Source organism: Xenopus laevis, chromosome 9_10S (genome assembly GCF_017654675.1).
Source record: "Xenopus laevis strain J_2021 chromosome 9_10S, Xenopus_laevis_v10.1, whole genome shotgun sequence".
In the NCBI taxonomy this organism is placed as follows: Eukaryota; Metazoa; Chordata; class Amphibia; order Anura; family Pipidae; genus Xenopus; species Xenopus laevis.
In genome coordinates, this window is record NC_054388.1 from 90,546,195 (window position 1) to 90,618,283 (window position 72,089).

At 39.1% G+C, this 72,089-nt stretch overlaps 1 protein-coding gene and 1 long non-coding RNA gene across 2 annotated transcripts in view; both read right to left on the minus strand.

Moving 5' to 3' along the window:
* Window positions 1-3,845: 3,845 nt before the first annotated feature.
* gpr139.S (G protein-coupled receptor 139 S homeolog) lies at window positions 3,846-60,577 on the minus strand. Its single transcript, XM_018237780.2, has 2 exons — window positions 60,080-60,577; window positions 3,846-8,180 (listed from the first exon to the last, which is right to left on the minus strand). The coding sequence occupies exons 1-2, from the start codon at window positions 60,330-60,332 to the stop codon at window positions 7,246-7,248; spliced, it is 1,188 nt and encodes a 395-aa protein (XP_018093269.1). The 5' UTR covers window positions 60,333-60,577; the 3' UTR covers window positions 3,846-7,245.
* A 9,083-nt stretch (window positions 60,578-69,660) lies between these two features.
* The window catches only part of LOC121399079, a 3,591-nt gene continuing 1,162 nt past the window's right edge, over window positions 69,661-72,089 (minus strand). The window contains exon 2 of the long non-coding RNA XR_005964739.1: window positions 69,661-70,369. This is a non-coding gene — a long non-coding RNA (uncharacterized LOC121399079). The remainder of the gene's footprint in view (window positions 70,370-72,089) is intronic.

Here is a 72,089-nt window from a genome sequence, read left to right on the forward strand (position 1 = left end):
CTTAAAAATTGGTGATTATTATGAAACTAAGGTAACACCACATTGTTTGGATTTCTCCTTTCAAGCAAATAACCTGTAACTTTTAAATCTCAAACATTGACCAGTTGATATCTAGATGATGATAAGTAAAACAAGTAGAGCATCTGGTTGAAAATGCATTTGATGTGTGCTGAATTTCTTTATAATCCATCGCATTGCATACACCTTAATACTACCATGGTCATTTGGGTCTATATACCACTTAACTATGAGTTCCAGTTGAGGCCTCTAGTGATGGGAGAAATTTATTTTTGGAAAAGTCGGAAAAGTAGCTCACGTCAAAGCCATTGCGCGTCAACACTATTCGGACGCCCTTTGACTTTAACAGCGGCAAAATTGATGCGATTGACAAAATTCGAGTTTTGTGAATTTTTTGCCCATTCATGAATTTCCCTGGAAATTCGCTAATTTTTGGGCGAAGTGAAATGGGAGAAATTCACCCATCACTAGTCGCTTACTCCATGTTACCATTTGGTCATTAATATGTCATGACAATCTCTATCCCACTGAATTAGGTGACACCTCTTTCTACATGAGATTTAATTAGAAATGCCCAAGCCCATCAATGCTTTAGAGTGAACGTTCAATTTTTTGTAACAGTATTTGTAGTTCCCAAATAAATATAAACACACACTGCACACCGTTTTTCTTTAAAAAAAAAAAGTGTATTCATCATATCCTTCATAATACAATCTCTTAAGATTTTCATTTTCACAATTACACATCAGAAAAAATGATAATAATAATAATAATAATAATATAAATTTCCAACAATTTTACATGTGTTTTTTTTTTTGTTCTATTGGTCATACAAAGTAAAATAAGACAAAGAAAAAATCATGGTTTCATTTGTGATAGGAAATTGCAAATTTCCTTTAATTATATTATGTCCCAGAGAAGGTTTAAAAGAAATGAACAGATCATCTTTCTGTATAGCAAACCCATTGAGAAATAAGTAACATGATTATATGGGTAGAGTGGTTATTAAATTAAATAGCAGCTTTTAAAAATACACAAATACAGAGAACGACAAGCCTCTGAAACGTCTAGAAAAAAAAACAAAGGGAGTCTCACCAGGTTGCCCACACTTGACCTTCAAGCATAATTAAGGAGGAATATGCCATCTTTTATCTAGACAATAGAAACCTTTTTATTTGGTATGTACTGAATATTAATTTAATGTAACTTACTTGTTGCTTGAAAAACAAATTGGGATTTGGCTTGCTTAGATAGTAGCCTAGCTCTATATATAAACACAGTAGCTAGGTCTCTATCACTGCCCCAGGTCTGATTCTGACCTTAAAAGGTCTATCAACACAATCTTCTCTAAGTTATTAAGGGAGATACTGTATATAAATGCTAAGTGTCAATAATATCTGACACTTTTTACAATGATTCTATAGCAGCAACTTGAGTTTTACTACTGGCGACCTTTTATATACAGCCAAACATATATATGTATGTCATATGTACAGCTAAACATTACAACAATGTAAAGGGTACCATTTTCCCTGTTATTTAAATACACAGATAACAGCAAAATCACATATATATATATATATGTATATATATCTATATATAGATATATATATATATCTATATATATCTATAGATATATATAGATATATATATATATATATATATATCTATATATATATAGATAGATAGATAGATAGATAGATAGATAGATAGATAGATAGATAGATAGATAGATAGATAGATAGATATAAACTATGGATAACTGGAAAAAAATATTGAAGTCTTTTTTGCTTAAAAAAGTAACAACACTATACTCCTTTTATAAAATAAATCTGAATTTTCAGTTACAATATGGAAAGTGCACTTTTTCACACCAAGTCACATTTGCCTTCGAAGCCTATAAGGTCAACAAAATAAAATGCTACACAATTATTATTTAATTAGGAAAATCTTGAAATGAAATGCAAAACCTGTGTGTACTGTATATATTGCATGTTCATACTTTTCAAAATATGTTAGTGTAATCCTAATTTTAGCAGACCACGAGGCTTAACGAGTAAAGCCTTTAAAAGGGAAGAGTGAAGAGCATCTAGTAGATTTTTTCTCAAACTCCCGAGAAACTAATAATTTACTTAATCATGAATTAATACTTGTATATGTTCTTTACATGTCATTTAATTTAAATATTTCCTATGATTTTATTAGACTCATATGTGATTTCTCCAGACAGTGTCTGCTCTACAGATGGGCAGATTGATTGGTAACTTAGCAGGCTTGATTCATCAACCATTGAACTAGGCATGCCTGATGCTCAGCTTAATTCTGCTGAGAGAAGATAAGTAAGTACCCATATGATCCTGATATGGTCAGCTTACCTGATGACTTTGGAGACCTAGTCTCTCCATTAAAAGTCACATTTACTAGAACAAAAAATAATGGCTTATTTCAAGCCTTTCGCAGCCATTTCATGTGAGTGCAAGCCTTTGTGAATGCCATAAGAATATTTTTCATGTCTCTTTGTTCTATTCAAACGCAGAGTTGTTCCTTTGTTTTCATTCTGCTAATGTTAAAATACAATCATAAAAGCCTAAATAATCCATGGTCATGCCTGGCAGGGTCATATTTGTAAATCGTGATCCGTCTGCTGTTTATTTTTTTGCTAAAATCCAGGAAAAGGCAACATGTTTTTTGTCTGCTACAGATAATCACTTTATGTAAATCTGTTTATGTTATTAAAGAGATATTATCAGTGCAAAACCTATATCTCTTCAGGAGAAAGCACCCAAGAAACAGCAATTATTACATTATTTAATTAAGGAAGTAATACAGTACATACACTTTACACAAAAAATGTACTCCAGGGATGTAGAATTTATGACCCTTACGCCGTACTCATCATCACCCACTGCAACCCAGGCCATATTGGACTGCTGAGCCTTTTTTTACATTGCAAACAAAATAATACTTCTGCAACATAAGGTGCTATTCTTAATAATCACTATAAATATGCAGTATGTATCATTTGTAGCAAGTGTAATGGTATATTTCAGAGTTATGCTGTCTGGCTTGAGATGCACTCTATGCATGTTATGTCTTTCTGCAACTCTTTGCAAGTCACCTTTTAACAGTTCATACATCCATACCCTTAAGGGGAAATACAGAGTATAAAATAGAAAAACATTGGTGCAAATAATGTTCTAAACAGGCTTATCAGGTACCCTAGTGTTCAAAGCATTCTTTCTTAAGAGCTGCCATTTCTACGTTTCCAGATGTTGCTTGTGGAAATGGCTGTTGACAAGAAAGATAAAATAATACAAAGTTAAAGCCTTCTTCCTAGGTCCTCTGCAGCACAACCATAAAAGTATAACCATACAAGTATGAAAGTACTATACAAATTCAGCTTTGTCTGTATGTCTTGCTCATTGTGTTTCATGAGGTCTGTTAATATAGATACAGTAGAACCCCCATTATATGTTTCTCAAGGGCCCTAGAGAAAAATGTGTAAAATCCAGGAAAATGTATTATAAATTATATTGTATATTGGTGGGAACACAAAAAGCTGCAAAATTAGGGAAAAAGTAAAATCAGGGTATGTAAAATCGAGGCTTCACTGTACAGGTATGGAATCAATTATCCGGAAATTCCTTATCCAGAAAGCTCAGAATTATGGAAAGGCCATCTCCCATAGACTCCATTATAATCAAATAATCAAAATTTTTAAGAATGATTTCCGTTTTCTCTGTAATAATAAAACAATACATTGTACTTGATCCAAACTAGGATATAATTAATCCTTATTGGAAGCAAAACCAGCCTATTGGGATTATTTCATGTTTACATGATTTTCTAATAGACTTAAGTTATGATGATCCAAAAAAATCCAATAATGCTGCCAGGGCATCTGTTAGGGTACCATCAGGCAATACAAGGGTCAGTTTTTACTGAAGCCCTAAAAGCAAGCATTAAATAATGTACAATATGGGTCCTTAGTGAAAAATCAGGGGGGTTTATGATGGCAGCCTTGACCTTGGGGTCCCCTTGTTGACACACTGCATAATGTTTAGGTACCAAATGATTTTTCACACCATTTTTAGGTTTTAGATGATTGGACATCCTTGCACCCACAACACATTTGATACTTTCCATGTTGATGTGTGCCAATCTTCCAAAAAGAAAGACGTTCCTCCAACTTTGAGGTGCTAGCTTTAGTGGTGATGTGTACAGTGTGTCAGTAATGCTAAATTTGCTCTTTTTATGCAACTTAAATGATAATGGCTATAAATCCAACACATAAAGGAAGCCCTGGAATTACTGCCTGCCAAATTTGTATTAAAGTGTAACATCCAGTTGAAAGATATATATTTGTGTCCTGAAGAAGTGAGGTGGACATAGGGAGACCTCTGTACCTTTTTAACGTCAAATTTGTACCTGTATTTGTCTCCATGCTTTTAGTCTCTAAATAAAATGGAGTTATTTGTTTTAGGCTGGGTCAGCCACTGACCGCAAGCAGAATCTTCTTCTGTGTTTACGTCTAGTCCTTGTGTCGGCTCAGGGGTGAACACACTCGGTAGATTTCAGCTCAAAATGCAAAGTCTTCGGTTTCTTCACCAAAATCTGCCGTGTGTTTGTGCCGGAGCTGACACAGAATGGGATTCTGCTCGCAGTCAGGGGCTGAAATCAGACTGCAGATTTCAGGAGGCTCATATCAGCCCTGTCTAGCCCTAACCTTATGCTTGTGCTGCTAAAGATCTTTAAAGAAAGATTGTACTTTGCGGTTTAATCTAGTAATTTGGATTTTTTGGGTGTAACCATTTCATCTAGTGTGAAATAGTGAAAAATTAGGTCGGGCTTCTCTGTACTATGAAAATATGTTTTGAACATTTGGGTGCTATTAAGCTTCTTTAGGATATTGCCTTCATACTGAATGTGTTTTTGATCTGTGTATTCCCCATTTAGGGTATGATTGTACAGCTATATTTTTATAAACTACTGTTTGACCCAGCTCATGGCAATGTATTAACTAAACAAATATAGACGAGTGTAGGCTGGTGGGTTTTTATGCAAAGAACAAAGATGTCCTGATCCTTAAATCCATATCAAAAGGAAGTTATAGTAACCCATGGATAAATCCACACCATTACCCCATAACATGATTGTAATTTATTTTGTTGCTTAACACATCTCCATTTATTGGACTATTGTGGAATTTCTACAGGAGCATTTTGGGATAAGCCATATAACAAACATTAAAATATATATATCCTCTTATGACATATTTTACGTGTGCATTCTATACAATATGCCATCTGGCTCAAACAAGAGGTCAAGCATTTGAACAAAACACAACCCATTATTTTTTTTGCATCAAATTAAGTCTATTATTATTATTATTATTATTATTATTATTATTAATAAAAAAAACATCACATATTAGACCCTATGGCACTATTGATATTTTGCCCCAAATCTCCCTGAAAACACACAATTTTCAAACACTAGAGTTTCTAAAAAGATTCATTTTTAACCATAAAGCGAAACTCAACTCATAAAATATGCATAAAGTCTAGTTTTGCTTTCTAATTTTAAGAAACACAATTGATAAATAACTAATTTATTTGCAAAAAAACGTTATTTCCACTTCAATAAAATTGCACGTTAAATGTTTCTGAATTACATTCCAAATGCTGAATTGAAACAGTGCTATAAAAAGTATAGATAAATCCTTTGCGAATACTACCTATATCATAAAAAGGAAACAAAGCTTTATAAGAGAGTGGCTGTATTGCACATTTTAAAGAAAGTATTTACATCAAGGGGTTTTTGCAACATTCTAATTCTATAAATACATTTCCTATACAGTGTTATCAAAGTGTTAACAAAATAAATATCATTATGACAGCAAAGACTAAACCTCTGCTAGATGACAATACAGACCAAGAATGTTGTTCACACATTTTAGTGTTGAACATTGGCCATGAACACCTTGCCATAAGTGACATGGCGGAAAATGAATTTTTGCAAACTGTGTTATTGCAATTATTCCTATATGATTTAGTAGAGTGAGTGCAGCTAACGCAATTAGTGGGAAAATCCACTGCAATAGATCGACATTATTTAAAGCCCAAATGCAATAGTTTACTATGAATTCACCAGGATCTAAAAACAATATGTTGCCCAAAGTGCGAAAATCAAGTGCATTTCACTGTTTTGGTATACAGCACATAGTCTAAAGCTATAAAGCAACGGAACCATTAACTAGCACAGGAAACTGCTCAGTAACACAAAGAGTAACCTCTAAACCGCCTACTTGGAGCAAAGAGCAAAAGTAAATTATTTACTCGGCAAGCTCTCCGCTAGAGTTTGTGGCAATAAGAATGGAAGTACTTGTTCTGAAGTTCAAGCTTGATGTGCTTTTTATCCCCTTCAGATAAAAAAAAACCTATGCTGATTTTGTTTATTAAGGCATGTGTTTAGAGTTTAACAGGCGTTCACAACAATTGGCATATTTAAGAAACTGTTCATTCAAAATTCAAGCAAACAGCTATATGTGATATTAATTGCAGTGGATAACACACACATACAGCTCACAGAAACTATAAGGGGGAAGATGCAAGTCACACCATAAACAAAACATCGTCATTCACATTCCGTTGATTAAAGACAGTAGAATTTTTGCAAAATGCTCTGTAGTTATAACTAAAGTCTTTGTGACATAATACACAAACTTTTATTGTCGGGCAAATGAATCAACCATTCAGTCTTGTTTTTTTCTGTATATATGTGACAGATCTTCTCAACCATGTGCACATCAGATAAAGGAAAAGATAATAGAAACATTCCCCAGAAAAAAATCTGCTTAGGGTGGAATATTTGAAGAGCTAATATAGCTGCTATGTATGATATTAACTAAGCACCACAAAGTGTCTTTAAGGAGATGTTTCAAGAACTTGATATTGCACTACTGCTTGTAAATGTCAGTCTTTACAGTAAAAACTCAAACCAAAAACCTCAAAGGACGTTTCTGTTGAGAGACGCTTCAACATATTCTATCATACCACCTGCACCTCCATAATGGATCCTACGATGGCTGCAACTGGCTAAATGTGCTTTCATTCAAGAGCATCTTTATATCAGATGACCCATAGAAGCACCATTGCACATGAGTGCAAAATAAACTGCCACAATAGCATCAAGTAGCATTCAATAAACAATTACCATACCTATCCTTCATGGAGATACTTTTAATGGCTTCCCATTTTTATCATATTGGTAAACAAACATTTTAATACAGTGTGAATTCGCTGGGGAAATCCAGGGGCTGCTGGTTATAGAAAAATTGTAGTTTGTATAAAACTGAACAGGTTGTTTCTGGCACTTGAAAAACGCCTTTAATGTCCCGGCTGCCATTGTGCGAAACCGTTTGCTAATAAAACAGTAGAGGAAGAAATTAATTGCCGTGTTTAACAGCGCTAACATGTTAGCAATGTCCGTTATAATGTGCACCAACCAGCTGTTATGTATGGGGGACACATAAAGATGGTAGAGTATCATAATTATTCTAGGTGCCCAAAGAATGGCAAAGATAGATGTAATTGTAAACAAAATGGCAGTAGTTTTCCCAGTTGAGTAACCTCTCAATCGAAAATTGCTTTTCCTCTGGAGCTTGTATACTATAATTGAATTTAGCACAGAAAATATGGAGCAGGGGACTAGGTAAACTGTAAAGCAGTGGATCCAGATGAGGATATGGTGTACTGATGTGCTTGTGTAATCCTCAATCCAAATATTTGGCCACCAGTAGTATGGGATGCTAGTCAAAAAACATGTGATGTATACACTTACAATGACTTTCCTTGTACGGGCCGGGAAAGACACAGTATGGTATTTAAGAGGGTGACACACTGCTATGTATCTATCGATAGTTAAAGGAACCGTGATCCAGATAGAAGTATGGATGGAAGAAAACTCCAAGACTTCGATGATTTTATCCAACATTTGAGGCATCTGCTTGTTAAGAATGAAGTCTTCCAGCAGGAAGTCAACAAATACAATGAAGAACAGGACCATGATGTCTGCAGCAGCCAACGCCAGGAGATAGTTGTAAGAGGATTTTTGTCTGCGGGCCACCAACTGTGACAGGATGATCACTGTCAAGATATTTGCTGTGGAGACACAAATATAGAAGAGAAATGTTTTTATAGGCAACCTCTTAAAATTAAACATTATATTTATTGTAGTATGTATGAGACCATATCATCTCATTATTACGTTTGTTTGCGATGACATATGGGGAGATTTAATTTGCTCTGTCCGTCCTCCATTGGGTCCTATGAGAATCTGCTGAAACTGCATGCACCAATGATTAAAATGTCGCCCTTGTCTGAAAATGTTCATAGACCTGATTTCTTCTAAAGGAAGTGCTGAAATGGATCTTTTACAAAAAAGATGCAAAGTGCAAAAAAGAAAAAAAAAATGTGCTTGCTATATTCTGCACCCCTTTATTTACAGTATTGTATAAAATGCAAAGAGCTGAATTCCACACCTTGCACCAAATAGGGAAGGACACAGGCATGGCTAACTTGTGAAGCATTTACAGCAGGCTTTAATGCACAGAAAACAAAGTAATGTTTCCAAATGAAAACTTTTTCGAATGCAAAATAACAGTACATTATATTTAAATGTACATAAAACATTTTTTTGTATCACTTGTTCTTTAAGAGACACCCTGAACTTATATACAATATAATATACAAAATCTGACATAAATACACACATAACATAGAAGTGGTTAATTAAATTATCAGTAGACAAATAATCCCCCCTGTATAATGGACTCCTGCTGCCTATAAAATAAAGGAGACAGGCAATGTTCAACCTTGCAAGGGACAAACATGGAGGAGCTTAAGTTTCTATGCTTGCACTGTTTAGCTCAAGCAATAACAAACACCATTGGCTTTTTATGATTAAAACAATAGACAAAACGTACTGTATGTTCAACACAAACACTATTTATTTATTTACATGTTGAACAAATGGGTATACTGCAACTTTAACACGTGTATTTTTTACTTCTCACTCACTAAAACTGGATTTTCTACTTAACATGTGTCAGCTGGGGGTATCTCATATACTGTAAATGAGAAAGTGCCCAGCTTAGAATTAGCAGATATGGCCAGAGTGTCTGGGTAAAGGTAGCTGCAAAAATATGTCAGCTATAAGGAACTGTCACGGCCGGCACCCAATACCAGAACAGGTGCCAAGTACCCTGGTCTCGGCTCGGCTTCACCAGTAGTGTGACCACCGTTGGGCTTCAGGAGGAGCCCTCAGCTTACTTGAGAGCCACCTGGACTTAACGAGGGGTACAAGGCGAGATGTTCTGGCTAGCAGAGGGGCACAGCAGGTAGATAGTCTTTTGGGCCGAAGGTCACGGTACAAATGGAGCAGGCAAGAGAATCGTCAGACAGGCAGGGTCGAGGCAGGCAGATATCAAGAATCGTCAGGCAGGCAAGGGTCAAACCGGGTAATCAAACAGATGGGGTCAGGCAGAAAGAGTAGTCGAGATGCAGGCAAAGGTCAGGATTCGGATATCAGAATAGTCAGGAACAGGCAGGGATCAAAACCGGAATAACAGATACAAGTTTCACAGGAACAGACAGCACAAGGCTTCAGGAACCACCAGAATCAAGATTCTATCACGGGCACTGACTGGGAGTAAGAATGGGCCTTAAATACCTCAGAATTTCGCGCCAAAACGTGCACCAATGCTAGAGAACCAAGATGGCGCCGGCGCTGAGGCCAGAACAGGAGCGCGGCGGCGTGGCGGCCGTCCACGCCGCCGCACCACTAGACCACCAGGTAATTTTATTACAGGAACCCATTAAATGTTGATTGGCATAAGGGCAGATACTAAAAGCCAAGGATTACTAAATCTGCCATATCATCCAGGGTATTCCTGGTTAGGCCTACCGATTGTCTTTTCTATGTCTTTCAGAGAAACATAAATTGTATTTATAAGAAAGCCATTGAATAAACACTGTTAGAGCCAGCCTATATCATTGATTAGTGTCAGTATTGTCTTCAAGGTGCTGACCTCCAATATCAGCCATTACAACTGAAATTGCCAAAAAGGGATTGCTAACAGGTGCAGTGCATCACTGCCTACACTTTAGGGTCAGGGCACATGCTCAGATTCGGGGAGATTAGTGGAACATTGGAACTTAGACTACTAGTTCTTAGGCTGGCAGAGATTGGAACACAGTAGACTTTAGAAGCATCAGGAAAGGGTTTACTTGGCAACCCTGATTCAGCTTTCATCCCTTAGGCTGATGGCACAAGGGTGCCCAAATCTACAGTTTTTATCCCTTGGTCTCAGCTGGAATACACACTTTGCATTTTATTATTAAAGGACTAAAACAACCAAACTGAATATAAATATATCCTATATTATCTGGGCCCCACTATCCAGAAAGCTCCAAATTACGTAAAGATTGCCTCCCATAGACTCAATTAATAATATTATTATTCTTTATTGGAAGCGGAATCAGCCTATTGAATTTAGTTAATGTTTACATGATTTTCTAGTAGACTCGAGGTATTAAAATCCAAATTACAGAAATATCCATCCAGAAAGCATCAGGTCCAAAGCATTCTGGATAACAGATCCCATACCTGTATAATAAAAAGAAAGTCTAATTTATTTACAGGTGTGGTTTCATTTACTTAACAGTCCTACATGTTATATAGCATAGATACTCTTATATCACATTGTCAACGTTAATAAAAGATAATACAATCTGATGTAGAGAGGAAAATTGAATTAGGAAGGCAGGGAGAAATCTTATTTTCTATTTTTTATTTTTTAAATCTTACATAAAATGATTCTGTGTCCTTGCATCCACAACAAATAGCTGCATTACTTTCTCATAGATGCTACTGATTGTTAAATGTAATGATATCATATAAAAAAAAGAACAATTATTGATTCCAAGACCTCGTCTACACAGAACAATGTATGACTATTAATCACCCACTTCATGACTAATAAAGCCTTTACAGTACCATGATAAGCTTTTGTATTAAGGATGGAACAAATCTGCAATTTGTTTTTACGGAAAACTGAATCTAAACTCGTATTTGCATATTCAAGTTTAACAAAACTCCCAAATAATTGTATCGAGTTCACAGTCACTTTACTGTGAGCCCCCTACTTTGTATTGATATGGGTCCCTATTCTGTACAAGTATGGGATCAATTATTTGGAATGTTTAGGATCTGGGGATTTGCATTCAGTTCTGCTCAACCAAATCCTGCATTCCATAAGTCCCTATTTTGTACAGGTATGGGATCTATTTTCCAGAATCTGGGGTTTTCTGGATAACGGATCATTCTATAATTGAGATCACCATATCTTAAGATTGCTAAAAATCATTTAAAAATTAAACAAACCCCAAATTTTGCCACAAATATCATGCAGCTTAATGAGATATTGTTTTAATATTACAGAGTAAAAGAAGTCTATAACAGATGACATTTCCTGTTCCAAATACTATATATATAAAACTATAATTTTGTGATTACAGATACAGAATATTGATGCCACAAGGCTGGGTAAACCACCATTAAGACCAATGCTTTCATTTATATGGTTGTAAAATATGACTAAATTGCTATGGATTTATTTAAGTCTCTGTGTAGGAAAGAGCATGATCGGACACAATTATCACATGGCACGGACACCCTTGTTGTAATTGTTGTAATTGCCACGGACTAATTAAATTATATCTAGCATAGCCTTCTCGTATTAGCCAAACAGTTCCTAGGATCTTTACCAGGAAACCTTAGGTCTGTCAGATGCACTCATTATTTCCTTCTTATGCACATTGTCTGCTAGGCATAATATTGACTTTTCTGCAGAATGTCAGCAATATGTTGCTACTCATTTCATTAACCATTAACCATTTTTTTTCAAATATTGAAGCTAAAATAAAATAGAAATACTACCAGCGTAGTATTGGCCTGTCTTTGTGCACGTGTTTATCATTTGTATAGATGACTGAATAATTTTGCTGGTGCAACTGGTAACAAGGCAAGAAAAGTGATGAATTAACATACAGCTCTGAATATCTGAATATGGATAGCTTTTCCTGCCAGGTATAATGTTCCAGAAGAATGGGAAAAGGGGTTCAAGTATCACAATGTTCTTAAAAAATCCCATTCCCTAAATTAGTGATCCCCAACCAGTGGCTTCTGAGCAACATGTTGCTCCCCAACCCCTTGGATGTTGCTCCCAGTGGCTTCAAAGCAGGTGCTTATTTTTGAATTCCAGGCTTGGAGTAAAATTTTTGTTGCATAAAAACAAGTTGTATTGCCAAATAGAGCCTCCTGTAGGCTGCCAGTTCACATAGGGGCTACCAAATAGCCAATCACAGCCCTTCGTTGGCATCTTCGGGAACCATTTTCATGCTTATGTTGCTCCCCAACCCTTCTTACATTTGAATGTGGCTCACGTGTGAAAAAGGTTGGGGATCCCTGCCCTAAATAATAGGAAAGGTGAATAATAGGAAAGGAATGTGAATATGTTGCCATGGAGGCTCTAAGCACAAGCTGTTAAACAAAGGGTCTCTCAGAGTGCTTTTATGTTAGATTCCTGGAGCCTTTTGGGTTAAATTGCATTACTTTGGTGTTGATTGCCATAAGAATGAATAAAGAGTCGTCCATGAACACAAAATCCCTACAAATGCTGGCTTAATAAATGAATGGTAAATATCCCATGCTGTGTCACTTGAAAAATAAAAATCTCAAAACTAATTTGGATGCAGGTCTAAAAAAATGGGTAAATATGAGACAAAAACATTGCTTCAGCTAGATCAAAAAACATTTACAGTACCTGAATAGACACATACACTAAAAATAATGTACCTTCTATTTTTAAATATAAGAATATAAAAAGCCACTTAAAGGATAAGTAATGCTTTAAAGTAAGTGAATGTAAAATTGATGAGAGTGCTATTGTAAGAACTTTTGCAATGTACATTCATTATTTAATTTGTTTTTCATTCCAAGATATGAAGGGATACGTGGACTGTTAATATAAATTAATTTTGTTACAATAGTGCCACCGGCTGGTCAGTTTCTGACCACCAAGGAAGTTGTCAGGAGCTCTGATGACCTTCTGGTTAGGAAAAAAATTGAAACTTTTCTCAAAACTTTACTAGAATTATATATATTATTATTATTCAAGTCACTAGATGTCTCTTCTAGGTAGGGAATACCCTTGAGATGGTTCTAGAACAAGTTCTCCTCTGTGGCATTCAGGCAGGGATAAAAGATAGCACAGTGAGCTGCTTCCTCTTTAGTATGTAAAGGGTCAACACCCCGGCGGTACCTCGCCAGTCAGGAGCCCAGTGTATAGGGATCTAGGACTAGATATACCCTGTTGCTGCACAGAGGGAACCCTTGCAGTGGCAGTCAGTGTCGGACTGGCCCAGCGGGAAACTGGGAAAAAACCCGGTGGGCCCCAACCCTTATGAGCCCCCGCTGGGTCTGACCCCTCTTCCGATATAGGAATGCCACAAAAAAATTCTGCGCTGTGGAAAACATGAATGTGGCCTGAGTGGCATCTCACAGTAGGGGGCCAGACGGGGCCCTGGACAGAGGTCCCGGTGGGCCCGGGCCCCCCAGTCTGACCCTGGTGGCAGTTGTAGAGCCACCTACTCTGAAGGAATAGGGAAGGTAGGCAGCATAAGGGGGCCAAGCAGACTGAAAATTCTTTAGATGATATTTATATTGAAAGTTGAACATGGAAGCTAAGCTAATAACTTTGAATTAAAGCTGCCATCTGAAAGACCATGTGGACCTGCAGTTTATTCCATTCTAAGTTTGACTTCTACGGGGGAAGGTAATAAAAGTCTGTAATGGGAAAACTATTCGCAATGCGAAAAGCTATGCCTTTGCGCGAACAAATTTTGCTTTGTGCAAATTTAATTGCACCACTTCCGACAGTGGAAGAGCGTTAGCGAATTTTATGTTTGCTCCAAAAGATTACGACACCTTCAAGCATTTCTTAAGAGTGCGCAATTAAAATTCCCTCTGCAATAACAGTTTAGGGAACTTTGGGGCAAATTCACTAAGAATCGAAGTTGCGCCAGGCGCAACTTCGCCGCACTTCGCCAGGCGAATTTTCGCCAGCGCTACGCAAATTCACTAAAATGCGAAGTTGCGCACAGGGGTAGCGAAAGGTTGCGGAGTTGCGCTAGCGTTGTTTCGCTAAATAAAGCGAAGTTGCGCTAGCGAAGGCTAATTTGCATACGGCGCGAAATTCAAATTTCAATGGAGGAACACGTATCTGCACTACAAATGCCTAGAAAACCTTCAAATCAGCCAATAAAAATTTTATTTTGCCCTACACATGTGCCCACTGTCTAGGTAAGTTGCCATGAGTCAGGAAATGTAGGGGGGAGGAAGGGGAGCCCCAAAAAATTTTTGATCTTTTTCAGCCTATCACCCGCTATGTAGAAAACACGCCAGCGTTTTTTGGGACTTAGAAAAAATTTTGACTTTTTTTGAAACAATCCCTATCTACTCTATTGCGCTTCGCCAGGTCTGAGGTGGCGAAGGAAGTCTAGCGTAAAAGGTAGCGTTCGCTACACTGCGCAAGTTAGTGAATTTGCGTAGTTTCGTCGCTAGCGAAGATTCGCCTGGCGTAAGGTTGCGAAGTAACACTAGCGAAACTACGCCAGCGTTCGTTAGTGAATTTGCACAGTAGCGAAAATGGCCAACGCTAGCGAATTAACGCTAGCGTTCGGCGCTTCGCGCTTTAGTGAATTTGCCCCTTTGTGAGATGTGGATTTTTAATCTTATCGGTGCGAATTGTCTTTTCTCTTTAATTACATTCCCCTGCTAGTCTTTTATTCCCTTTAAATTGGTGGGTTCCCTAGTGCTAATTTGGCCATTTACTATAAAATTAATGGGGTGGATTCCCTAAAGGGTTAATTTGGCAATTTACTATAAAATTTCTTTTGAGCCACATCTCAATAGCCCCTGTCTTTGTTTGTCATAATCACTATGGAGCAAACATGGAAGCATTTAGTAGCCCAGTTTCCTAAAGTGCTGATTAGTAGACCAGACTAGGGATTTCAGACACAAGCATTAACACCTCAAATATTGCATACTAATTGTGTATGTGCATGCATGCTATCAGTGCAGATGGATGAGTAAATATCCCCCTCGCTGTGTGGGTTTTCTTTCAGTTATATCTGTTTCACACTTGGCATGTTGTGACACATTACCTTGGACTCATATAAAACAAGCTTAAGTAACGCTAATCTGGGCTATCCACACCACAGATAGTTAATGTCCAGCTAAGGTAGGAGCATGGGTTACATTTAGACTCTCTCTGCTGGATCCGGGCCTTCGCTAAGTGGAAGCTATCCCTTTAAGGTGTAGTGCAACTACAACACCCAGACGACTGTGCATACAAAATGATTGGGCTCCAATCTATCACTCCTATGTTGGAGCTCAGAACTGCTCTTTTTAGCTCAACCCTGACTATATTACGTTACTAGAGTGAACTAGTACTGGGAGCTCACCTGCCACTTTCTATTCCTCATTCACGGGGTTGCCTGGTCCCCGACTTGGACACATGACTTTCTGGGCCTTGCTGCACCCAGGCTCCCCTGATCAGCATCCAGCAGCCAAAGAGGAAGAGGCCACTCCTTACACACACTATAGTGCAGTGTGGCAGGAAGTTGTCATATCACCTCTTGGCCAATAACACTGAGCAAAGGGTGGGGCCTTAAAGCCATAGGGGCAGATTAACACCCTATGGGACCCTACACTTATGTTAAATAAAATTATTTTCTTGCAGTTGATGAAGAGTCATTGTGATGACTCACTGCGACCACTAGAAAAATAGATCCAAATAACACAGTCAGTGTCGCAAACTGACTGACCAAAGCCATAGAGCATATTTTGTGGACTAGTTCATGAAATGACCTTGAATTATTTCTAACTGACCAATACTTTAAATGCCTGAAAGAACTGAAGGTACATTAGCATAGACAGAGCATTCCATTTGGACATATAGTAGTTGATATCAAGGACAGTCAGTACATCCTGTACTTCAGTGTAAGGAAGCTTAGAGGAAGGCACTCAACAGTTTTCATCTTAAGAAAAAATTAATTGAAACCTAAGCCTGACATTTTCAAGAGCTGAAAATAGTCATACGGCCAATACTGATGCCCAATAAGCACTCATGATACCTGTCTGGAATCTTTAAGTGAAACTGATGATTATTTAGGATAAGAATGCATAACACTGGACCTTCAAATGATGACATCAAGTTAAAACTAAATACTTAGAAGTCTAAATAAAAAGAACAACAATCTAAACATCAACATTTTGCTCAGACACCCAGCCAACAGACATAGTTAGAAATTACAAAAAATTATCAGTTATCAAATAATCACCAACAACTGTCCTCTACTGCTTTAATAATGGTCAAAAATTCAATGTTCAAAAATATTTCAATAATGGAATATCAGTTGAGCTAGGTTTCAGCCATGGTAGACATGGTTTTATTTTGTATCCGGACACAAAGACTTTTTTATTTAAACCTTTTGAAATATCGCACTCAGGGTCCGACTGGGGGGCCCTGCCGCAACCTGCCCGAAAAAGGGAGGTTGTGGCAGGAAGATTTGTGCAGAGAGGTCTCTGAAGAAGTGACATGAAATGCATCAGACCTCAGAAGCTTTTTTTTTGTGTAATCAGATAAATAAAAATTGATACATTTAACTTTCAAGTGAGCAGTTCTTAAAAAGTCCCAGAAGTGCACTGCTACAACAGTTGGGGGGCACATTTACTTAGCTCGAGTAAAGGAATAGAATAAAAAAAACTTCGAATTTCGAATGATTTTTTTGGCTATTTCGACCATCGAATTGGCTACTTCGGACTTCGAATCGAACTATTCGAACTAAAAATCGTTTGACTATTCGACCATTCCATAGTCGAAGTACTGTCTCTTTAAAAAAAACTACGACCAACTACTTTGCCACCTAAAACCTACCGAACAGCAATGTTAGCCTATGGGAAAGTTCCCTATAGGCTTTCTAACATTTTTTTGATCAAAGAAAAATCGTTCGATTCGAAGGATTTAATCCTTCGATCGTTCGATCGTAGGAAATGCGGTAAATTTTACTTCGACGGTCGAATATCGAGGACTAATTAACCCTCGATATTCGACCCTATGTAAATGTGCCCCTGAGTGTGTGGTGACAACGATCCGCCTAGTGACGGACTCGGGGCGGCACCACCCTGGTCACAACACCGACTGGATCAGATTTGTGATTATCGGTATACACATTGTTTGTATGGTGAAGCCGTTCAAAGCAGAAGCGTTGGGTCCAGGGTGGGATGCATTCGGACCACGAGATGTAAATGCTGAGCGGCTTGTAGGACTCTTCATTTATAAACACTTTAGTCGGCGCAGATCTTATAAAAGAAAACATAGTTCTAAGTAAGTTTCCAATATTTTTTATTAGTTTAAATAAAATTTTTCATTTTTTTAAGTAATTTGTAAAGACTGCTGTAAAAAGCAGCATTCACTTAATTCCTGGTTGTTACTTTTTAAACAATGTTGTAAAAGTCTGATGCATCAGATGCCTTGTCTTACATTGTATTAACAGTCTGTGGCATTAGGGCAGAGAATAGAAAGGGAAAGACAAACACTGCTTTCAATAGCAATACATGTAACTTAAAAACAATAGAACATTTCTAATGAATGTATATTGCATATTGCTTAGATTTATGTTCTTTTATTATACAAAACATTTCTTTTGGGTTGACATTCCCTGTAAACTGGGGAACTGCCACATATATCAAATAAATAAATAATGGAGAATGTATCTTAGCCTGCATGAATAAGCTACAAAAGCTTTAATTGGTCAGCAGATGTCTTCTATGTCAGCACCTGCCCAAGCTGAGCTGCAAGCCTTTCGGTATTGTCTTTTGAAATCCACGAAAACAGAATCTTCAGTGCAAAATATAACATTTTATAATTTTTATAATTTATAATTTTAACATTTTTATTATTTGGGTTTATAATTTGGGAAGTGAAAATTTCAATTACTGACAGCATACAGTATTTCACACTTTTGAACAAGATTATCTGAAGCATCCTATCCAGCACTGATGAAAAGTCCAGTTGTGATCAGGTTTGACTCAGCATTACTCCTGTCATTCTTCTAGTCTTTCAGTGTAGGAGATGCTTTACAGGGTTCGTATGAAATGTAACCAAATGCATTAACTATGATAGATTTATAGAGAGATAGCGAGAGAGATAGATGATCGATGGATAGTGTATATATAAAACTGTTGAAAAGACATGCACTCCTAGTTTGAGTCTTTTCAACAGTTTTATATGCAATGCTTTTGACCCTGCACCCGAATTTAACAAAAAAGTCTGGATTACACAAAAGCCATAAATATCTTGTAAATTATATCCTTATAAACGGTGAGTTCCATGACCTGTATAAAAACACTCGGCCTTCGGCCTCATGTTTTTATATGGTCATGAAACTCCTTGGTAACTAATAATATCCTTATAATTTACAAGAGGGGGTACTTTATTCACTATATAAATTACTGCATATAACGAAAGAAATGCAGGGGAATATTTCATTTAAAGTAATTAATATTCACAGTACATGTAGGGGTTATTTACTAAACTCCAAATGCAAAAATCACGAAAAATTTGTGATTTATTTTTTTTATAAAATCTGAATTTTTTTAAAAAAATCACTAATTTTTTGGAATTTATTAAACCCCGAAGATGGAAAAGTCAGAATCTGAAAATCCGGCATCTCAGACCTGTCAAGGTTGCATATAAGTCAATGGGAGAAGTCCCAATGATTTTTTTTTGATGTGCGCTGAGTTTCGTGCAATACCCCGAAGTTTTCTGAGTTTTCAGGTGAAAAGCATAAGAAATCTGAGTTTCCCGCAACACAAATTTTTGGGAAAATGTAATAATAAATAAGCATAAAAAAAACCCAAGCGGATTTGATTGGAGTTTGTAGCAGAAAATATTGAGATAAATTCGGACTTTGATAAATAACCCCGTAGAATACATAAAATCCAAAGAACTGACCAAACACAAGGGGAGTTGGAAGACTCTAACAACAAGTCTTATAACTGTAAGGCAAAATCCAACATGGTAAAATGGACACAAAGTAAACTGTAGAGTTCTAATATAAATAATCTAACACTAGGCCTAATTTATTATAACCCCTGATTCAAGTGCAAGTAGTAAAGGTGGCCATACACTGGACCAAAGTATGAGGCCAGACAATAGGCCTGCCTGACTTACAGTATATCTGACCGAATATCGACCAGATAGCCATTGACAGGTCTGACAGGTCTGACATTCCCATCAGGGCGAGGACTGCATCGACACATTGAGAAATCTTCTCCCAGATGGCCTGCATTGGAGGCAATTATGATCCAGTTGTTGGATCCAAACCTCTGGAGTGAACAGGAAGTCTTTATATACACTAGCTTTGTGCAGAACAGATGCATTAGCTGCCAATTATTGTATGGTTTAATGCAAGATCAAATAACCCATGGGAAATTAAAATGTCATCATTTTATGTCACTAACTAACCATTCACACCCCACTCTACATTTTACAGTACAATACATATTTTGTATCAACTACACATTGATATTATTTATAGATATATTATAAATTATTCATGTATATTTAAGCTATTTATGTACATTTAAAAAAAATATCTAAATGCATTTAAATATATTTTGTATTAGTTAGAATGAGAGAAAATGTATTACAGAAAACTCCATTTACAACTGATTAACCAAATGAATACTGTAGCTAACAGATAGGAAGAATGGAGGAAGAAGAACAGAAAGCATCTTGGGAAGGGATGTTACGGTGGCAATTATTTTAATGTATGAAATGAAGATTATTCCTTGTCAGGGGGTCTCAAGCTCTTTTAGAAGTCTTCCCTTCAAAAAAAGGCAACAGAGTGCACATCGTAACAAGCCTACTCCCAGGGACACATTACTTGTTTAGGTCCATATCTGATGGTACAGGATTAGTAGCCTGGTGGACGATTTGGAATCAATATGAGCAAAACACTTGATCAGGTGATAACTTCAAGGATCCATTTGTGTGCACCTAAAGGCACGTGATTTTACACAATCTGACTCCCATGCATTAGAAGTTCATCCCATGTTCCACCCAAGTGCCATCCCTTTCCCCCAAGCTCCCTAAAAAAAACCTTTCAGGTTGCACTTATTTTTTTTGCAAATCGTTACATAAACCATCTAAACTGTTCTTTAAAATAACAATAACCTAAGCTGTGCAGGTGCTAGAATAAAGTGGACATGACAAAAAAAACTAGATTCTAGCAATTCAGCCTGTGCTACTTTCAAGAATCCCCAGATACTGCAAAATATTTCCCGAGACAGTTGTTGTAAATACCATTTATTCTAAGACTAAATTAGTGCCACATAACTTGAACTTAATCATGATCGCTCTTTCTTTGAGCAGTAATTCTATTCTATTAAGCCTGCTTTAGTTCTGTCTATGCACACAGTACATTTGTCCTACTTTATTTCCATGTTCCTGATGTTAATACTGCTTAGAGCTGGTATTGACAAAAAGTACTGGCAACCCAATTGAATACTAAAATGCACAGTGCAAAGGAGACAATTAGGATTTGGGGAAGGTCTGTTTGTATGTGTGTACACAGTTATCCTCATATTTGCAACAATGTGATGTCAGAGGGTGGGATAATGGATATATTTCAGTAATAACAACCTATAACAACAATACCTTTATCAAGGTAGAATGTAAGGGGCAATTTAAGGTTTTTATGTGTTGAAATCTATCTTATTTAAGCAAGCACGCTAGGGGAAAAATACCTCAAGTTGCAAGGTTTTACCCCAAAACCCTCCCGTGACTTCCTGAACTCATGGGTTTACCTTAATGACTGCTCAAGCCATATAGAATGGCCTTTGTTTCGAAGCACAGAGACCTTCAGCTGGCTATCCTATATACTAACCGAAGGCCTATCTATGTCCCGAGTGGAGGGGAGGCAGATGCGCACGCAACTTCGGTTAGGATCTATGAGATGCGCGCGCAACTTCAGCCGAAAGACATAGATGCGGCCTTCGATTAGCAGATGTGCTGGAAGGTTAGGATCAGAACAGGTTAGGATCGGGGAGGCAGATGCGCTGGAAGGTTAGGATCTAGGGAGGCAGATGCGCTCACCGTCTCCTTCTGCCTCCCGCCGCCTCTTCTTTCCTGCTCACTCAGGCGGCGACCGCTGGAAGGTTAGGATCTAGGGAGGCAGATGCGCTCACCGTCACACTAGGGGAACCGGTTGCGTACCTGCACGAAAGTCTGTATAAGCGTCGGCCATCTTGCTACTCCTCTGCGACTTTGTCATCCGCCCACTGCCAAATCCGCCCACTAAAGTCTGTATAAGCGTCGGCCATCTTGCTACTCCTCTGCGAGTTTGTCATCCGCCCACTAAAGTCTGTATAAGCGTCGGCCATCTTGCTACTCCTTTGCAAGTTTGTCTAATGGCGGCGCTAGCGTCACTCTAGGAGGGGAACCGGTTGCGTACCTGCGTGGGTGGCCATTTTTAGCAAAACGGGCTATATTATCTCCAAAAAATATTGATGTTGACATGATAAACAACCAAGTGATTGCATTACTTCCTGGACAAAGCTGTGTCTTTCTGAGTACTGACTGTATTGATTCTGAAGACGAAAGTGAGAAACTTAACTTCCCATTAGAATATTTAAACACTATCAACAATGCTGGATTACCACAACACAATCTTATACTCAAAGTAGGAACAATAGTCATGCTGTTAAGAAACCTTAAGGGTAGGGGCACACGGCGCGATTTCGCCGCGATTCTGCGCTAAGCGAGTTGTCGCTGCATTTTTTAAGCCGAAATAGCTTTGCTAACTTTGGCGCTGGCGTCAATGCAAATCGCGGCAAAATCGCTGCGCTAATTCACACGCGGCGATTCGTTTTCTATTGTCGTCCGAAGTTGCCTCGCTGAGCGTTTCCGGGCGACAGTAGAAAAAGAATCGCCGCGTGTGAATTAGCGCAGCGATTTCGCCGCGATTTGCATTGACGCCAGCGCCAAAGTTAGCAAAGCTATTTCGGCTTAAAAAACGCAGCGACAACTCGCCCAGCGCAGAATCGCGGCGAAATCGCGCCGTGTGCCCCTACCCTAACACTAAGCAAGGTTTATGTAACGGTACACGGTTGGTTGTGAAGAGCATGAGACAAAATGTTATCAAGGCAGAAGTGCTTACAGGATCCCATAGCGGTGATACTGTTTTGATTCCCAGAATTGACCTTACCAGTTCTGACCAGGAATTACCTTTTAAACTTAAACGACGACAATTCCCCATTAAGGCTGCATTTGCCATGACAATCAACAAATCACAAGGACAAACATTGGATAAAGTCGGCATTTACCTATCTGAGCCTGTGTTTGGTCATGGTCAACTTTATGTTGCATTTTCAAGAGTGCAGCGTTCATCTGATGTTAAAGTCAAGATTTTAAGTACAGCTCACCAGGGAGAACTCATTCAAGGACAGGAGAACATTTTCACAAAAAATGTTGTTTATAAAGAAATTTTTCAGTAACACTTTACTACCAATAAACTCAAAATTTAAGAATTCTAATAGCAGATAGGTAATAACAAGCAATAGGCACAGATTCACTCTACATCCCCACAAATTAGCGTCGCCAGTTGCTGCCTGGGGATGCAGAGTGAATCAGCACCCATCGCATTTTGCTGCCTCACTGTTGTTACCATTCTTTCATTAACGATTCTTTAGAGAATCGGGGGTTTACTGGTTTGAATAGAGTGCTGCCTATGGTCAGTAGCATAGATGTCCTTTTCCTGCAACAAGTCCCTGTCCTTTCCTCCTGCCCTATGGGCAGAGTGCTGCATTCTCTGGGGTGCAAGTGCTTAATTGATAAGCACCTAGTGGTAGCTCTAATGCCCTTTAGTGTTTTAGCACTTGCACCACGAAGAAAATTAAATAACCTCTTTAATGTCCCTAAAATAAGATGCTGTGAATTGTGAGTACTTTGGAAAAAGAACAATTTTAAATTAGTGCATTAGAGAATTTTGCAATTCTACAGAAATGTATCAGCAAACTCTGTGTGCGCTGCTTCCATTGCACAAAAATGCGTTTTCAATGAAAATGAAAATGACTAGATATCTTAAAAGGGTGGTTCTTCATAAAAGAATAGCCTTGGGTATCATGTCTACAGTTGCATTTGAAGACATGCTTCCAGTTCATCTTTATTTTCAGTATTTTATGATTTTTTATCATTTACATCTCTTGTAGCTCTACAGTTTGGAATGTAAATGGCTTTTGAGGATTTTATCCCCCTAGGTGGTGGTTTTAGAGTCAGAGTAGAAAATGAATACGAGAAGGCATCAATAAAATCATAAGCAGTGAGAAATAATAATGGGAATACAAATGAAGCTTCAAAAAAATGTTTCAGATACTAGATAGTATTTTCAATTGCAACTTATGAGAAATAATTCAGCATTATATTGTATAGGGTGTTAAAGCTCAGGAAATGCATTGAGCACTAATTTCTCTAGGAAATGTCAATCTCTACTGCAATTTGAGAATTTGGAGAAGCACGAAAGAGAACACTAATTTGCTGTATTGGGGGTATTCTAATCTAATATATTACTGCTATGCAATAAGTAAATTGCATTAATGGAATGGCTGACCCCTGTGAAAAACATTTCATGAAAAAGTGCTAGTGTTCACCATTGGTGGGTATATGCAGCCAGCTCTAGACTAGACATCTGTGATTAAATGGTGGACAATGAAAAGAAACCTGTCAGCAGTGTCGGACTGGTTCATCAGGACACCAGTTTTCCTGGTGGGCCCTCTTGCTTCTTACAATTTGTTTAATTTAATGGTTATTCTCTTTTTTTATGGGAACAAAAAGGGTTAATAATGGAGGACTAGAGTATAGTATCTAGAGTAAAGAGACTAGGAGAATAAAGAGGTAAGTATAGTTGGAAAAGTAGTCCCATGGTCTAAGGTTTTGTGGTTGGACCATGGCATCCCAATGTAACACTGCCTATCAGGATGTTACTAGTAACAAGTCATTTTCTGAGGGCTCATCTGATTTTTTTTCCCAAACCCACTGCAGTAGAGGAAGCAACAGATGCCCCATCAGGGACATTATATATAGTATATAAACATTACTTGAAGGGTCATGATTAAAAATAAGGACTGTAGAATGATTTTTTACACCTAGAATGCCTTGAACCTGCTTTACAATATAAACAAAGTGTCAGGGAGCCGGGAGCCCCCTCTGGGGAGTAGTCCGGATCTAGGAGGAAGCCCCTCAGGAAAGATCAGGGTCGTGGTATCCAGGAGTAAGGCAGGAGAAACAAAGTTCAAGCACAGGTCAAAAGGCAGACGGAATGTAACAAAGTCCAGGGCCAGGCAGGGGGTCAATGACAGGCAGAGTATCAGCGAAGTCCAGGTCCAGGCAGGGGTCAATGACAGGCAGAGTATCAGCGAAGTCCAGGTCCAGGCAAGGGGTCACACAAAGGAATCAGGCAGAATAAGCAGGGAAAACAGCAAGGGAAACCCAGGAATCACTAGGAATCAGGATCCTATTTTCGGGCGCCATCTTGGCGCCTCAGGCGTCCTTTTATGTTTGAATTTGGCGCCCTTGCGCCAGCGCCAGCGCGCCCGCGACCGTCGCGCCGCGCTGACGTCACGGCGCCGGCGTCGGAACCCACGTGGGTTGCCTGGGCGCCGCCATTTTGGATTCTTCGCCGCCGGGAGCGGACGCGACTCCTCGCGCTCCCGGCGGTCTTGACAGTACCCCCCCCCTCACGGGGGGCCTCAGGACCACCGGGACTTGGTTTCTGGGGAAACTTGGAGTGGAAGTCTCTTACCAAACGAGGAGCATGCACATCACGGTGTCCCTCCCAAGAGCATTCTTCGGGGCCAAAGCCCTTCCAATGGATGAGGTACTGAAGGGACCCTCTGGAGATTCTGGAATCAAGGATTCTCTCCACCTCGAATTCTTGTTGACCCTCCATAGAGACGGCAGGAGGAGGAGATTGGACATCAGAGAAACGGTTAAAGATGGTGGGCTTCACCAGGGAGACGTGGAACACGTTGGGAATTCTCATCTCTGGTGGGAGTTGAAGTCTGATGGCTACAGGGTTAATTATTTCCAAGATGCGGAACGGACCCAGGAACTTCGGACCCAACTTGGGAGATGGCACCTTCAAGCGAATATTCCTGGAAGAGAGACAGACACTATCACCCACCTTGTAGGGAGGAGAGGGCCTTCTACGGCGATCCGCGAAAGTCTTGTGGACTAGAGCACTCTTCTCCAGATTAGACTTGGTTGCAGCCCAAATAGCAAGCATATGGGCTGCCAGATCATCTGCAGCCGGGACGTCCGACAACACGAAGTCCTGAGGAAAGGCTTGAGGGTGCTGTCCATACACCACCATAAACGGAGACTTTCCTGTGGAGGAATGACATGCATTATTATGAGCAAACTCCGCCCACGGGAGGAGGTCAGACCAATCGTCCTGGCAAAGAGACACGTGGTTCCTCAGGAACTGTTCTAAGGCTTGGTTCACACGTTCAGCTGCCCCATTCGTCTGCGGGTGGTAGGCAGACGAAAATTGAAGTGTTATTCCCAAGTCTTTACATAGGGAACGCCAGAACTTGGCGGTAAACTGGGTGCCTCTGTCGGAGACGATCTCCACCGGGAAACCATGCAGGCGGAAGATGTACTTAATAAAGAGTTGGGATAATTCAACCGCAGAGGGTAACTTCTTCAAAGGGATGAAATGGGCCATTTTGCTGAAGCGGTCAATAACAACCCAGATCACAGTATTCCCACCGGAGGGAGGAATTTCGACAATAAAGTCCATAGAGAGGTGCGTCCATGGACGAGAGGGAACCGGCAAAGGCTGTAACAACCCGCTAGGGCGGGAATGGCTAGGCTTAGAAGTGGCGCAGACATTACAAGCAGCCACAAAGTCCTTTACATCCTTGCGGATATCAGGCCACCAGACTAGGCGCCTCAAGAGTTCAAGGGTCTTGGCCGGACCAGGATGTCCAGCTTGCCTGGAGCAGTGGGTTTGTTGCAGGATGGCCAGGCGAAGTTCTGGAGGGACGAAGGCCATGCCAATCGGAGTATCTTGAGGAGCCAAGGACTGCCCAGCCAGAATCTGGTCGGCAAATTGGGGATACAGAGAGGCAATGATCTTGACTGGTGGAATGATTAGTTCCTGCCTCTCAGGGTCACGGTCCACCGGAGTGAAGCTACGAGACAAGGCGTCGGCCTTCAGATTCTTGGAACCTGGGCGATAGGTCAAAACAAAGTTAAATCGGGAAAAGAAAAGGGCCCACCTGGCTTGTCTGGGATTTAGCCTCTTGAGGGACTGTATAAACTCCAGATTCTTGTGATCTGTGAAAATCTGGACAGGAATTTCAGAGCCCTCCAGGAGGTGACGCCATTCTTCAAGGGCAAGTTTGACTGCCAAGAGTTCCCGATTCCCGACATCATAGTTCTGCTCTGCGGATGAGAACTTCTTGGAGAAAAACGCACAGGGGTGCAATTTTCCATCAGTGGAATGTCTCTGAGACAGGATAGCTCCGGCTCCGACTTCAGAAGCATCAACTTCGATGCAGAAGGGTAGTGCAGGATTGGGATGTCGGAGAACAGGAGCGGATGTGAAGGCCTCTTTCAAGGACTGAAAAGCTTCTATGGCAGATGGAGGCCACAGGCTGGGTTTACCCCCTTTCCGGATGAGGGCCAGAATAGGTGCAATGCGGGAAGAGAACCCCCGGATGAACTGTCGATAATAATTAGCAAATCCGATGAATCTCTGGATTGCCTTGGTACTCAATGGGAGAGGCCACTCCTGGATGGCCGACACTTTCACGGGGGCCATCTCAAATCCCTCTGGAGAGATAATGTATCCTAGGAAGGGGATCTTGGATACCTCGAAGACACACTTCTCCAACTTGGCGAAGAGAGAGTTCTTCCTCAGACGAGAGAGTACCTCCTTCACCTGGGAGCGATGACTTTCAAGGTCCTTGGAAAAGATCAGGATGTCGTCCAAGTATACGACTACGAACCTTCCTAGGAGATCTCGGAACACATCATTAACAAACTCCTGGAAGACGGCAGGGGCATTGCATAGGCCGAAGGGCATAACAAGATATTCATAGTGCCCATCCCGAGTGTTGAATGCCGTCTTCCATTCGTCACCCTCCCGGATGCGAATGAGGTTGTAAGCCCCCCGGAGATCCAACTTGGAGAAAATCTTTGCCCCTTTCAGCTGGTCAAAGAGCTCGGCAATCAGGGGCAGGGGGTACCTGTTCTTCACGGTGATCTTATTCAGACCCCGATAGTCTATACAAGGCCGAAGGCCTCCGTCCTTCTTCTCCACAAAGAAGAACCCAGCCCCTGCAGGAGAGGTAGAAGGGCGGATAAACCCCCGCTGGAGATTTTCTTGGATGTACTCCTTCATAGCGGTAGTCTCTGCAGGAGAGAGAGGGTAGGTGCGCCCTCTGGGGGGCATAGCTCCTGGCAGGAGTTCAACCGGACAGTCGTAGGAGCGATGTGGGGGAAGGAACTCTGCAGACTTTTTACAAAACACATCGGAAAATCCCTTGTAAGTGGAGGGCAAAGTCTTTAATTCCGCAGTGGAGACATTCACCTTCTCGAGGGGTTTTGGCGGAAGGCAATGTTGCAGGCAAAATAAACTCCAACGAGAGATCTGCCCAGTGGACCAGTCTATGGTGGGGTTATGCAGACGTAACCACGGAAGACCCAATATAACTGGAGTAGAAGGGCAGGGAATGATGAAGAAAGAAAGTTTTTCTTGATGCAGCGCCCCAACTTGTACAGATAGTTCCGCCGTGAACTTTGTGACGAATTCAAACTCCAGGGGTTTGTCATCTATGGCGGTAATTCGCAGGGGTGAAGACAATGGAAGCAGGGGAATCTTCATGCGTTCGGCAAAGAAGGCGTCCATGAAATTGCCATCCGCTCCGGAGTCGAGGAAGGCCCTTTCGAAGATAGACTTACTTGCCAGGTGAATCTGTAAAGGAAGGAGAAGTCTGCGTGAATTTTCTTGATACCTCTCCTGAGGACCTCGAGTGATGCCCACTACATGAGAAACCTGAGACATACCTCGGGGTACAAAACTCTTGGCTTTGGCAGGACAGGCGTTGGCAAAATGGGAATGCCCACCACAGTATAAACAGAGACCTGCCATACGTCTTCGGAGTCTTTCCTGCTCGGAGAGGCGAGTCTTTCCTACTTGCATAGGTTCCTCCAGGGGAGACGTCGACACATGAGTCACAGGAACAGCGGGTGTTTGCAGAATCGGCCTTTGAAAGCGAGGGGCCAACATGGGAGAAAATCGTCTGCTGCGCTCTCTCTCCACCTGGTGTTCTCTGAGACGAGTGTCCACCTTAATGGATAGAGCGATCAGTCCTTCCAGGGTGTCAGGAGTCTCTCTGGAGACGAGATCATCCTTGATGCGGAAGGATAGGCCTTGGTAGTATACAGCCTTGTAAGCGTCATCACACCAGGAAGTCTCCGCCATCAGTGTTCGGAAGTCTATAGCATACTCATTGACACTGCGGCTTCCCTGCCGGAGCTGCAAGAGACGAGCAGGGGCGTTCGTAACCCGACCTGGAGCATCAAAGACTATGCGAAAAGCTTGGAGAAAGTCTTTAACATCAAAAGTCAGCGGGGAATTCTTCTCCCAAAGAGACGTTGCCCACTCCAGTGGCTTGCCTTCCAATCGAGACATCACATACCCCACCTTGGAACGCTCACTTGGAAACTGTGTGGGTTGGAACTCAAATTGAATTTGGCATTGCGTGGCAAATCCCCTGCAGGCTTGTGGGTCCCCACTGAAACGAGGGGGAGGTGGAATGCGAGGCTCACCTGTCGGGTAGCTTGCATTCGTAGGGGCTGCCGCCATGGGGGGATCTCCAGTAGGTGGAGCAGTGGAGGGCGCAGAAGGCACTTGAGCTAGCAGGACATCGAGTGCTTGCCCAATGCGAACCTGCTGGTTTTCGTAGTCCTCCATGCGGGATGCCAGTCCGCGGAGCGCTCGTCCGACATGAGGTGTGGCTTCCTCAGAAGGATCCATGGCCCGAAAATAATGTCAGGGAGCCGGGAGCCCCCTCTGGGGAGTATTTCGGATCTAGGAGGAAGCCCCTCAGGAAAGATCAGGGTCGTGGTATCCAGGAGTAAGGCAGGAGAAACAAAGTTCAAGCACAGGTCAAAAGGCAGACGGAATGTAACAAAGTCCAGGGCCAGGCAGGGGGTCAATGACAGGCAGAGTATCAGCGAAGTCCAGGTCCAGGCAGGGGTCAATGACAGGCAGAGTATCAGCGAAGTCCAGGTCCAGGCAAGGGGTCACACAAAGGAATCAGGCAGAATAAGCAGGGAAAACAGCAAGGGAAACCCAGGAATCACTAGGAATCAGGATCCTATTTTCGGGCGCCATCTTGGCGCCTCAGGCATCCTTTTATGTTTGAATTTGGCGCCCTTGCGCCAGCGTCAGCGTGCCCGCGACCGTCGCGCCGCGCTGACGTCACGGCGCCGGCGTCAGAACCCACGTGGGTTGCCTGGGCGCCGCCATTTTGGATTCTTCGCCGCCGGGAGCGGACGCGACTCCTCGCGCTCCCGGCGGTCTTGACACAAAGCATAATTTAAATAAACTGCTACAAGGATGATCCATAATGAAGCAAGGAAAAGTCCTGTATATAATATCATTTGAGAAACCTTTATCTCTCCCTGGCCCCTGGGCTTTTACAAACCAAATCGATATTTTTGTGCATAAATCAGGTTTTCTTTTATCATTAAGCATGGCATTCCTTTTCATCTGACTAATATTTTCAGGAACTGTTGGTAATGCATTCTGTGAGCACATAAATATGCAGGAATAGTGCATTGAGGAGGACAGGGAGAAGGTCATCCAGAGCTGAAGGACTAGATAGAATTGGCTGTCATGCACCATTTCTTGGAGAAAAACCGTACGGAAGAATCTTTATAGCACAAATGTAATCATAATTGCTCATCTTTGGATGAAACACTAAAATATAGCTCCAATCATTAAAGTAATGAGTGTTACTGCTTAAAGATGCAGTCGCGTTGGAAGGAAGTTTAAAACTGATTAAGCAATGGAATTGTTTTATGTAATCGTTTGTGTGCTTTTTTTGAAATATTCCTTTAAACATTGAAATGCATAAAGTATGTGGGTCTGCTGAAAACTGGTCAGTTGCATTTAACTAAGGAACAGCCCCACCCAGTCGACAATGGCTTCCTGTGGACTGAGAAGAAGCCATTGTAGCATTATCCTTGGGCCATGGAAAACATTTCCTGAAGGCTGAATGCACAGCTGTTAAACAGGAGGGACCTCGTTAAATGAATTTAAGCTCCTTGAGCACATTTATTTGAAAAACTAAAATATTATAATTCTACATGTCTACATGTCATCATAGTATAAGCATTGATTTAAATAATAGCAAATTACAATAGTTTGGCACAATGGGGTAGTGGCTCATGAGCAACATGTTGATCCCAGTGGCCTCAAAGCAGGTGCTTAAGTTTTAATTCCTGACTTGGAGGCAAGTTTTGATTGCATTAAAACCAGGTGTACTGCCAAACAGAGCCTCCTGGAGGTTGGCAGTCTACATAGAGGCTCCCAAATGATTAATTACAACACTTAGTTTGCAAGACTCAGGGAAATTCTTCATGCTTGTGTTGCTCCCCATCTCTTTTTAGTATTGATCATGGGTAAAAAATATTGGGGAACCCCGCAGTAGAGAAATAGGGGATCAATGTTGTAAAAATCTGATTTATTTAAATGAATGAACATATATCTGATGACCATTTATAAACTAAATAGATTTCACGGATGTATTTTTTTTCCATCTGTATTAAACGCTCCTGCATTATATGGATTTTTGGGTGAGCTTATTAAGCTCCAAACTGCTGTTATTTTGGTCAGTTGATATACACATGAAGAAATTCCCTTTTGTTTTAATATTTGCAACAATTTTTTATTTAGAGAGGGTCGGCTGTCCCTAAAAGCTTCACAAAATTGAGTTAAAAAGCTGATGTAGACAAGAAATTGTGTCTTTCAGCTCTCAAATATCACTGCCTCGGCTATGATATGTTACAATTTTAACACTTTGAAGTTGTTCTGTGATTGGATGGGAGATTTAAAGGTCACTTTATTGAAGTGTGCCTCACACAGAGATCACACACCCGGCCACTTTAACTTCCAGTAGAGCTTGAGGCACAATGAGCAAATGATCACCCATGTATTTAGGGGTTGTACTGATGTGGCAGTTCTATGAAGAGACGCTAAATAATGGATCATGCAATTAATGTACAATCCAGTTAATGACACTAGAAAGCTTTTAATTTTTTTTATACACAATTAGCTATAAGGAAATAAAAAGAATATATATATATATATATATATATATATATATATATATATATATATATATATATATATATATATATATATAAGGCTACAATTTGCATTGAAATGGAGACACCAAAGAGGGATTTTCCATCTTCCTTGATAGAAGTAGTAAAGGAAAATATTAAACTGAATATTATTTTTATGAACAGGGATCCCCAACCTTTTTTACATGTGACCCACATTCAAATGTAAAAAGAGTTGGGAGCAACACAAGCATGAAAAGTCCCTTGGGATGCCAAATAATGACTGTGGCTGGCTATTTGGTAGCCCCTATGTGGACTGTCATCCTACAAGAGGCTCTACTTGGCACTATACTTAGTCTTTATGCAATTAAAACTTGCCTCCAAGCCTGGAATTCAAAAATAAGCACCTACTTTGAGGCCACTGGGAGCAACATCCAAGGGGTTGGAGAGCAACATGTTGCTCACGAGCTACTGGTTGGGGATCACTGAACTAGAAAATAGACTGCTCCAGCCTTGCCGTAAAGTCTCACGCCCCTTGTAGTGTATCAGTGCTGTTGTATAGGAGTGCTGGTCTGAATAAAGTTGCAAAATTCAAGATCAAAAGGATGTAGACTGCACCTGATAAAAAAAAGTTTCTCCTTTATTATTTTGCTATTAGAAAAGATTACATAAAAACATGTAGGCGCATCATTGCCTGACGCGTTTTGGACTCAACTGGTCCTTAATCATAGGCTAAATATTATTTTTAGTATGTACAGGACATGTACAGGCATGGGACTAGTTATCCAGAGTTATCCAGGATTATTTGGATAACATGGATTCTATGAGAGATGGCCATCCCGTAATTCAGAGCTTTCTGGATAATAGATTCCATACTTATAGTACGTATAGTTATTCACAGTAGTTGAGTAAAGGGGTTGTTTACCTTTGAGAACTTTTATAACTTTTAGTATGATACAAAGAGTTATATTCTGAGAACATTTGCAATTGGTTTTCATTTTTTATTATTTGTGGTTTTTGAGTTATTTAGCTTTTTATTCAGCAGTTCTTCAATTTGCATTTTAAGTAATCTGGTTACTAGGGTCCAAATGACCCTATTAACCATGCATCAATCGAAATAAGACATTTGAATATGAATAGGAGTGGGTCTAAATAGAAAGATTAAAATTAGCAATAACGATAAATGTGTAGCCTTAAAGAGCATTTGCTTTTTAGAGGGGTTCAGCGACGCCCATTTGAAAGCTGCAAAGAATCAGAAGAAAAAGGCTAATAATGATAAACATATAAAGAATGAATAATGACCAATTGAAAAGTTGCTTAGCATTGGACATTCTATAACATACTAAAATAACCACCTCTTCAAAGGGTTATGTTGTGCCCAACATTTTTGATGACCACAGCTTTTGATGGTAATAAAAATGTTACTGTTGCAGATTGATGGTCATTTATATAATACACACTATTGAATATGGATATTCTCTCTTCAAATAGCGATATTAGGGCTAATTTACTAACTTAAATGTGATGTATAAAAACAGATGCAATTTATTGCCCAGAACTCCATCGTAATAGTAGATGGCTATAATGTAACATGATCCACAACTTTACTGAAGCAGATATTCATCTGTGCTTGTGTTTTGCTCTTATCAGTGGGGGTGAACATTAGTATAATTTCTTTCATGCCACAGCGCACAAGGTCAATAATGGCATTAGAGTACGATTCGTTAGGTCCAAGTCAGTAGCCAACGTAGGTGCAACAAAAAAATGGAGCCCAGGAAAATAACAACGTCTGCAAGCATTAACCTCAGGGAACCTTTCCATCTGTGCATCTTGTACCTTATACAGAAAAATGTAAGCATGGAGGCGTGTGCAGTGCACCATGTATTTATAAATTAGCCTATGTTATAGTTATGATTTGTATTATAATGTTTAAGTATTATATATTGTATGTTTTCTAAAACTCCCTGACTGGGGACTGAAACTCACTGAACAATAAGGACTGTTAATTTATACACTAGTCTATACACTAGTCTTGCTTGGAAGATGTTTCTCTTCTACAGTGGCTGGCTATAAGGCGTAAAGCTATTTTGTGTGTGATGAACAGTAAGGGGCACATTAACTATGGGTTGATATTCAACCTTCGAAGTTAAATCCTTCAACTTCAAATATCGAAGTCAAAAGATTTACCGCAATTCGTTTGATCGAATGATCGAAGGAAAAATTGTTCGATCGAACGATTCAAAGGATTTTTATCCATCTAAATTACTTAGAAAGCCTATGGGGACCTTCCCCATAGGCTAACATTGGTGCTCGGTAGGTTTCAGGTGGCAAAGTAGGTGGTCGAAGTTTTTTTTAAAGAGACAGTACTTCGACTATCGAATGGTGAAATAGTCGAACGATTTTTAGTTCGAATCGTTCGATTCGAAGTCGAAGTCGTAGTCGAAGGTCGAAGTAGCCAATTCGATGCTTCACTCGAGCTAAGTAAATGTGCCCCCAAGACACATATTACTATTATTATATTAGTGTAAAAAAGGGCTCTGTATATGACCCACAGCGCTTCCATCTCAGGTTAATGGGAGCTCAACAGGGCAGGGGTTAAAGGCCACAAAAGATTCCTTAGAAACATAGGTGTAATCTTTGATACCAGTCCTAGGTGGTGGTGGTGGTGGTATATGAGCCTCTATGACAGATTAATGAAAGAAGTCCCACTATGCAACCCCACCCCCGATGATGGCGAAGTATAATGTCGAACTCCCTTCGAAAGCCTTTCAGCAGCTGGTCAGATGATAAGAAGCTGGAAAGCCTTAAACTGTTAATACCTGTCAATCTACAAGCTATTACGACTTCTACTTGCTTAAGTTTACCATTACACTCTATTTTATCTCCACTGTACTTTTGTTTGGCGGCTACAGTTTCATTAACGCAACACCCCAAACAAAAGTCCATCAAAATTACACATAGATCAGTTTATTTATACATTTATACATATTCTTCCCAAGTACCAATGTTTCTGCCACTAACCGATCTTAGAGAGAAAAATACCCTGCAAAAAAGATTGGTTTTTCAACAATGGTAGTCTAAAAGTGGCCATAGATGTAACAATTATGAACTTTCTTGGAAAAGATCTTTCCAAGAAAGATCGTTCGTTTCAGAGTTGAATTGTCAGATATACAAGTAGAAACAATAGAATTCTACCAGTATCTAATTGGAAGGTTGTACAAAGCAATGGCACTTAAAGCAATTATCTCTTATGCTCAGGCAAATGTTTAAGTGGTCAGTATGATTTTTTTTTCTGTATATATTGTACTGTATATATATATATATATATATATATATATATATATATATATATATATATATATATATATATATACAGTACTGTACAATGAATTAACTTGTAACTAAAGTAACAGTTTTTTATAGATAAAATCATGGAAAATCCGCTCAAAGACAATGTTTATATTATATTTTAACCATATTGTAGGCATGTTTGTGATAATATGGTTAAGTATGAACTTGGAGTTGAGAAACACTTGTAATTGCTTACATATATATATTTATATATATATATTTAGAGAGAGAATTATACAACAGCAAAATAATCGGTTAGTGTATTTTTAAAAATGGAGGGCTGGTTTCTATTTCAAGTCCTGCAATATGCACTTCGTGGCACCAAGTATATTGTATATTGATTGTTTTATTGTGAGTATTTGCCCTGCAGGTGTTGCCATCTTGACGTGATAAAATGAAAACAGAATGAATATATTGATCCATCTTCTTCAGAAATGTCTAAGAGTTTTAAGCATTCAAGTCTTGGTGCTCCGGGGGTAAAGTAGAGGACTAGATGGCCAGTAGTTCACCCACTCTTACTTTTTCCTTTTTCTGTGCTAAAAAAATTCAAAGTCTTTTCAGAAAGATCATTTAGTAGATGTTCTTTAAGCTGAATTATAATTATAATTATTCCCATCATTTGCTTCATTGCTGTCTAACAGATGGCACCAGATTTTTTTCAAAGTGTTTTGCAAACATCGTAGAATACTAGGAAAAGATCTGACTTGGAACATGTGCTGCATTATATTTTCATAGACATTTTACTTTGTACTATTTGAATCTTGCAAACCACAACATGCCAGTGTGACCTTTCCTCCAGGAGTCTATACATTGGCTTACTGTGAGTGAGGCACAATACTTTCATGCTGGGCTGAGCTGTGTTCGTAGTTCCGCTTACGTTGCAGGGGAAAGGAAAATCATTGAAACACAGTGTCTTTCTCTAACAACAAAATATGTTTCAGAGCCAATAAAATCATTCAATTGTCGGTAACCACAGAAGTCAACAGACAGGGGTCTCTGGCTTCTTTGAGGTGCCAACTGTATTCTCTGTCAAATTGCGCAAACTTTCATAGAAGAGAGGATTTCATTTTCAACTCCAATTTATCTAGGAACAAAACATTCTAAAATGTATTTAGAAAACAGCTTGAAGTGTAGAACAGCAGTGTTTTTCTTTGAGGACATAACCTTATTTTATAGCACAATAGCATGAAGCAGGACCAAAAAATATACAAAATGTAGTACCTGTTGAAGAAAAGGGTCTGGCTTTTATTAGCAACTGGATTGTGTGCAGCCATTTCTTTTAAAGCATAGAAAAAAACAAAATGCCACTGAATAATGACAAGAAAATCTCCAAAGTGTGTATTCCAAAGGTGCCCTGACAAAATACAGTATGTTTTGGCACAATTTGCCAGGAATATGCATACAAGAGTGAATAATTATAACAACAGTATGCACAAACCTATTTGCTCTTAGACAGGTTAAATCAAGAGTTATTATCACTAATTATGTTGGTGGGGCAAATGGCTGCTTTCCCACTATTCTTTTCCCTCATTCCAGAGCAAATCGTTGTGCCTGATTCTGAGGGTGCAAAGATTTGCCCAGATAGTAATTTTTTTTAATTAATTAATTTATTTTTGGAACTTAATCATGGTTTGATCATATTCATATACAGCAGCAAGCACCTATAACTGAGGAAGAAAGCATTATTCTAAGACAATTGGCAGTTGCGTCCATTTTTCATTTTTTTTTTTTTTTAATTATTTAACTTTCAGTTTGAGATTTCTGGTTGCTAGCATTCAATTTACCCTAGCAGCCAGGCAGTGGTTTGACTGAGCGACTAGAAGATGAATAGGAGAGGGCCTAAAAAGAAATATAAGTAAAAGTAACATAACTGATGAAGTTGTTGCCAATTTGACTGCTTGGCTCAGTGACCTCCATTTGAAAGCTGTAAAGAGGGAGAAGAAGGGAAATAATTGCATACACAAATATATAAAATGAAGACCAGTTGAAAAGATACAGAAAAGTAGGAAATTCTCTAAAACAAGTATTGGATCCCATATCCAGAAAGCTCCGACAGAAAGGCCATCTCCCATACAGTCCCTTCCCCAAGTCTCCCCAAATGCCAATACCCCAATAATTTGTTATAATCACTTGCATATGAACTGAGACCATACTGATCAAAACATAAGTAGCGATGAGCAAATCTGCCAGTTTTGCTTTGAAGAAAAATTTGCGTTACGCATTGAAGTCAGTTGCCCTTTTTTATAATGTGCCTTTGTTTTCCCGCAGGAAATACATTGAAGTCAATGGGCGTTTTCTCACTGTAATTCTTTTTCGTCGTGAAATGCAAAATTTCATGTTTCGGCTCCAAAATCTGCTATGTCTGCCTGCACCCAGATGGAGACAATGCTTTTGAGTGCAGGAACATCAATCAGGACAGCGGCAGTGGAAGAGCGGATTTTTGGCCTGCAGAGAATCTGACTTGTCTGGCTCTAGCCTAAGGCATCTTCCTACAAACTATAGATAACCTTATTCAAGTAAGTCTTTTCTGAGTTTGTTTACATTCTCTCTTTGTGAACACAAACATAACTACGGAAGATATAGTAAAAAAAAATTGAATAAAAACATATTTTTGTATTGATGGCATATGCATTTATCTTGTTTTCCTAGAATATTAGGAATAAGGAATATAGGAATTTTTATTGAATTTATGTTATCTGTAAGAACAGGTGATGGTTCCAGCATGTATCATAGATATTCATGGCAGCTTGCCACAGCTCTGATAACGGCTTTGCAGCTGATAAAGAATACTAGAATTTTATTATATTCTGGAGCATTATCTATGAATTTGGTTCTATAACAAAATTCATACATGCTGCTTTACATGAATTGCTTTTGAAAAATAAATGGAAACCTGAAACAAAGCCTGCTTGACATAAATTGTTTCTGCTGGTAATTTATGACAGTTATGGGGATTTCAATGATATCTCAACTAAAAAAGGCCCCCATAGGAATCAAATTAGGGAAAGAAACAGACAATGTTTGCGGTTGACCTGGAGCTGGGACACAAGAAAACAAAACACAGCTATAGGATTATAATATCTTCATTCAAAAATGTGTTTCAACAAATATTTGACAAATAAATGAGCAATTAACTAATTGCTGATTTGTTGCTAATTAGCTATTTTGGACAAGTACACTAAGAAAGCTCAACATTTACTTCAACTATTTTTTATTTATTGAGAGGAAGGGCTAGGAAGATATCTTGGTTTTTGTATGATTAAAATAAATACTGTAACCATAAACATTAGTCTAAGATATGACAAAATTGGAGAGGTAAGTGGGTTAGTCATTAATATCATAACATCATCTACAGACACACAGGTCTATCCACCATAGAAACATGGCACCAGGGGACCATTCGTTACTCTGCTTTTGCTTAGACATAAATCAGTACAATCAAAATCCTGGAATTGTGGCACATGTCTTCCTGTTATGATTAATATTAAATACACAGGTCATTGGGCATAACATTATCATTTGCATTGATTAGGAGAACATGTTTGCATTTAACAAGTTGATTATACCTATCTACAATAAGACCAATGTACATTATGATGGAAAGCAATTCACCAAATCTGTTTCAACGTGCATTATGTACCAAGTTTTGGGGGGTTATTTACTAAACTCCGAATGCAAAAATCCCAAAAAATCTGTGATTTTCTTTTATAAAATTGGACTTTTAAAAGATCACAAATTTTTCAGAATTTATTAATCCCAGAGGATGGGAAAGTCGAAATCAGAAAATCTCAGACCTGTTGAGGTTGCATATAAGTCAATGATGTTTTGATGTGCGCTGAGTTTTGTGCATTACCTCAAAGTTTTTAGGCAAAAAGCATAAGAAATCTGAGTTTTGGGGTGAAAAATCTGGGCTATGTTTACTGATATATATATATATATAAAGTATACTGTATATTTCAGTTTGGTAAGATTATTTGGTTAATTATTCATTCTTGTTGTATACTAAAAAATAGACCCATGCATTATTAATTATTATTTACCCATATGTAATGGGCAAGTAGTAGGCTCAAAAGCATGTCCTCCACTATTTGACTGTTATCTTGTGGATCTACATATATTTTGAACAATGTTTTCCAATGAATCTGTTTTTAAATACTTCTATAAACCCGCACAGTCAGTTTGCAGGCATATCAGCTAAGCATTGCTTTGCATTCAAAACAGACTTTGGCAACTGCCATTGTATTGGCACTGATGCTGTTCAGTCCACTTGGCAGTTGTACTTTACGTATTTTATGGAATTAATCTATTTTACTCTTTGATTTTGAGGTGTAAGGAATTTATTAATCTAGCCTCTTTTCTGCAACAGTATTATTTACAATTTGAACATAATAATGGAATATAAAAATTGATTAAAATATTTAACAATGTGAATTAAGGGTACAACGTTTTTGTTGTTTTTATTATATAAGGAAATAATTTATAGGGAGGCCAAATAGGTAGATGTGGAGCTCAAGTCTAGACGGGGTGATATTTGTAGTCAATCATGTTTGGTTAACTCATATTATCTTGGAACTATAACCAGTTACAGATACAATGTTATCAGAAGTCTGAAATGTTTTTATTTGAAGCTGACCAAATGCTGGAGTTGGAGTACTCCAGTTGCCTATTCCTAGACTAATGGGGCTTAATTAAGCATATAGCACATTAAGGGGGTTATTTATCAAGCTTCAAATATCCGAACCTCGACTAATTCATAGTTTTTGGAGGAAAGAAAAAACTACGAATTTTTCGAGATTTATTAAAGTCCAATGGTCTAAAAACTCAGAATCTGAAACCCCGGCATCTAAAAGCTCTCGAGGTCCTATAAGTCAATGGGGAAGGTCCCATCGTCTGTGCAGATGTCCGTACTGATATCTGATGAGTTTGTGGGTTCTGCGCAAAAAACTCAGAAAACTAGGAAAATCTTAGTTTTTGCGCAAAACTTAGAACAATTCTAAGTTTTCGGGAAAAGCTCTGAAGTTTGCCCGACCCTATTTTTTCTGGCTTTTTTCTTCATAAATAAGGTCCATTCGGACAATCGGAGTTGCTCGGATTTCTCAGTTAGAAATACTAAGATCAATTCGGACCTTGATAAATAACCCCCTGGGCTTTAAGATGCTGAAATTTTACGTTAGTGTTTTTTTAATTTATACTGTAAATATAAAAAAAATTTTTTTAAAAACATTGTTCAAATTAATGATTTTTAACACAAAGAAATGTGAATCATGGAAAAAAAATAAGATAATTTGTAAATAACGCCCTTAGTGTCCAGTATCTAATAATTGAAAAAGTTGAGGTTGTGTCATTAGGGAAGGTATGTGGGAAAATAATTGTATTAAATGCAGTTTGCTCTGAATCTAGATGCACTGTGGTTGGGGCAAGGGCTGAGAAAACAATGACATAATGGTAAAAGAAATGCTGTTGCAATTTTCTGCTGACACCTATTGTCATTTATTTCTTGAAAGTATTTTACAAGATTCAGTTCTCCCTTTAAGCACTCCTACATGTGAGCAGTGCCAAGGAATTACATTATAAACCTTACTGTTTATATGAATCAAATGATTGATCAGATCAATGAAAGCCGGAGACTTGTGTCTAATTGCTAATGTGGGGATTTATTTGAACTCATTTGAACTTACCAGAAGCTCACCAAAAACATACGGTAATAAAAATGTCCGTAGACCAAAACAAAATGCACAACATATAGCAACTTGTAAATATATGTTGGTTAAAAAGTTCACAGGTGTCATAGTCATCATATTGTAGTATACGAATGCTAATTTGAACTTTATTATATATGAAGACAACTAAGGGGCAGATTTATAAATGGTCAAAGTGAAAATTCGAATTTAAAAGCTCAGAATTTTGAGTTTATTTAGGGGCATATTTATCAAGGGTCGAATTTCAAATTGAAAAAAACTTCAAAATTCGGATTCAAAAACACCAACCAATATCAAGTCTAAGTTTTTTTGGGGTCAAATAAGTCAATTTTTCCCCAAAAAAACCATTGACTCCAAATGAGCCTCCATAGGCTAAAACAGCAATTCGGCAGGTTTTAGATGGCGAATGGTCGAAGTCTAATTTTTAAAGAGACAGTACATGATAAATTTGATATTGAATATTTTAATTTTTTTCAAATTCGAATCGAATTTGGACTATTCCCTAGTCAAAGTACACAAAAGATAGGAATTTTTTTCATTCGAAAATTCTCCTCAACCTTTGATAAATCTGCCCCTATGTGCAATTTGACTAGGGAATAGTTAAAATTAGATTTGTTTCAAAATTCGAAATGTCAAATGTACTGGCCCTTTAAGAATTTAAATTCAACTATTCACCATTAAACCTACTGAATTGCTGTTTTAGCCTATGGGGGACATCCTGAAAATTATTTTGGTGAAAAAACTCATATCGAATTTGATTCGAGTTTGTGGGCTGATCCCATTCACCCAAATTAGAAAAATACGATTTTAAAAAGAAATTTCGATTAGTTATTTTTTTTAGAATTTCGAGTTCATGGGAGTTTATGGGAGTTTTTACAAACTACCGTGAACTTGAAATTCGACCCTTGATAAATCTGCCCCTAAATGTCTCCTCAAGCAGTTCAGCAATGAATACATGGCTCTGTGAATATCTCTCAGGTCATCCTTCACTATATGGATTTGTTCTTCTCCAGTATTCTATTCCATACTCCCATGTATTTACCTCTTGGCATATACACAAATACTCAAAGTGAAATGAACTTGCAAAGTTGTACTTTTTGTCCGAGTTAGTAACTAATGGCAACTGATCAAAAATAAAACAGAAAAACCCTGAAACTAAAATGAATGCCGCTGGCAGCAATAAGGTTAGTAATGGAATCTGCTTCTTCTGCTTCCAGGAAAAGGCAATATCCTCTGTTTTAATCACCTATGAGTGTGTATTGATAAGTTTAGTCCCCAAGCAGACTAAAGGTTAACAAGTTAGAGCAAAGCACGATACATTGCATGATATTGCCAATCTAACTCTGGGTTGTCCTTGGAGCTAGCAATCTTTATAACATCAACTTGGCCTTCTCATTGTGGTGGAGTTATCAGTTTCTAGATGCTGTGAGCTTCAAGTTGGATAAAGCAAGAGTGATACAACAACTATTTTATATTGAATGCCAGCATGAGCAAAGATGTACTGAGATATGTCTGAATACGGCAAATGAAGTTGGCTGGTAGATTCATGTGTTTATACTAGGTATCTGTCTACTTGCTCTAGAAAAATAACATGGCAAAAAGTCTCTACACAGCAATTCTGTTTTCAAGGTATTGCAGTTTTACATTCTGTCAAAATAGAAAAAGCACACTCATCTGAGTCGACAGTCACAACAAGTGTTTAATTCTGTAAAACAATTCTAAAACCCTCTGGGCAGTTTATACAACATATAGACAGGCAACAGGAGTTTTGAGGGTCTTTTAAGATTTTCTGAAAATCTGAGCATCATCAATCTGCCACTATTTGGGGGCAGTACTAAAACACTGCTAATGTACTTGCAGGCAAATTTGAAATCCATGGTTGTTCAGCCCTTGGCCAATTTCAGATCCATTTTCAAAGCCCTCTCTTCCCCTAAGTCCTGTCTACTCATACAAGCAGTCGAAATTTCTTTTTAAAATAGCATTCTAATTCACGTGAATGGGATCAACCCACAAACTCGAATCAATTCGATATGAATTCGGGCTGCCCAGCCAGCCCTGAAAAGACAGCTCTGCCCCCAAGAACATCACAAATCCACCCCCAAAAAAATCACAACCCCTCCTTTATCTGACAGCTAAACTGGCATTGACTAAACAGGGCTAAATTCAACATGCGACCAAAACAAGAATACGGGGAGACTCGTTTATCAACATTTTTATTTGAGTGGGTTTAGAGGTTTTTGAAACCAGAAATAAATTCATTTTCTTTAAAACCAAAAAAGTCATGGAATTTATTACATTTATTTCTTAAATGATCCAAATAAAAAAAGTATGAATGGAAAAAAAAGCGCTAATGTGCTTAAAGATACAAAAGCCTTTAAAACCTATAAAAATGTTTCGTATTTTGGACAATTACAGTACGATACAAAAATACTGAAAACCTCTAAAAGTCTGAATGGGTCCAATAGGCTCAGCACAGCTCCCATTCACTTCTAAGGGACTTTGACTGTTTTTACTTGCCAAAGTTTTGCATTAGTGTTTTTTGCACTTAATAAATGTCAACTTGGTAGAGTTTTAGCGAAATGTTTAAAAGCATACATTTTTAGAGCAATAATTAGGTTTGTGTAAAAATAGAAAAATGGACCCTTTATAATCTAATAAGGATCAGACTGATTCTGCCACATTCATACAAATGGAAAGTCAAACATTATTATAGTGCAGAAAATGTTCAAGCACTTTCTATTTCTTGATCGTTTGCTGGTTTCATGTTCTCTGAATGGCCTCTGTCCACAATTGTCAGTAACCTTTGGCAATACATGGGCCACCAGCCAAAAGTAAAAGCAGTACCAAAGTGGTAGAGTAGTGGTGGTGGTGTGTTTGTTGATATTTGAATTCTGCTTAACTTTTGATTGGTTTACTGATGTTTCCCTGCTGATTTACTGTATGAACAGAGCTAAACAGTGTGATTGCAGCCATAATGATCATCATGACTTTCGCATGTGCTGTCAGCTTGATCTACCCATTGAATCAAATGGGTGGATAAGTTCACTTATGGCTTTTAGGGGTCCGTTTACTAAAGCGCGATAAAATTATGCGCACAAAATATAGACAAATTTATAGGTGAATATGTTTTTGCCAGTTTACTAACCTGCGGTAAATATAAATTTGCGATGTGTTCGCCGGTTATCGCATTCCCTGAATATAATGCTACATTCACTTTAATGGCCAGTTTACTAAACAGCGGAATGTGCAAAAGATAAAGTAATGCCAGAATATTCGCAAAATTTTACCGCCATCTATATAGTGGCGGTAAATTATTTTGTCGTCAGAAAATTCGCAAGGGAACTCAGGACCCAGGACTCTCTGTATGCCGAGGCTACTTATAACCAATCAATCAGTCTTGTGTGAAATGACAGGTGTCTATTGGCTGTATATATTTGATTTCTGTAACTTCATGATCCTATTGGCAGGGGGTTCGTTTTCATTGTGATTGGCTACATTAAAATGTGCATTTATACGATGCAAAGAGATTGACTGGTATGATTTCTTGTTCATATGATTCTATTGGCAGAAGGGTTTATATGATGCATACATATTTTATTGGTGTAACTCTGGTAATGTTGTTGGATGGTGTAATCATCAGTCAATAAAGTTTATCAGTTTTGAAGATGCATGTCTGGCCATAAATGTCACAGTAAAAATTGCCATAATAACCGCCATAAAACAAGACTATTTTATAGCATAAATATTCGCAAACTTAATTTGTCGCCAGAAATTTCGCAACTTGCTAAAATTACCACTAACATAAGCTGGTTCGTAACTGCAAGTGATCACATTGACTTCTGAGTGCATCACTGTTTAGTAAACTGGCGATAACATGCAGAAACATATAGGCAAATTTACCGCGGTTTAGTAAATGGATCCCATAGTCAGCTCCTTACTATCTGTACAATCTACAATCCACTGACGCAACTACAGAAGAAGCAGACCCTGCAACTGCAGGGGGGCCCTGGAAGGTATAGGCGGCCCTATATGGCCTTAATTAACAAGCAATTTCAACATGTATTGATAAAACAGGATATCCTCTGGATATTTTGGTGACCCTAAAATGTATCTGCTGTGAGGCTCAGTAACATCTATTCACACCACTGCTACCATCTATACAATCTGTACAATGTGTACTGCAAACAATTATCTCTGTACATTATGTGGATTGCTAAATTTATATACAACGCTTTTACGTTTTAAAAAGTCATTTTTTTTATTAATTGCAAAGCATTTATTCTGTCGGAAGTCAATTAAAAGTGCTGTGAATCTCATAAGCAATTTCCCTTGGGAAACTGTAATCATCGTGCATATTAGTGTTCATTAACTGTACATTATATAATGTTTTGCATTTGTGTCTGTGAGATTTTATTTCGTGATTGTTGGATAGGAGAATACAATTTAATTTTGTTAAAATCATACACATATATACCCTGTATTGAGACAGGGCTGAAGGGCCAACATACACACACACAAGACAAGGAAGGGTACCAGTGCAGGATTATGAATTGGTAAACTTCTACCACTCTGAGCTATTCTTAGACCAAGAACACCTTCTAGAGTTTTTTGTTCCCAGTGTCACTGTACTGTGTATATATTCCCACCTATACAGCCACAAATGGGTGCATATCTGTTATAGTTGTTTGAAATACAAACACACAACAATTTTTTTAAGCTTGAGTAAGCTTGCGGGATCCACAACAGACACTTTCTTCTCTTTAAAGCAGTTTATTTACACACAGGAGTGACTATTTCAGCATACAAAACACAAAACATGAAAATAACTCCTGCTATCTTGACACATTTGATGTGTTTCCTCACTAAACTGGGCCCCTTGTGGACTACCAGTAAGAAAACATAAGTTGTATTGGGGTTACCCCTGTACTCACAATACTTCCTTTTGGGGGATTGCTCAGCATCCTTTCTTTTCCTCAATGTCTCACTTAGACAAACCTGTTACTTGCTCCTTGCAGTTGTAGGCAGCACCTCAAGCCCCTCTAGTTCTTTACACAGCCATGTATCCTTCCTGCTGTTTCCTGCTCTGAGAGACCTTCCTAACAGACTCACTACAATTTAATAGCCTTCCTGTGGAAAGTGAGCTCCAATAAGTGAGCTGGACTACTAGATCAGAGTTCATGGCTTGCCCGTTCCTTCCAGAATACTACAGCTTCCAAGATATGGCAACTAAAGTCTTTAAACAGAGAACTCATTCTCTGTTTATTACCACCTTTCTTACCTCTCCCACTATGGAGAACCTAAAGGGGAAGCACACCTTTTCCCACTTCATTTTGGTCACTCTACCACACTTGGTTCAAAATGTGAGAAATCTCAACCCAAGAGTACACATTAGTGTGTTCTCTACAGACAGAGAACAGTAATTATGAGCTTAGAGTAACTACCTGCACTAAAACCTGATAGCAGCACAGATTTACAAAGAGATGACCTTTACAAGGTGGTTTCATCTAGATTCTATGAAATAAAATATAACATATTTTAAAATTGGAGCTGTTATGATCACAGATAGTTACATCATAAAATGATACACTAATAAACAGCAGCTCTCTATATACATTACACAGAGACTCAAACAGCTCATTACACTGCCCCCACTGCCGCTGGGTTCAGCACTTTGTGCCAATTCTTGACAGCACATCTTTCCATCATTAACCATCACTTCCTAATCTCTCGGTGCCCAACACCCTTTCTTGCTCTTCTATATAATATATATTAATGCAGTTATTTTATTTTATTTATCTTGAGTAACCATGTATTAGAAATTTGTTTTTACTCCTTTAGCTCAGTAACAAACTGACATATTTATCGAAGCAGAAGAATGTACAATGAACATTTTTCATAATTAGTGATGGACGAATAAATTCGCCTGCAACAAATTTGCGGCGGATTTCCGCATTCTGCCGCCAGCGAATAAATTCATGAATCTCCTGCGAAAATTCTCAACTTCCGATTTTCACGATTTTTGTGAAAATGTCTGATTTTCGCAATTTTTTCGTGAAAATTTCAGAATTTCAGAATTTTTTTTGTGAAACTTTCAGATTTCACTATTTTTCCACGATTTTTTTGCCGTTTTCGTGAATTTTGCTGCGAATCGGGAGAAATTCGCCCATCACTATTCATAATGCATTGGACTTTGTTCAGTGGTTGAACACATTCTGTTCTATCTTTTTGGCCTTGATTGTTCTAGAAAAGGGCTGCACATAGTAATGTCCATTTACTTAATATGCGAAAAGGTTAAAAAGAGCTATCTAAAAAGTTTCTTGTCCCGCAATATTCCCTCATTCAATCGTATGAAAGACCCTCAGTACTGGGAAGTGCTGCATACAGAAAGGCTAAGAAACTAACCCTCACATGTAATAAAAGACACAGTAACCCAAGGCAACCAGTTGGATCTTTACTTTTAAATGAACAGTAACACCAACAAAAATAAAAGGTTTTAAAATAATGAAAATATAATGTACTGTTGTGCTGCACTGTTAAAACCAGTGTATTTGCTTTAGAAACTCTACTATAGTTTATATAAACAAGCTGATGTGTAGCTATGGAGGCAGCCATTGAAGCTGAAAAAAGGAGAAAAGGCACAGGATACACAGCAGATAACAGATAAGCTCTGCAGTATACAATCGGATTCCTCAGAACTTATCTGAACTTATCTGTTATCTACTGTATACAGGAGAGTGACGAGTCGCCCAGCTGCATCCCTAAGGAGCACAGGGGACTCAAAGCTACCCAATGCTCCGGTGCTTGAAAGTGTGCTCGCTCACGCACATGTAGCTGGCGCTAAGACCATTCGGAGGTGGAGGTGGGGGCATGCTCACCAGACGAGGATGGCACTGGAACCATGTGGCTTTGGGGCGCTTCTACCCGAAATCCGGCCCTGACTGTATATCCTGTGCTTGAATGGCTGCACAGCAGTTTGTTTGCATACTGTAAATTATAGTTGTGTATCTAAAGCATACACAGCAGTTCTGCCAGTTCAGGGCAGCAGTACACTATTGCCATTAATTTGAAACACTTTCAATTTTTTGGTGTTACTGTTCCTTTAATGAGGTGACAAGTAAATGCTACCTGGTGATTGGTTGCTATAGGCTTGCACATACAGTAAGTAAACATGTCTTTTATTAGTTTATTACATAACCCTTATGTACTTGAGTGTGCTGAAACAATGGCCAAACCACAGATAAAACCCCAAAAGTAAACTCCAAAGTATTCCAAATACAAACTTTTGAACCACGCACCTGCATACCTATTAATATATGTAAATCCATAAACCACCATGATTAATTGTGATTAATCCCAATAACATGCAATTAAGATCTAAGGTTCCCAGTCTGTGTGGATCTCACCCCCTGGGGGTCCATAGCAGGCCAATTAGAAGGTTGTATAGTAAGGATTTGTGTGTCTTCTCCTAGATATAACTGACTATACTGTATATTCTTGGTATTGAAAGATTTCTGAAAAGAAAATGTTTTTGTAACTTTTTATGCGGCAGAGGGGCCTGAGTCATAAATTGACCATAAAAGGTGATTCTAGCCCAGGTTCATCAAGTTCAACCCATTGCCTACATTCTTATGTATCTTCTAGGTGATGCTGAAAGTAAGAAAAATAACCTAAGCAAGAAAAATAACCTCAAAAAGGCAAACAGGGTCACTGGATCAAACTTAGTATTTTATTTTCAGCTGTCATAGAAAAAAGGTAGAAGGTTCTGGGTTAGGTGAAATAAATGTTTAAATTGCTTTGCTTGGGGTTTTTTTTGCTTCTGTTTTGGCACAGAGGCCTACATTTGAACCATTGGCTGACTGGTGCTTCCCTATTAGTTTAGAGTAGCACTTAGTAAATGGAACTGGGGCCACCATGCATTTAGTCATGACAAAATTTCTGGACATTTTTCTTAAACAGATCAAAAAGCAATTGCATTATTCCAATTCATATGAAAAAAAAGAGTTACATAATATCTTTTACACATGCGATGTAATCTGTTTTTTTTCCTAGGCTTTGCAAAACATCAGCTAAGGCGACTTTTGATTGTGATAACAAGAACCACAGTCTGCAAACGGCCTAGTAACATATCACTTAAGCATATTGCATGTGCCACAAATATGTGATATGCTGAAAGTAATTTGGTACAAGGCTATTCTATTGTTAATATTCTGACACTTCCCCCCCAGGGAAATCTTCTATACTTTATTATACTGTCTGCTGTACTTTATTGCTATACTATATCACCATGTATAGTTTCAGAAAGGGGAAATAAATAGTGGGATATATTTCCTAGCTTAGGTAAGGCTATGCAAGTTTGTAGAATTTTTTAGGCAACATCAAGTTTTTGCTGCATAACCACTTTATAGCTTGGATGGAAGGAAGTTGCCTATACAAACTCTATAATTACTTTTTTAAGGAATCTAAATTGTGCTGGACTGCATGCAAGATTAACAGAACTAATAAGGAGTATTGCCCAATTCATTGAATAGAAAAGGATTCAAGACAACCTGTTGAAGAAGACTTTTTTTGTAAGGTAAAAGGCTAGTCTTTGGCCCTCCATGAGCCACTGTATTGAATTGCTTTACACCATAAACTAGAATAGTTAGATAAAACCTTTTATTTAGTCTGACATATATTTTTTGACATATATTATAGCTTATGTATATTTTAGGGGTGGACTGTAGCATCACCTTTTGCAAGGCAAGGCTTTATAATTCCCCTGCTAAAAATCCTGTTGTTTCCACTGAAACCATTTAAGAATGTCCAGCAATGGGCTCTGTGGCCTCAAGTAAAAAAATAAGATGATTTGTTAGTGTTTAGATACAGGTATGGGACTGTTATCCAGAATGCTCGGGACCTGGGGCTTTTCAGATAAAGTATTTTTCTGTAATTTGCATTTTCTTATGTTAAGTCTACTAGAAAATCATGTAAACATTGAATAAACACAATAGAACTGTTTTTCCTTTGGCAAAGATTAATTATATCTTAGTTGGGATCAAGTACAAGCTACTGTTTTATTATTACAAAGAAAAGGGAAATAATTTCTGAAATTTTTTATTATTTGGGGAAAAAATTCCTTCCTGACTCCAAGATGGCAATTGGACCAGTCCCTGGATCAACTTGTACTATGAGCTATCTTCCATTCCATCACTTGCTAAAAAGCCATCCAACCCCTTCTTGAATCTAATGTATCAGCCTGTACAACTGATTCAGGGAGAGGATTCCACATCTTCACAGCTCTCACTGTAAAAAACCCCAACCGAATATTTATGCGGAACCTCCTTTGTTCTTATTGGAATGGGTGACATTCAGGGTCGGACTGGGGGGTCCGGGGCCCACCGGGACTGGTGTCCAGGGCCCCCCTCTGACCCCCTGGGAATCCCTGCTCGGCACCCAGGCGCCGCATCGCGCATGCGCAAACAGAAACGGCGCTCGGCGCGCATGCGCAAACGGCACTGCGATGCGCCGAATTTTTTTTTATTTTTTTTTAAAACTGTTTGGGAGAGGGGGACTGGCCCGGCGGGGGCCCACTAGGGTCGGGGCCCACCGGGTATTTTCCCGGTATCCCGCCGGGCCAGTCCGACACTGGTGACATTGTGTCAGCGGGAAAGGCCTACTGGTAAATAAAGCATTAGAGAGAATATGCCTCTTCTCCAGAGTGAAAAACCCAACTTGGCCAATCTTTCTTCATAGCTAAGATTTCCCATACCTTTCACCAGCTTAGTTGCCCTTCTCTGTATCCTCTCTAATACAATAATGTCCTTTTTGAGTCCTGGAGACCAAAACTGTACAGCATATTCTAGATGGGGCCTTACCGGTCCTCTATAAAGTGGAAGAATGACCCCCTCCTACCATGAATCTATGCCCCTTTTAATACAGCTCAAGACCTTATTTGCCCTTGATGCTGCTGACTGGCATTGCTTGCTACAGCCAAGTTTATCATCTACAAGGACTCCAAGGTCATTTTTCATTATGGATTTGTCCAGTGCAGTCCCATTAAGGGTATAAATGGCAAAGTAGTATTCATGATCAGAGAGTTGACTTCATTTTTAGGACTAGAATGCTCTATATTTGTTTCTTTTTGTTGTGCTTTACACAGTTAATAGGGAGGGAAGCCTATTTCATACTGAGCACTTGAATCCGCAAGTGGCACAATCAGATCCTCAGATTAGACATTGAGTGAATCTCAGGGGAAGTGCATTCCCAGGCAATTCCATAATAGCAGACTACAAGTATATCAGATATGGTGATCAGAGATGCATTTAGTCATAATGGATAAATTACTGTAATTTATTGTTTTTTTTGTTGGGTTGTTCTCACTTGGGATTAGAGGGAATTCATAAATAGCAGATATTTGATTCTAGATAATGGGCTATGATGTCAAAATCCCCATGAAATATTGAACAATTTCATTACTGTTTGATGAAGAGGAAAAATGTACTGCTAAAAGGTGCATTGAAGTTGTGTGCTTTACTTTATATTACATTATTATATCGCACAGACAATGATCATCATTTTTCTTTGCATGATCTAAATGGCAGGGTAAGTAACTGACTGCACTGTAGATGTTCTCATAACTCAACAAAATCTAGAAGGTCATAGACTGGTCAATGTGGTCTTCAAAGTTTTGTGTTTATGCTTCAAATTTTCAAGAGAAACCTCTTACATTTGCTACATGTTTTTTATTACATTTTATTTTTTAAAGACCCTTTTAAGTACCATATTTAACAATATATACACTATTGTGTTTTTATATGCAATTATCTAAAGCATGTCTTGCAAACATGCAAAAAATCACTCTGATCCTCCCCCGTTCACCCCGAACATTGGTTAAATCTCCCTCTAATTAAATAACTTTTGATCAAAGTTTATCAACCAATGGTTAATAAACCTTAACCATTTCCCCAAGATATACACATTTCCCTCAAACCATGTACCGCCGATTAAAGAAAATCTGGCCACCACATGTGGCCGAAAAGCATGAATATCAGCTCATGGGGCAGTGGCTGGGGGGTTCCTATTCTTAAGGTTTTGGGGGCTAGTTTTGGGGATATTTAGGGAGAATGCTTATTTGCTTTACTAGATACTGTATACCTGAAAACCAAGCTTGAAGGTCAACAAATACCTATTTATTGTGCTAGATGTTCTTGAACCTATGGTTGAATGGATGATACCAATAAATGTTAAGGGGTGCCTGGGCCTCAAAGGTGGACTGAAAGAGTTTGACATTCACTGGCATAGATGGTTATCATAGTATTTGCATTTATTTGATTTTTTCATTCTTTTCAACAATTATTTTTTTTAATTATGTCATTTTGAATCAAAAACACTATACGATATATGTTTATATGGTTATATCATATACACATATATTGTATAGTGTTTTTGATTCAAAATGACATCATAAAAAAATCACAACATTGAAAAGTAAGGAAAAAGAAAACAACCTACTTTATGTTAAACCTATAGAAAGATGTGTACCCACTGCTTCACAGAAGCTACAATTTCGGTTGTACCTTGACAAATAAATTATGGTAAATAATGCAGAGCACAGACTTTCAAAGCTTCATTTTCATCACACAAGAACCTGGTCTTCCTGCTGAAAGAGAGTTATAGATTCTGTTACTTGGCTACAGCGCCCATGCCTGTTATGGATTAATGCAAAAGTCTTTTTTTTTTTTCATTAAAACCGGTATCTGTCTCCATTTAATGAGAATCCATACTCTGAATATCATCATTACACTAAACAGCACAGACATATTAACATTGAACATTGACAGTCTATATTGCCTTGGAAACCCTTTCCAACGGTTTCACTGCAATATTCCAAACCACTGTCAATGTTTCTTTCTGATCAAGCCTGCTTCATTAGCTTTATGTTAATGAGTATTTCAAATTGGAAAACTTAATTACGAAGAAAGATATCGAGATTCTGTTTTATCCTTGGTGTATTTGATCCTGTAATAAAGTGTTATTAACATTATGGGAAGCATATGAACCCAATATACACTGAACTGCATATGAAATATGTGGGGATGCACCATAGCTGAGATTTGGCCTTATATTAACACTCTTTAGAGAAACTGAATTTGGCTAAAGCCTTAGTGAAACTAATTAAAGCCTTAGTCAAATAGACATATGGATTATAGGCATTTAATTTTAAAACTCTGGACAGTTGAACACAACTTAATGAAAATTATTTTGGATTTAGTTCAAAATTATACACACAGTTCAGGCTTCAGATTGTTGTATTTGTGTTTAGCAGAAGCTTATATCATTACTTTAGTTCAACCTAGAAATATGGCAATGGATCATGTAGCTATTGTAGGATATGTCTTTGATAATGAAATGTTTCATTTTCTACTGTACTATCAATTATATTTCTGTAATAGAAGATTTGACAATAGCAATATTGTGTTATTAACATCACCCATTAATGACATATTCCTCCCAAATTTGGGAATTTATATTTATCACCATGCTGACCAGTATAAAGTCTTCAGCTGTTACCAAATAACACATTCAGTTTTCTTCTAAAAATTGAAGGCTGTCAAGGTGTTCTTGGAGGTATCAAACAACTCTAGCCACTTCTGGCCTCAACGTCCTTATGTACTTAAACAGACCTGTAGGTTATCCTCAAAATGATTACGGTCATTATAGAAATATATTTTAGAACATGTCAGCTGCAGGACTCAAGGGCCTTCACAGAGCAGGTTTAAATACATACTTGTCAGGACCTCATTGTAGCCAGGCACGTATATATTTCTAATGCTTTACAATTATATATTGTAGAATCTATTCCAAATATTTTACATTTCCAGGTTAGAGGTTATTTAATGCAGGATTGCATGTTACCTGGCAACATGATCCTGATTTCAGAAAGTTGGAGAGTATCCAAAAGGTTAAGCCAACGTCAATGAAAAAACACTAAGGGGGTTATTTATCAAAGTCCGAATTTATCTCAACTAGTTCTGCCAAAAACTCAGATTACATCTGCACAGGGTTTTTCCACTTATTTATTATTAGATTTTCCCAAACATGTAGTTTGCAGGAAAAAATACTAATTTCATGATTTTTCACCTGAAAATTCAGATTTTGTATGCTTTTTTCCAGAAAACTCAGAAATCTTCGGGGTATTGCACGAAACCCAGCGCACATTAAAAAATTATTGGGACTTCTCCCATTGACTTATATGCAACCTCGACAGGTCTGAGATGCCGGATTTTCTGATTCTGACTTTTCTCATCCTAGGGGTACAATAAATTCTGAAAATTCGTTATTTTTTTAAAAGTCCAATTTTATGCAAAAAATTCACGAATTTTTCAGGATTTTTGCATTCGGAATTTATTAAATAACCACCTAAATGTATTATTATATTATTTATACGATTTATTATTATATAATCATTCTTTTTATACCATGAAGCTACTAACAATTCAATTCCAAAAATACTCCAGCTAAAACCTGTCAAAATCATGTAAAAGTCAATGAGCAATGCATCCTCAGGGGATAAAAAAAATGTCCGAATTTTGCGTGTTTTTTCCGGACTTTAATAAAAAAAAAACCCTTAAAGTTACCTATGGTCATGCTGATAGTTCTAGTTTTGTAAGTAATTGTTACTTTGAAGTTCCAAAGCCTGACTGTTTTGCCAACCTGACTGTCCCATCTCAACCTGTCAGTTAGAGTTCCTAATGCTAACAGACTCCTGCTGCACAAATATGGCAGCTCCCTCGTAGAGGAACAGAGGGGATAAGATGTAATGTAAATGCATCTGGCAAATACTTTTACGGCCAAATTATAAATAGCATGCAAAACAATGTTATCATTTAATTTTAAAACTCTGGACAGTTGAACACAACTTAATGAAAATTATTTTGGATTTAGTTCAAAATTATACACACAGTTCAGGCTTCAGATTGTTGTATTTGTGTTTAGCAGAAGCTTATATCATTACTTTAGTTCAACCTAGAAATATGGCAATGGATCATGTAGCTATTGTAGGATATGTCTTTGATAATGAAATGTTTCATTTTCTACTGTACTATCAATTATATTTCTGTAATAGAAGATTTGACAATAGCAATATTGTGTTATTAATTAACATCACCCATTAATGACATATTCCTTCCAAATTTGGGAATTTATATTTATCACCATGCTGACCAGTATAAAGTCTTCAGCTGGTACCAAATGACACTTTCAGTTTTCATCTAAAAATGGAAGGCTGTCAAGGTGTCCTTGGAGGTATGAAACAACTCTAGCCACTTCTGGCCTCAAAGTCCTTATGTACTTAAACAGACCTGTAGGTTATCCTCAAAATGATTACGGTCATTATAGAAATATATTTTAGAACATGTCAGCTGCATGACTTCACAGAGCAGGTTTAAATACATACTTGTCAGGACCTCATTGTAGTCAGGCACGTATATATTTCTAATGCTTTACAATTATATATTGTAGAATCTATTCCAAATATTTTACATTTCCAGGTTAGAGGTTATTTAATGCAGGATTGCATGTTACCTGGCAACATGATCCTGATTTCAGAAAGTTGGAGAGTATCCAAAAGGTTAAGCCAACGTCAATGAAAAAACACTAAGGGGGTTATTTATCAAAGTCCGAATTTATCTCAACTACAGTAGTTCTGCCAAAAACTCAGATTACATCTGCACAGGGTTTTTCCACTTATTTATTATTAGATTTATTAGATTTTCCCAAACATGTAGTTTGCAGGAAAAAATACTAATTTCATGATTTTTCACCTGAAAATTCAGATTTTGTATGCTTTTTTCCAGAAAACTCAGAAATCTTCGGGGTATTGCACGAAACCCAGCGCACATTAAAAAATTATTGGGACTTCTCCCATTGACTTATATGCAACCTCGACAGGTCTGAGATGCCGGATTTTCTGATTCTGACTTTTCTCATCCTAGGGGTACAATAAATTCTGAAAATTCGTTATTTTTTTAAAAGTCCAATTTTATGCAAAAAATTCACGAATTTTTCAGGATTTTTGCATTCGTAATTTATTAAATAACCATCTAAATGTATTATTATATTATTTATACGATTTATTATTATATAATCATTCTTTTTATACCATGAAGCTACTAACAATTCAATTCCAAAAATACTCCAGCTAAAACCTGTCAAAATCATGTAAAAGTCAATGAGCAATGCATCCTCAGGGGATAAAAAATTTTTCCGAATTTTGCGTGTTTTTTCCGGACTTTAATAAAAAAAAAACCCTTAAAGTTACCTATGGTCATGCTGATAGTTCTAGTTTTGTAAGTAATTGTTACTTTGAAGTTCCAAAGCCTGACTGTTTTGCCAACCTGACTGTCCCATCTCAACCTGTCAGTTAGAGTTCCTAATGCTAACAGACTCCTGCTGCACAAATATGGCAGCTCCCTCGTAGAGGAACAGAGGGGATAAGATGTAATGTAAATGCATCTGGCAAATACTTTTACGGCCAAATTATAAATAGCATGCAAAACAATGTTATGATAGGTTTAATTTCTGATGTCCGTATCTCTTTAAAAAATGTTTTACTCAGAATTGGTCATGGTGCTTCTCTAAGCACTTTTTTCAATTTACATGAATTATTTATTTTGTTTCTATTTAAGAGCTATTTAAGGTTTTATTACCTGCTATTATAATGAATTTTGTAACAACAGTGCCACATACTGGTCAGTTCCTGTAACTGTACAGTCAAAGACATATACTTTTAGAAGGAAATCAGCAAAGTGTTCTGATGTTGCTCTGCTCAGGAAGGAGGTGGGAAAGGACATCTGAAGCTTCTGAGCTCTTTCTTGAGCAGAGCAAACTCAGAATACTTCTCCTTCTGAAGGTATATCTTTTTGACTTTTACAGTTACAGAAACTGTGTATTTGAAATATGTTCCATATATCTATATATTGTGATCTTATACCATGGGTATTTGCATCTCATGTGACATTGCTCAAACACTATAATTTACAATAAATATTTATTTATTAAAAAAAACATAATTCTGGTAGATGTAATCCAATATTTGGTCCATGAAATAAAGGTCAAACTATGAAGTGGGTTATTAATATAAATACAAACTTGTGTTGTCAAGCTGAAATCAGTCATCTTTAAATATCTCTACATTGTCTACTGTAGAGACTTGCCAGTTAAGAAAATCAGGCTCCTTTCAGGTAGAATATATGAACCAATCTGTGTACCCAACAAACTATTACTCTAGAGGATCTAGACGATATTAACATTAAAAACATTAAATAAGCATTCTTTATAACATATTTGCAAATAGTGGGAGAATTGAGCATGAAGTTAAAGGAGTACATCAGCCTATTGTACTTATAGTGTTTTTTTCCCTGTGTCCCGCCAACCCAGTTTGACCCTGGCTGCAATGACTGTAAATGAGGGTAAATGACATCTGTAATCATTGAAAATGTTACTGAAGCACAAGTCAGCATCACAAGTCAACATGTATAAAGTATAACTAAAACTACAACAAAGTAGGCTGTGATATGTTACTCATGTTCCAGCCCAAGGCAACCACAGTTCTTTGGCATTGAAGATCTTTGCCTTCAAAGATGCCCCAGTAGCTCCCCACCTTCTTTTCTGCTAAATCACTGCACATGCTCTGGATGGCAGTCAGTTTCTGAGCTTAGGGAATTACTGAAAAACAAACCAATGCCTGGTTGCTATGGCCTAGCTGCTAGCAACTAGTTTAAAACCCAGACCAAAATGGTGTACAGGTATGGGATGTATTATCCAGAAAGCTCTGGACCTGGGGTTTTCCGGATACTGAATCTTTCTGTAATTTGGATCTTCATACCTTAAGTCTACTAAAAAATCATCCAAACATTAAATTACTCCCTAGGCTGGTTGTGTTTCCAATAGGGATGCACCGAATCCATTATTTTGAATTCCGCCGAACCCCAGAATCCTTTGCGAAAGATTAGGCCAAATAACAAACCGAATCCGAAAGCATATGCAAATTAGAATTTGGATTCGGTTCGGCCAGGCAGAAGGATTTGGCCAAATCTGAAATCTTCTGAAGAAAGCTGAATCCTGGCCGAATACCGAACCGAATCCTCGATTTGGTGCATCTCAGTTTCCAATAAGGATTAATTATATCTTAGTTTGAATCAAGTACAAAGTACTATTTTACTATTAAAGAGAAAAAGGCAATCATTTTTCAAAATTTGGGTTATTTGGATAAAATGGAGTCTACAGGAGACAGCCTTTCCATAATTCAGAGCTTTCTGGATAACGGGTTTACGATAACAGATCCCATAACTGTACAACAGAATATAAAGTTAAAAAAGTCACAAAGAATAAAAACTAAAGACCAGATGCAAATTGTCTTAGAATAACTTTGTTTTCAACTCTACCTTGCTCTAAAGCTTATGTATGTGTATATATTATATGTTTATGTATGTATAGCTTATGCATGTATATACAGTATATTCTGTGTATGCATTTTATATGTACTGTACATATATTCAATCCCCGTTAGTTAGCAGTGCTCTCAGAAACCATGCAAATTGTCACGTCACTGTAGGAAACTAATTAAATTGTCATTTCTGAAGTTTCACCTTGGATGCATCAAAGGAAAGATAAAGGCAATTAAGCTATTCGAAATGGTTCAGTGGTTTCCCTTTTGGGTTATGCCTGGATACCATTTGCAGCTACTGTTTCAGCTGTGTCCATCAATGCCTCAGTCACCTGATACAGATTGTAAGCTCCATGGTGCACAGAATTGCTGTGCTTGAAATATTATAAATTAATGTAATGCAACAGCAAAATGCTTACAGCAAGTGTTGTGCATGTGTACCATAGTTTTCTTGAGCGTTATGATGTGGTTGGCAGAATCACATGTTAAAAACCAGATCACAGTGGCATAATTTAGGCCCCCGCAGACCTTGCAATGGGGGCCCCAAAGTCCTGAAGGGCCTCGCCACCCACTGTGCCTACCTGCCTCTTTCGCTGCTGGTGAAGGTCCGTGCATTCCGCTGTGGAACGCACGGCCATCTTGGCTTTTTTTTTTTTAGCAACCTAGGGAGCAGGCAGTCAGAGAGAAAGTGAGCCAAGCAGCTGTGGGAGCACAAGGAAAGTAGAAAATTCACTACTGGTATTCTGCAAGTGTAAGGTAATGCTTTCAATCTTTTCACTGATCTTACTGGAATGTGTGTAGTTAATAGAGTGTGTATTGGTCATTTTCAGTGATCTTACCGGCATGTGTGAAGTTAATGAAGTTCTCATTGGTCATTTTTCAGTGGTCTTTTTGGCATGTCTTGGATTAATGGAGTGCTTATTGGCCATATCAACAGTGATTATACTGGCACAGCTATACCTGTCACCCTCCTTCCCCCCATTTTCCCTTCACCAGTCTAATAGGAATTCCCCCAATTTTCTGCAGGCGAAATTGGATGTGCGAATGTCATCTGATCTATGTGCGTATGCGTGGCGACTAGTCAGTGGCTTCAGGTGCACTTGTGTTTCTCCCAATGTCACTATTGGGTCTGAACATTTTGCAGCATCCCGCATAGTGCACCGTGTTTCTCCTGATCTCTCCTGCTTTGAAGTTCACAGCTCTGCACAGCTGATGTTAATATGCTGGACCAATTGGACCCAATGCCCACATTATTCGTCTGGGGCCCCTAAAAGCTCCTCTGCTGTGGGACCCCACAAACTCGAGTTACACCACTGCCACATCATTTGGACTACACTCTTAATTTCACCCTCAGTGTGGCTAGTGTTGACCTGGCAGCTGGTAAAGTTTGTATGCAGTCTTATAATTGAACGCTTCTCTGTGCTGGATTAGTACAGCACATACTGAGGCTACTGCTTTCCGACTTGAGCACCATAATCAATCCATAATCTACTCTTCATGAATAGTAAAATGGATAGATCCAAACATTATTAGAACGTAGCGATCAAATGCACAACCATATACATTGTGCAGCATTTAATGGGTTAAAAAGGAATTTCCCAGCACTCATCCCATCTCTTTCACTGCAGATAAAGTAATCACGTACAAAACTTTTCCGTATGCCTTCGTGTGCAGATACGTTTACCCAGTAGGAACCTTTATTTGTCATGAGATGAAAATGATAGCAGGCATTGAAGAAGTTTAGAAACAAAATACAGAAAATAGTATGTGTGTGCCAACGTAATATTGAATCCTGGCATTCACTCATTGTATGCGGAGAGACCCAGAATATCATCCTTATTTATTTCTGTAGCTTACACAGTTATAATCCATCATAACGAACAAGGGTTTTACAATGATTTATAAGAAACAAGGGTTACAAAATAAAATGGGATAATGAGATAAGTCTATACACTGCACTGTGTATGCTGCAAGATATGAGAGGCATGCCATTGTGCCAAGGTGAAAGGCAAAGTCCTTGCCGAAACCTACACTCACCTGGCAGTCCTAGGCAGAGCAGGATACTGTAGTATATAACAGGTACATATCCCAAGCCACAGCCGTACTTGTGAGACAGAAGAGAAGTGTTGTAGATGTGATTGTGCTCCATTGAGTTGTTGGTTTCTCCCGTGCCACAGGAATGGGTTTCTTCAATGCTCAAGTGAAAGAAAAAGGCATATGCCAGCCGCCTTTTAAAGAGAGATGTGCATTCAGCAAGCCGGCTTTGTCCTTCAGAGCATCCCTGCTGCATCCCAGAACTCCCTCCACCTGCTGCTCACTGCTATAATAATGATGATGAGAGAGAGCAGCGCTGCTGCCACTGCTTGCTACATGCTTTACTCTGGGGAGAAAAGAGCTGAGCAGTCCTTAGCAGGACCAATTTATAACCTGCAACGTGGATGAGTGAGCAGTTTTTTTTTTCTTCTGCAATGGATCTGTGCACAGTGGCCAAATGAGCATGTGTATGTTCTGTATGGAGCAGGAAGATACTGTTCTCTTCATTACCTTGCAAATAGAGGCTACATTTGTGACACTACGTCCCCTCCTCTCTATTTCAGCTCATGCAACAAAGGCAAATCAATGTATTTGCTCCAGAGTATATGTACATGTAGATTTGTTTATACTGTATATACATGTTTGCCTGTAGATATATGTCACACATCTTAAAAAAATGGAATTTATAAATATAAAATATGAAAATATGAAAATATGATAGACCTTTTATTTCGGAACTGCAATTTGTGTGTGTGTAAATTTGTCTTGTCTTAACCCCCTCCATAATTCCGCAACAGCCGCAGAGGATATATAGGAACTATATTTCATTATTATACCATGTGGTGCCCATAAAGTGAGGCTGTCTGGAGATGTATTTGGAAGGAGCCTGTAACTAGGAAACAGAGTGAGGTTATAGGGATGGAATAAAGAGAATATACAAGGTAGCTACTATGTAATACTATGTTTTTCTCTTTAATAATAAAACAGTACCTTGTATTTGATTTAAGATAAGATAATTAATCCTAGTTGGAGACAAAACAATCATATTGGGTTTATTTAATGTTTAAATGATTTTCTAGTAGACTTAAGGCATGAAGATCCAAATAATGGAAAGATCCATTATCCAGAAAACCCCAGGTCCCAAGCATTTTTGATAATAGGTCCCATACCTGTACCAGTGTTTCAGTATAAAAAGCGTTGGTTCATGTTGGTGCAGGAAAAATGTAAAAGCAAAAAAAGGCTTTAATTTTTAGAAAATGACAACTCATTTTACAATTGCAATTGAGTGGCGCTTACAGAAAAGGGTGCACATGTCACTCGCATGCTGAGCCCTGGAAATAATGCCATTGAACACAAGAAATAAAGTCAGGCATAACGGGCACAATTGTGGGCAAATTACAACAAAGCAAATTCATGTTTGTGTTAAGTTTGTCAAATCGGATGCAATGGCAGTAGGTGCCCAAAAAATGCTGCATTGTGGTAAAAAAAAAGCATGGTGATTGAAATTGCACTTTGCTCACTGCACTTGCGGACTTACATGTGCCCTCATGTTCCAATAGAAAGTGTCAAAAATCTACATTTAGGGGCAGATTTATCAAGGGTCGAATTTCGAATTGAAAAAACTTTGAAATTCAAATTCAAAAAGACCAATTTTTTGGGTCGAATAAGTCCGTATTCCATCGAATATGTCCGTATTAGGCCGAATTCAAATCCTTCCAATCGAAGGAATATTGCATTCGATCGAATTCGATTCAAAGTTTTTTCCAAAAAAACTTAGATTTTTCAAAGTCCACCAATTGACTCCAAATGGGTTCTAGGAGGCCCCCCATAGGCTAAAACAACAATTCGGCAGGTTTTAAAAAGTGAATGGTCGAAGTCGAATTTTTAAAGAGACAGTACATGATACATTTTTTAATTTTTTTCAAATTCGAATTGAATTTTAACTATTTCCTAGTCGAAGTACACAAACAATAGCTCGAAATTCGAATTTTTTTCATTCGAAAATTCACCTTGACCTTTGATAAATCTGCCCCTTAAGGTGGCCATAGACACACAGATCCTATCGTACAATTCAAGGATTCGTGCAATTTTCGGATCATGTGTGGCGTGTGGCGACATCTTTCGTACGGCAGAGATTGGTCGTTTGGTCAATCGGTCAGGTTTGATTTTGACCGACCGATCCTGCCGGAGCCCATGACACATCGTAATCGGATCATTCGGCCATACGGCCGAACAATCAGATTACCCCCAATATAGCCATGCTTGTTAATGGAATATAGGGGAAAGATCCCCTCATTTGGCGATGTTGCCAAACGAGCGTATCTTTGCGTCTATGGCCACCTTTAGTGTCCCAACTCGCCTGCCTTTGATTAAGTACACGTGTCCATGCGCAGTTGTTCTTTTACTTTGCCTGTTGTGGCATCTGTGAGTGCCTGCCGCTTTCTCAATGGTTGAATCCCAACTGTTCTGCCATGTTTGGTCATAATTTCATTGTTTACAATGCAAATCTTAGCCACTGTTTACCTGGTTATGGCAGTGTATTTGCAGGGTTGTCTAGATGCTTAGCTCCAAAGTAATCCAGGTAGCCCTGTGCAGTATTTCTCTAGTGAGCTCCAAGGTGCATTACCAAGGGAACTCTCTTCTGATTTGATTTAATTGTTCTGACCTTTCCTTTTATTGCTTGCTGCCTGTAAAGATCTGTTCTTCACTCTTCCATTGAGTAAGCCATAGCTGCCTGCTACGACTTTTGACTTGGCCTGAGTTCTTATCGCCCCCCTTCTGTGATCATATTGCTTCTGGCAGGGATAATGCTGATAATGTTCATTTTCATGAAGTACAATGTGAACTGAATGATATATATTCATATTCATGGACGAGCCTTTGGTCTTAAACATTACGGTCTCTGTAGGTTTTTAAAGCAATCCTCTATCATATATGGAAAATTGACTGCCTTACAGGAGCAGCAAATTGTATCACTAAATCCACCCAGTTATGGGGTAAAATACTAAATATGGGGGGGCGCATGCGCGGCATGGAGTAGTGCAGTCGCAAGTTCACGGAGCTCCGTGTACCGGGACAGCTAACCCTGGTAATTAGCGTGACTGAGCCGTTTTTGTTTTGCACCAGGTCCAGCAGCCAGTGTGGGACAATATCCCCAGCATGGGAAAACGCAAAAATAAGGACCAGGCAGGCACGATGTCGCCTTTTTTGCAGAAAACTCCCTCGGCCTCGCGACGTGCGCTCCAAGATGGCGCCGATGACTCCGATGCGGATCCTCGCCCGCCTTCGCAGGCCTCATCGCCAGCGCACCCAGGTTCGGAGGGGGATCTGTCTGGCGACGCAAGGGGATTGAGGCAAGTTCTACCCTCACCTGACTTGGTGACTGTACCAGTGCTCACGCAACAGCTTTCTCAGCTGCATGAAAAGATCGCTGAGTCTGTCGCAAGCACGATACGCGCTGCCCTCCATGACATACGCACTGATGTTAACGGCCTGGGGGACCGGACAGACAAGCTGGAGGCGGCCTTGGACGATTTAATCATGCGTTATAATGCTCTGGAAGACAGCCATGCTACTTTGCAAGAAGAAGTAGTGTTTCTCAAAGCCCACGCTGAGGATGTGGAAAACAGGTCCAGGCGCCAAAACCTACGCATTAGAGGCATTTCGGAGGAGGTAGGCCCTCAAGACATCAGAGCTTTCCTACGCTCCCTCTTCTCCAGCATTTGCCCTGATCTCCCAGCGGAGGCCTGGCGGTTTGATAGAGCCCATCGGGCCCTGGCACCTAGGCTGCCAGGTGCGACCAGGCCCAGGGATGTGGTGGTGTGCCTCCATTATTTTGAAAGCAAGGACGCTATTACCGGTAAGACTCGCAATACTCCTCACATGAACACCAGGGTCATCAGCTCCAAATCTTTAATGATATTTCCCCAATCACCTTGCGGAAGAGAAGGGAGCTGCGCCCTGTTACTCAGGCCCTCCGGGCCCACAAGATAATATATCGCTGGGGGTTCCCCTTTAAATTGATGGCTACGAAAGGGAACCGCCAATACATACTCCAAGATCCCTCCGATGGCGCACGTTTTCTTAAGGATCTGGGTATTTCCTCCAAAGACCATCAGCAGGAGGCTTCGGTTGCAGATTCTGGACCCCAGGACAAGCTTCATCCAGTCTGGACGAAGGTGGGAGGATCATCGCCAAAGAATGTTCCGTCCTCACCTGCATCTGTGTGAGCCTGCCGTCCATCCATTCGGCAGATTTTTTCCCATTCTCTTTGTGCCTTATCCCATGCCTGCAGATGTGGTGGTTCCCGTTGCCATGGAGGATCCGTGAGTACTATCTCTGTTCTTCATATTTGTGTACTTCCACCACCTCCGGGACGCTACCCAGTAAGGCTGTGTACGGTCTACCTTGACCCCATTGACATACTCCTGCAGATTTTCTGCGTGACTTTGGGTTCGTTATTTTTGGAATTTTTTCTTTATTTTTTATTTTTTTATTGACTTTATATCTTTTTTACTTTTATTTTTTCTTTTTCTCCCCGGTTCTCTATTGCACTTATTTTTTTGCTACATGTGGGTTTACTTTGTTGTTACACTGCCTATATGTTGCTGGTTTTTCCTCAAATGGTTATATACTTCTCACTGCTACGCTTGGTCTATAGCACGAGTTACAATGTCAGTGTTTCATATGAGCATCCCTATCTTGATTGTACATAATGGTTAAGCTTCTCACGATTAATGTTAATGGTTTAAATAGTGTGGTTAAACGGTATTTAACCATCCGAGAGATTCATCGGCTCAGGCCTGATATTGCCTTGATACAGGAGACGCATATTAAGCGTGCTGATGGTCCTAGCCCCGTCTTGAAGTCTAATCTCTACCCAAGGGTTTATCAGGCCTCGGCAGACTCTAAGAAGGCAGGTTTGCTGACTCTGGTACATAGGGATTGTCCGTTCCAGGTTTCTCAGGTGGATACTGACCCGGCCGGCAGATATCTGATTCTCAGGGGATCACTGGGGGCAAGCCTTTGACCGTTATGAATGTCTATGCACCGAATAGAAGGCAATTGAAGTTCTTACGCTCCAGGTTGAGCAAAGCTAGAGGGGACTATTCGGTTCCCACGGTAATTGGCGGAGACTTTAACTTAGTGTGTTCGGAGTTGAGAGATCGGTCCTTCCCGCCCACTGCCAGGGACACGGCGGAGCACTCCAAAGGACTCCGCCAATTACTCCGTAAACTTGACCTTAGGGACATTTGGAGGGTGCACCACCCCACTGAGAGAGAATATACGTTCTTTTCCGCTAGACATAGTCTCTCCACTAGAATAGATTACTTTCTTGTGTCTAGAGACCTTCTCTTAGTCCCGGCCACTTCCACTATTATCCCCACATCTTGGACTGATCACTCTGCAGTGATGCTAGAATTAGAGGTAACACACCCGCCTAAGAGGTCCTCCCATTGGCGCTTAAATGAAACTCTCCTGAATAACCCGGAGTTTAAACAGAAGGCCTTAGAAACCATTACGGAATACTTTGACACTAACCGAGGGTCGGTAGAGGATATAACATGTTTATGGGAAGCTCATAAAGCAGTCCTCAGAGGCCACTTTATTTCCGTCTCCTCTAAGCTTAAAAAACAGAGAACACTCCGCATATCGCAGCTGGAGCGTCAGCTGGTACATTGGGAGAAGTCCTATAGTCATACTCCTACCAGACTGATCAGACTAAAAATATCCCAGACACGTAGAGACCTTAAAACCCTACTTTTAGCTGACACGGAAAAGGCCCTCCGATGGCTCAAACAGAGATACTACGAGAGTGGAGATAAGGCTCACACTTTATTAGCCAAGAAATTGCGGGAACAACTGGCCCAGACGGCTATCTCATCGATAGATACAGGAGATAACCAGCTAGTATATTCTCCTGAGGCCATAGCTGAGACGTTTAGTAATTATTATTCCAAATTGTACAACATAGGTACCCGTCCTTCTGTGTCAGGGAGGCCCGTGGATCAGCTAAGAGAGGCGTTTTTGAGGGATAATGTTAAAACTCGGCTCTCCCAATCTGATTTAGAGACTCTCAATGCTCCCATATCTGCGGAGGAGATTGCAGCTACCATAAAAGCCTTTCCCTCAATGAAGGCCCCAGGCCCAGATGGCTTTACGTATGCATATTATAAGGCGTTTCATGGTGTCCTTCTTCCTTACCTGACCCAACTCTTTAACTCCTTTCTCACTGGTTCTCCTATTCCACCGACAATGCTGACCTCGTATATTACCTTACTGCTTAAAGAGGGAAAGGACCCCAACCAGTGTGGCAGCTACCGCCCCATTGCTCTACTGAATTCGGACCTTAAATTATTTACGAAAATTTTGGCCAATAGACTTGCCCCCTTAATGCCTGGACTTGTCCACCCTGATCAAGTTGGGTTCATTCAAGGCAGACAAGCAGGTGACAACACCCGTAGAGCTATTGATGTAATTGATCTTATTAATAGAGCCCAAATCCCAGCGGTCGTCCTTAGTTTGGACGCCGAAAAAGCGTTTGACCGCTTGGATTGGGGCTTTTTGTTCGATCTGCTACATACCATGGGGTTCGATGGCCCATTCCTGACGGCAATAAAGGCTCTTTACTCCATACCTACGGCGACCCTTAAATTACCTGGGGCTCCTAGCCAATCTATCTCTATCTCAAATGGTACCAGGCAGGGTTGCCCACTCTCTCCCCTTCTTTATGCCCTTAGTATCGAGCCGCTGGCTACAGCTGTACGGGAACATCCTGACATCACGGGTCCGAGGCTGGGGGATAGTGAGTTCCGGGTGGCCCTGTTCGCAGATGATGTCATTCTAACCATTACCAACCCCATAATCTCTCTCCCAAATCTGCACAAATTGCTTACTCTATACGGCACCTATTCGGGTTATAAGCTGAATCTCCAGAAATCAGAGGCCTTAGCTTTGAATACTCCCTCCCATGTGAGGGAACTGTTGAAAGCCAACTTTAAATATAAATGGAGGGAACATTCGCTCCGTTATCTTGGGGTACAGTTGACGGCCTCCTATTCTCAACTATTTAAATACAACTATACCCCCCTTCTGCAATCCATTTCTTCGCTCCTGGAAAAATGGGGCACTTACACGATATCCTGGCTGGGTAGGATATCAGCTGTTAAGATGTCTATCCTGCCTAAACTGTTATACCTTTTTGAGACCCTCCCTGTGACGGTGCCTAATGCTGTCCTGCAGAATATTCAAACCATGTTTTTTAAGTTCATTTGGGCGAAGTCGAGACACAGAGTCTCCAGAAAGGTAATGTCTATGAATAGATCTCAGGGGGGATTGGCAGTACCCAATATCCGCAGATACTACGAAGCGGCACAACTTAGACAGGTGTTAGGCTGGACCACATATCACCCTACCTCTAGATGAGCACTCATTGAATCGCTTTCTCTGGCCCCTATTCACCCGAATGCTCTTCTGTGGCAGACCCCTAAACCGGTGAAGTTACCTCCCAATGTTTTGCAGGCAACTAAATTCACTATTAGACTCTGGGAACATTGCTCCAAGAAATCTCCCTTGACCAATTTCCCGTCCCCTATGCAATCCGTTCTGGCTAATCCTCGCTTTATCCCGGGGATGTCTCCCGCCTTCCAGAACCGTTGGGGTTCCAAGGGCCTCTTTAGAATATATGATTTTCTCAAGCCATTGGAGAATAGAGTCCACTCGTTCGCAGAACTTCAAGAGAAGTATCAAATCCCCCAGACCTGGTGTTATGACTTTTTGCAAATTCTACATTTCATTAAGGGGTGTTCCAGGGGCGTCCTCCATCTCGCTCACTGACGTTCTTTGAAAGGACGTGTCTCCGGGGTCTGCCACAGAAAGCGTTGATCTCGACTATTTATTCTGTACTTAACACTGTATTAGAGGAACCGTTTCCTAAACATAGGTACTGTATATGCTACAATGGGAAAGAGAGCTCTCCACCACTTACACCTTGGAACAATGGCAGGACATATGGGAGAATGCCAGGAGAAGTGTCACTTGTGTAAGACAGAAAGAGAGCGTTTACAAGGCTATCTTCCATTGGTACTATACCCCGGTGAAATTAAGCAAAATGTATCCAACTACCTCAGCGCTGTGCTGGAGGGCTTGTGGACAGGAGGGCTCTCTCTCCCATATATTGTGGTCCTGTCCGAGACTATCTGCATTTTGGAAAGCGGTTAGGGATCTGGTGACGAAACTCTTTTTCTATGAGATCCCAATTCAGGCCTCTAATGCAATACTAGGCCTACCACATGTAGGCATCTCCCCCCCAGAACAGAAGCTTCTGAATTTCATTTACACTGCGGCCAGATTGTCTATTACTTCCAATTGGAAGTCTTCTCGTGCCCCATCCATAGGCGAGACAATTTCCCGTATCAGGGATATGAAATTAATGGAAGAAATGACGGCCAAACATCGCGGATCCTTGCCTAAGCATGACGCTGTTTGGTCGAAATGGGTCTATTATGTATCTCAAACGCGTATGGTGGAAGGGGGGGAATGAGAATAAGGATGTTGATAATTGTATTGCTGATGATTGTCTATTGCAGGCCTCTTGCATCTCTATTGCTTCATTGACCTATACTTCAAGCCCTCTGGTCGTTCAATGTTTTCCAACCATCTCTGTAACTCTGTACGTTTACTCTGACATCCATCTTAACTCCCACACTCCTTCTTTTTTACCAACTGAGAACTTTGTGAAAACGATATACATGACTTTTTTTCCTGTTATGTCTGTACCTTGTGCTTTTATTATGCTTGGAAACTTAAATGCTAAACCAAATAAAATTTAAGTTACAAAAAAAATACTAAATATGATACAGGTGTGATTATGGATTTTTGAAGTTTTAACACTGCCAGAATTAGGAGAAACAAAGGTGGCAGACCTTATATATATTCCTTTGAGGTATACATTTATCATTTTGACAAGGGTTACTTTTGCCAGAAAATGTATGCAAAGACAACCAATTTATACTGTATATCGAGCTAAAATAAATTATAACTAGACATTTGTAAAATGTTATTAATAAAACATTTCTAATTTAACCAAAATGTATGATTGAAAAAATTCACCTTTCACAAGGGAAATGCATGATTAAATAATTAAGTCCATCAAGTCTGACCTGTTCAAACCCTCTACATGCTGATTTTTATACAAAAAAACCTCACTCTTACATAGCCATTAGAAAGCTCCCCACGGATTTGTTTAGTGCACATCATCAGTGAATCACTCAATGGCATCTCTCTATAATCTGCCTCTCCTTATAGTTACTACACCCTTGCAATGCTGGCAAAGTTAACTTGACCTTGCATTATATACTGTGACCTTCTGTTCATATTTCCAATCCAATTATTTAGCCCTGTCCTTGTAATGTAGATGATCCACTCCTTTAATTTGTCATGCTGCCTTTGTCTGAACCAACTAATAGTGCATGCTATGGTCAACCGAGGCAATAGAAGAAGACAACGCTGGTAAATTACTTATCCGACACTCCTGTCCTCTAATCAGTCCATATGACCATAGCACACTGACAAACAGGTTTCTGTTGCGTTTCAAGTGTTTTATTGGCTCATTACAGTAGAAAAAGGCAACGTTTCGGGCCGCACAGGGCCCTTTATCAAGCCTGTGACCATATACACAACCCAGTATTAAATAGTGATAAGTGAGGGCGGGGAAAGGGGAGGGGGAGTGTGCTGGGAGGAGCGTCAGGTGGGAACATCAATTGAAATAATTGTCATCACGATACACATAATACAAGTATTACTGTTGTTCCATCAATAATAAAAATACATATAGTGTCCACCATAGCCTGCATCCAATATGTAAGTTTCATACATCATTCATAGGGGTATAAAGTGTCCATTATTCTCAGTCCATATATGTGGTTCAAAAGTCCAGTGCCATAAAAGAAAAGCCTATTAGAGAGTTGTAGACATCCCTTTTGTAACCCCTAAATCCAATGGGGTTAATTGCGAAAATGTATTAACTACATATAAAAAAATCATCAAAAGTCCAGAATCAAAAATTCAAGGAAAATTACGAAAAAATTAAGAAACATTGTTTCAGAAAATTAAGAAAAAATTAAAGAAAAAATACCAAAATTTAAAGCAAATTACGAAAAATTAAGGAAAATCTGAGACGCTTATATTACCTCTTTTGCAATGCATTGGTGTATTGAATTCTTGTTTCTTAGTATTTGCAGCAGGTAATGTCAGCACTCAGAATCATCCACTTCCCAGACTAATCTCAGTACCCTTAAAAAAGAAAAAGTTGTTAGTCTTTTTATAAAAAACATTTTATTATTTCATTATGACTGGATATAGCGAAATTCTACTAACCTACTGATGTATAAACATACCGGGAGTATATTCCCTATTGAGTCCCCTGGGCCAGACTGTGTCAAGCCTGTGAATCCACTGCATCTCTAGCCTATGTAACTGCATCAGTCTATCTCCTCCCCTTCTGGGTGTTTCAACGGAATCAATAACCTGAAACTTCAATTGGCTCACTGAATGTCTTGCTTGCTGAAAGTGAGCAGGCACCGGTAATAACGTCAGGCCTTTGCGAATAGTGGACTTGTGTTTAGATATTCTATCTTTGATTTTCTGAGTGGTCTCCCCCACATATAATAGTCCACAAGGGCATTTCAGTAAGTATATAACGAACTTGAATCACAAGTGTAGTAATGTTCTATGGTATATTTCTTCCCCGAGTGGGGGTGGAGGAATTTATCCCCCTTGATAACTGAATTGCACTGTGTGCAGTTTAAACACGGAAATGTGCCAAATTTTGGTCTTTGTAAAAACCGGGTGCTTTGTATTTTGCTGCTACCCACATCCGCTTTTACTAGTCTGTCCTTGAGGTTCCTTGCCCTTTTGTACGCCAGCATCGGTGGGGATTGAAAGTTGGGAACATCCGGTAAACATGACTGTAAAATGTGCCAGTGTTTATGTATAATATGGCCAATCTTTTTGCTTGCTGTATTGAAGGTACTCACAAAGGTCATTCTATCGTCATTTTGTCTGTTCTTGTCTTCCCCTTTTAATAAAGTTTCCCTGTCTTTGTGTTGTAATTTCTGTAAGCTGTCAGTCAGAACTTCTCTACTGTATCCTCTCTGTGCAAACCTCCGTGACATGTCCCTTATTTGTTCCTCACCTTCTATAGGATCACTACTGATACGCTTGACCCTTGAGAATTGTGAAACGGTAATGAGCGTTTCAATGGCTCTGGGTGGAAGCTATTAAAGTGTAGGAGATTGTTCCTGTCTGTGGATTTTCTATATAGGCTGTCTTAAGTTTGTCACCCACCCTTGTAATCTGTACATCCAGAAAATTTATAGAAGATATGTCCGATATCATGGTGAACTGGAGGGTACTCTCAATTTGATTCAAAAACTGATGGAATAGTTCTAAATTTTCATATGGTCCATCCCAAATTAGCAGCAAATCATCGATATATCTTAGATATAGGGAAATATGTGACCTAAAAAGATGATTGTTATAAATCTCAGTGTCTTCCAAAAATGCCATATACAAATTTGCATATGTGGGGGCTACATTACTGCCCATAGCAGTGCCCCCTAAGCTGCATGTAAAAAGTGTCTTCAAATAAGAAATAATTCTGATGTAAGACAATCTCCATTAGTGCAAGAAAAAATGCTTTTTGTTCTTTAGAATAATCTGTAGTATTCAAATGAAAATCAATGGCTTTAAGGCCCGACTCATGTGTAATTGATGTATATAAACTGCAAACATCAAAACTCACCAGGAAGACATCATGATTAGATAATGTAATTTTATCAAGCAGTGTGAGTAGATGTGTTGTGTCCTTGACATACGATTTAGTATTTTGGACTAATGGCTGTAATAGCTTGTCGAGATAAATCGCTATAGGGGACAGTACAGAGTCAGTGCCTGCTACTATTGGGCGGCCTGGTGGATTATAAAGGTTTTTGTGGATTTTCGGTAGGGTGTA

Bases quoted from the DNA above. Each gene is read 5' to 3' on its own strand.
- gpr139.S (XM_018237780.2), bottom strand. From the start codon at position 60,332: ATGCAGCAGGGATGCTCTGAAGGACAAAGCCGGCTTGCTGAATGCACA. The intron at 8,181-60,079 runs GTGAGTGTAGGT...GTGTCTCCACAG, and splicing joins GCTCTGCCTAGGACTGCCAG to CAAATATCTTGACAGTGATC.